Source organism: Gossypium hirsutum, chromosome A07 (genome assembly GCF_007990345.1).
Source record: "Gossypium hirsutum isolate 1008001.06 chromosome A07, Gossypium_hirsutum_v2.1, whole genome shotgun sequence".
NCBI classification, from domain to species: Eukaryota; Viridiplantae; Streptophyta; class Magnoliopsida; order Malvales; family Malvaceae; genus Gossypium; species Gossypium hirsutum.
The window spans coordinates 40,915,980-40,988,068 of NC_053430.1; the positions used below are offsets into that span (position 1 = coordinate 40,915,980).

Below are 72,089 nucleotides of genomic sequence, written 5' to 3' on the forward strand. Positions count from 1 at the left end.
CGCAGAGTCTCCGGCGTCGATCCTGTAAGTATTCTAAAAACTCTGTAAAGTTTTTCTAAAAATACTACTAGTATGTTTGAAACAACTATAGTTAGTATACTATACTGAAAACACTCTAGTTAGTGTATACTGAAAACTGTAGTGAGACTGCGACTTATGGAAACAAACTCTGAACTTTTGATACTATTTTACATAAAACATCTGTTAATAAATATTGAAACTATAACTGATCCATAAAATTTGTAATAGAGATAAATTTGATTAGACAATGAGCGTATGAGGTATTCACGGATGTGGTACTAGAGGTCGGGGTAGAGGCCGTAGGGGGCTCAAACTGAGTCCTCAACTTTAGGCAGCATGCTGAATCTTGATACGAGTGAGACATTAGTTTCACCTACTATAGAGACTGGATCTCATGTTGTACAGCTGGGGATGACACATTGTCCCAAGCTATGCTCAGGATTTTGGAGAGGGTCACTAGGCCCAACACTAGCTCTAGAGGCCGAGGGTCATTTATGGAATGATTCCGGTCCAATGGGGCTGAATTATTTTAGGGTATCACTAGAGTCACCCCTAACATGGTCGAATATTAGATGAAGACCACAGAAATAATTGTGGACAACTTGTACTTTACTGCTGAGCAAAAGGTTAAGGGGGCTATTTCTCTGCTTCGTGACGAGGCATACCAGTGGTGGCTGACAGTTAAGAAGGGCGCCTAGCCTGAATGGTTGACTTGGGAGTACTTTAAGACAACATTTCAGAGTAAGTATGTGGGAGCTAGTTATATTGATGCTAGGAGACATAAATTCCTAAATCTCATCCAGGGTGATCGATCGATGGCTGAGTATGAGGACAAATTTCTGAGACTGGGCTGTTTTGTGCGAGGCATAGTGGCGACTGAATATGAGAGATGTGTCTATTTTTAGGACGGCCTCAGGGATAATCTAAGGGTGCTGATAGTTCCGCAAAGGGAGCCTGAGTTTGCTGTTCTGGTCGAGAAGGCCAAGATTGCTGAGGATGTTAAGGGCGCGGAGGGCCAGAACAGGGATCGCGAGGGGGGTAAGAACAAGAAGGATTTAGAGCCCTCGAGTTCTGGGATGTGGCCTAAGAAAAAGTCCAGGTCTGATGGGCCAGTCAGAGTTGGGGCCCCTATTGTACCTACTGGATCTTACCTTGCGAACATTGTGGTAGATGCCATCCGGGCGAGTGTTGGTGGACTACTGGGGCATGTATGAGATGTGGGTCCACTGAACATCGTGTTAAAGATTTTTCATTAAAAACTGATCAGATGCAAGCTCCGATTACTGAGACTGTGCAGCTGCCGAGGGTAATTCAGCAACCACTTAGAGGCTGTGGTCAGGTTAGGGGTGGTAACGGCATGGGCCGAGGACAGAGAGCACCGAACAAAGGTGCTGGACCGTCTGAGGCGAGGCAGCCTGCTTTGATCTATGTTGCTCGTCACCGTGAGGACCAAGATATTCTAGACATTATTACGGGTACGTTTTTAATAGTTGATGTACCTTATTTGGCATTGATAGTCATAGGCTCTACGCACTCATATGTAGCTAGTATCGTGCCTGAAAACTTGGGCAATCTGGTTGAAAGTACTTCTAGCGAGGTAACTATTGTGAGTCCGCTGGGATAGTCTATTCGAGTGAGTAAACTATTTAGATACATTCTGTTAGAGGTCCAAGGGACAGTATTTCTAGTTGATCTAATGGAGCTTCCGTTTGGGGAGTTTGATATGATTTTTGAATGGACTGGCTGGTGAAGCACCAGTCGAGTTTGGATTTTGCAACAAAAAGGGTTGTCTTAAGGACCGAGGAAAACGGGGTAGTCGTGATTGGAGAACAACGTGACTATCTAACAAATGTGATTTCTGGATTGGTAGCAAAAAAGTTAGTGAGGAAAGGGTGTGAGGCATTCTTGGCCTACGTCAGTATTTCTGATTCTGGGGACTCTTCGTTAAGGATATTAGAACCGTGAGAGACTTTTCAGACGTGTTTCCTAAGGAACTACCAGGGATGCCTCCGAGCAGAGAGGTAGAGTTTGGGATTGAGTTGGTTTCAGGTGCAGCCCAGTGTCTATCGCCCCTTACCGAATGGCACCAAAAGAGCTGACGAAACTTAAAACTCAGATTCAAGAGCTATTAGATCGCGAGTTTATTCGTCCCAGAGTGTCTCCATGGGGAGCACCTGTTCTATTTGTAATGAAGAAAGATAGGACAATGAGGATGTGCATCAATTATCGGCAGCTGAACAAGCTGACGATCAAGAATAAATATCCACTTTCGAGAATAAACGACTTATTTGACCAATTCAGAGGGGCTTCTATGTTTTCTAAGATTGATTTATGATCAGGGTATCATCAGTTGAGGGTAAAGGAGGCTGACGTGCATAAGATGGCATTTAGGACTCGGTATGGACATATTAGTTCCTAGTTATGCCATTTGGTTTGACTAATGTAGCAGCGGCATTTATGGACTTGATGAACCGAGTGTTCCAGCACTATTTGGACCAATTCGCGGTGGTATTCATCGACGACATCTTAGTATATTCTAATTCTGAGGATGAGCACGATGAGCATCTTAGGGTAGTTTTACAAACTCTTCGTGAGAAACAGCTGTATGCAAAGTTTCGTAAGTGTGAGTTCTGGCTCCAAGAAGTAACCTTTCTAGGACATATGGTGTCGGCAAAGGCAATTTGTGTTGATCCTCGTAAGATGAAGGCTGTGTTGGATTGAAAACAACTGAAGAATGTGTCAGAAATTCGTAACTTTCTTGGCCTGGCAGGATATTATCGACATTTTCTAGAAGGATTCTCTTTGATTGCAGCTCCGATGACTAAGTTGCTGCGTAAGGGAGTTCCTTTTGTTTGGACTGATGTGCAGCAGGAGAGTTTTGATAAGCTTAAGACTGTTCTGACTCAAGCTCCTATTCTGATACAGCCTGATCCTGGTAAAGACTTTGTGGTATACAGCGATGTGTCACATGTGGGTCTGGGTTGTGTTCTGATGCAATACAGAAAGGTAGTTGCTTATGCGTCTCGTCAACTCAAGACTTATGAGGCTAACTACCCAACGCATGATCTGGAGTTGGCAGCGGTAGTCTTCACTCTGAAAATCTAGAGGCACTATCTGTACGGTGAGAAGTGTACTATCTACACTGATCATAAGAGTCTCAAATATCTTTTCACCCAGAAGGAGTTAAATCTTAAGCAACATAAATGGGTTGAACTGCTTAAGGACTATGACTGCACCATCAAGTACCATCTTGGTAAGGCTAATGTGGTGGCCGATGTGCTAAGCCGTAGGGCTATGACTGATCTGAGAGTGTTGTTCACTCGACTTAGTTTATTCGACGATGAGAGTCTGTTGGCAGAACTTCAGGTAAAATAGACATGGATTGATCAGATCAGAAGTAAACAGATGGGAGATATGTTTCTTGAGTTGCGTTTTGTCAGGTTGAGAGTGATGTTACTACTAATTTTGGGATTAACAGTGATGGGGTATTATGTTTCCACAGTCAGATTTGTGTGCCGAATGATAGGGATTCAAGGCAGTCGATTCTGAGGGAAGCGCATAGTAGCCCTTATGCTATGCATCCAAGTGGAAATAAAATGTACCGAGATCTACAAGAATTATATTGGTGGCCAGGGTTGAAGTGTGAGGTTACTGACTTCATTGCACGCTACTTAACTTGTCATCAGGTTAAGGCTGAACATCAGTTACCTTTGGGTTTGTTACAGCCGATTAAGAAACCAACGTGGAAGTGGGAATGAGTAACGATCGCCTTTGTTAGTGGGTTACCTCTAACACCCACTAAGAAGGATTCTGTATGGGTTATCGTGGATCGATTGACCAAATCTGCTCACTTCATCCCGGTCAGGACAGACTTTTCTCTTCAAAAATTGGCTAAGCTCTACATATCAGAAATAGTGAGATTGTATGGGGTACCTATCTCGATCATTTCTGATAGGGATTCTTGTTTCACGTCTCGATTCTGAAAGAAGCTTCATGAGGCTCTCGGATCAAGATTAGACTTCAATGTTGCTTTCTATTCTCAAATAGATGGTCATTCAGAGAGGGCGATTCAGATACTGGAAGACATGTTGAGGGGCTGTATTATAGATTTCTGAGGTGGTTGGGAGAAGTACTTGCCTTTAGTAGAGTTTGCCTACAATAACAGCTACCAGTCTAGTATATAGATGGCACCTTACGAGGCACTGTATGGTTGTAAGTGTCACACTCCCTTATGCTGGACTGAGTTAGGTGAGCGACGTATTCTGGGACTGGAGTTGGGTTCTAAGACTGAGGACAAGGTTCATTTGATTCATGATCATTTGAAAGTGGCTTCTGATAGGTAGAAGTCTTATGCAGATCTGAAACGACAAGAGATAGAGTATTCTATGGGAGATTTTATTTTTCTCAAGGTCTCGCCTTGGAAAAAGGTATTGAGGTCCAGTAGCAAGGGCAAGCTAAGACCTCGGTTTATTGGGTCATACCTGTAACACCCCGTACCCGAGACCGTTGCCGGAGTCGGACACGAGGGGTTCACAGACTAAATTCGCTTACTATCGCAGTCCATTTTAAAATTTTCCAGGCAGTTGGCTAACTGCGACACTGTCACCTTAAAAATAATATCTTGAGTTTCACAACTCGAAAATCAGTTTCGTAATTTTTCCTTGAAACTAGACTCATATGCCCATCTACATATTTTTTTTTAGAATTTTTGGTCGGGCCAATTAGTACAGTTTATTAGTCAAAGTCTCCCATGTTACAAGGATCAACTACACTGACCTTTGCGCATTACGACTTGAATATCTCCCTGCACAGAGCTTCAATACTGATGCCGTTTGTTTCTATAGAAACTAGACTCAGAGAGGAATCTATAAATGTATGGAATGACTCCTAATTATCTCTGGTTAATTTATAATGAATTTCCAAAGTCGGAACAGGGAATCAAGAAACCGTTCTGTCCCTGTCTCACGAGAACCAAATATCTCTTAACATACTATCCATATGATCGTTTCGTTACTTTCCTATGAAAATAGATTCATCAAAGTTCGTTTACATAATTTATTCATTATTTAATTCCAATCCTACCATTTTTAGTGATTTTCCAAATCTACATCACTGCTGCTGCCAGCATCTGCCTTTAAGGTAGACTTTACCTATTTCATAGTTTCTATGATTCAACTAGCCCTTTTAGCATAAATAGCACAAATTATGATAGTGATTAATCATTCCATACCAAATGATTATAACATTATGCTCAAACATATATAAGCCATTTTCGCATGGCTATATACATTAACCAAAATATTCTTCCGCCACTAGTCTATTTTATACATGCCATAAGATAATCCAAAACATAGCAGTACCAAACAGTGGATAGTGATAGTGTGACTAGTTGCTGACGATCCCCGAGCCTGTAGCTTCGCAATGAGATCTATAAAACAGAGGAAACAGAGTAAACGGAGTAAGCATTACAATGCTTAGTAAGTTTTAAGCTGTGTCAACAGATAACGATCAAATTATAACATAGTTGTTCGTATTTTTATTTCACTCTTCCTTCGGGCATACCATCCCTTTACCGAATATGCGCATCTCATCATATACAATAGGCAGATAAACTTTCACATAAAAGTGAGCTCATGTGACATAGATATATCGTATGATTTCACATCACCTCTCACACTGATCCGATGTCACATAATCATAGGAATAGTCTCATAGATTGCTCTCGTATGCATCACATAACTACCTTATGATTTAGTGCAAATCAAGCTCACATATAAACTTGGAGTACATACCTGTTTAACCTTTCGCATTGAATATATTTATAAGCAATTCTTATTACGAAGTCTTACCCGAACATAATCTCCACACGAAGTTATCGGGTCTTACCCGGACAAAATTCCCACACGTAGTCATCGGGTCTTTAGAGCTCGGATATAGTACGAGCACGAAGCTTACAGACATTAATCAGTGATAATATTATCGCATAAAGCCTTCGGGGTTTTAACCCGGATATAGTACTGACACAAATGCCCTTCGGGACTTATCACATTTATGCACTTTCACATCCATCACGTTGGCCACTCAGCCCCGTCACATATATACACTTTCACATTCATCACATCGGCCATTAGGCCTTATCACATATATACACTTTCACATTCATCACATCGGCCATTAGGCCTTATTACATATATACACTTTCACATTCATCACATCGGCCATTAGGCCTTATCACATATATATACACTTTCACATTCATCACATCGGCTATTAGGCCTTATCACACATATACACTTTCACATTCATCACATCGGCTATTAGGCCTTATCACACATATACACTTTCACATTCATCACATCGGCTATTAGGCCTTATCACATATATACACTTTCACATTCATCACATCGGCCATTAGGCCTTACTATCATTTCATATTCGAATACTCATAAACTTACAATATCACGATTTAGAATTCAAGTATGGGTTTAATCAATAGCTTATGAGCAACTAAAACAAGTTTATCAAGGTTCACAACATAATCTCAAATTCAGCACAAGCTGTTTTTCCTGAGCAATAGTCACTAAATTATTTATAACTGGAGCTACAAAACTCCAAATCACTTTCCGTTAATTTTTCCTGAATATAGACTCGTATATCTTCCATCCATAAAATTTCCAGAATTTTAGGTTTGGCCAATCAATACCAGATTTTTCTTAAAGTTTCCCCTGTTTCACTGTTTGACTAATCTGACCACTCTTCACTACGAATCAAATTTCTCATTTTACTGAATTCAAAATGTGTTGTATTTGATTTCATTTGAAACTAGACTCATTAAGGAGTCTAAGCATATAAATTTTATCTTATAACCATTTTTGTACAATTTATAATGATTTTCTAAAAACAGAACAGAGGATTACAGTGTCATTCTGCGCTGTCTCACACAACTTTAAGTATCTCATTATCGGAAATTCCTTTGCTTACACAGTTTCTTTTATAAGAAACTAGACTCATTAAGCTTTAATTTCATGTCTCATTCAGCTTCTAATTCAAATCCATAAATTTATGGTGATTTTCTAAAGTCACGTTACTGCTGCTGTCTTGAGCAGGTTTATCACAATTTTACTCTTCTGACATATCCTTTTAGCACTTCATAATATCATATCCATTTGGCAACATATCATATCAATAACTTACCTATACTTCATAATAGCCATTAGGCTATATGCATAAAAATTTACAATAGAGTTATGATTCTTTTAATATGTGCTTGACATATCATACTCAATCACATTATAGGCTTTAATACTTAAAACTTACCTCGGATATACTTGAACGGTTGCGGAAAGGCTACTCAATTACTTTCTCTTTTCCCCTATCCAACTTCGACCCTCTTTGCTCTTGAGCTTTATATAAAACAAATAGATTTATTTAATTACTTAACCAATATCTTTACTATTTAATCACTTATCAAATAGGCAATTTAATTTAATACATGTATATCATATAGTTAAGCTACAAATGACCTTAATAACTAGTTATTTAAACACCATATATATATTCCCTACTCATGCACAACCGAACACATTATTAGGCTACAATTATTCAATACTACAATTATAGCATTATCATATAAATAAACCCATAATGACCTAATATACTTTCTTGTCGAACCACAATTAAGGCACAAACTAATCATTTCAATGTAAGATACAATCACATACATTGTCATTGCATCCATTTCATAATAATTAGTACCCACTCGAATATATATATATTTTTGCATTTTAGCAAAAACACATTCCCAACTAAAGCATTACTCAAACCGATTCATTTACCCAAGTATCTCATGCACTTACACAACAAACAAAATTTTCAAATTGAGCTAATTACATGACTGATTATACCTCATAACTATCATCATTATCAAACCATTTCCAACACATTTAACACTTTGAAAGACACCCAATCAACCCATAACCGAATGCATCATTTCAAACCAATAACAAATATTAATTCATGGGCTATGAAAGGAGCTTAACAATTAACTCAAATTCACATAAATTATCAAGAAATAAAAACAAACATACCTCCAATTAGAAACACCAAGGCCGAATATCCAAGAACCTTTTGTTTTACTTGTTCTTTAAATTTCGGCAAAATGAAAGAAGAATGGATGAAAACTTTGTTTTTCTCACCTATTTTCTTTTATTAATTATATAATTCCTCTTATAATATCATTAAATATTATAATACTAACATGGAACCATATAATATTCATTAGGTTATTATTTTATAATACAAAACACATATTTTATTTATCAACATTCATCATTGTCGTCCACTAAGTTAATAGTGGTCCATTTGACATGCAAGTCCTCCTTGTAATATACCATGCATTATTCAGCCCTCTAAATTCTTCCTATCACATTTTTTTTTTTAAATTCGGCACCTCCCTCTAAACATACACTAATCTCAACCTTCAAGTTAACAACAATTTATCACTCTTCATATCCTAATATACCATCCCTTTTTATGGCATAAAGAAAGAAAAGAAATATTTACCAAGAGTTTCAAACTACTTGGCCAAATATCAAACCTCCAAACAACCAAAAATTTAACTCATGGAATGAATAGAATTTGAACAAATCACCTAAATTATACATAAATTTTCAAGAATTTCAAAGTACTTACCTCTTTCTAAATGTTCTCCAAGCCGAAATCAAACAAAGAAATTTTTCCTCTTCCTCACCTCAAGTTACGGCCATGGTGGAGTGAGGATGAACCAACTTTGGTTTCTCCTCCCACTCACCCAATATTTTATTAATCTTTATTCATTATTTCATTTTTGTAATATTAATTATTAGCAAAAATAATTATTTTATACATAAATCCATAACATGGCCGACCACTAACAAAAATTTTGACTAATTGACATGCAAGTACATTTTTTTAACCTCATGCACAATTAGATCCTTTTATAATTACCTATCCTATTTCACAAAAGTCTCACCTAAGTCCCTTCTTCAAAATTTCACATACTAATGACAAAATTAATGCATGAAACTTTCACACATTCATATTCACATAAAATAAACATAGAATATGACGGTTAATTATTTTTATGACTCGGTTTTGTGGTCCCGAAACCACTTTCCAACTAGGGTCAAATTAGGGATGTCACAATACCAAATTCTGAAACGAGTGGGACCGGTCACTTATAAGTTGGAGTTACCTCCAGAGCTAGACTACATTCACGATGTATTCCATGTCTCAATGTTGAGACGTTATCGCTCTTATCCCACGCACATTATTCCTGTGGAGGAGATTGAGATTAAGCTAGATTTAACGTTTGAAGAGGAGTCGGTTCAGATTCTAGATCATGACATTAAGGTATTTCAAGGCTTTCAAGTCTGATATCTGGCAGCTCAACTACAATTATCTAATTATGTGCCGTATTTCGGTACAGTCTGGTGTGTAGGGATGGGTGGGTTGATTTTATCCCCAAATGGTTCGTAGGGTTGGACGGAGATGGTGTGCAGAGGCTGGTGGGTAGGACTTTGATGATCTGTTCTGCATCTGTACCTGTGTAGGCTAAGGCCCAGACTAGTTCTGTAATTGGCTCCGGCCCCAGACTGTGTTCTGATGCATGTTTGAATGCATGTTTTATCTGTGGGGATTACACACTGAGTTTGCGAAAACTCACCCTTTTTTGTTTTATCTATTCAGGTAATCCCCAGTAATAAACGGATCGGAACAGCCAAGGACTCAACGGTGGCCACACGATTTTCCACTTGGACTATTCTCTGTTTACTTATGATTTAATTTATATTTGGGGAAAATTTGATGTAATTAAAGCCTTTACAGATTTTTGCTTAATTTGGGATTTTGTAATGTTTTACAGTTTTTACAGCTAGTAGTGGGAAAACTTGGGTTTTCAAAAGAATCAAATGTTTTACGAAACTACCACGCATACGAAATGGTTTCAAAAGCTTCCAAAAAGTTTAACGTTTTGAAGATGGTTAATGATTGAAAAAAAATGACACGTTTTAGAAGATAGCATAAGATAATGAAAAGAGATACCTATGGAGAAATGATCTTAACGTCATTGCAATTTCTAAAGCACTATCATGTGACATCGTTAGATTCGTCCATAAGGTCTAGGCCGGGTTTGGGGTGTTACAATTCATTTTAATCAAAATTATACAGAATATAATTCATACAAACTTACCTGGCTAAATTGCAAAAATACTAAGATTTAGGAGCATTTTGGTAATTTTGCATTTTCTTCGATTCTCTACCCGATCTTGATCAATTCAACAAGCCAAAGTTGGCCAAATGTTAAGCCCTAGTTATGGCTTCCTTCTTCAACAAATTCCAGTGGAACCAATGTTAAAGAAGATGATAATTAATTTTGTCATGTTTTGATTATAATATACATAATTAATAATTTACTCTTTTACCCTTGTAATTAAAACCAAACATTAACAATTTATAAGGCCACTAGTGCCCACCAATCTTTGAATGGTAAATTTACTATTTAAGTCTCTTTTCCTTTATTCAAATAACCATTTAATCACTCAAATCAAATAGTGATTAAATTTTACATCTTTTATAATTTAGTCCTTTTTAATTAATTAACCATCGAAACATTAAAATTTTTCAACGAAAATTTAATACTACTTTAATGTCACTCCTTAAATATTTATAAAAATATTTATGGCTTAGTTTATAGAAACAAGGTCTCGATACCTCATTTTCTAAAACCACTTGACCTTAAGGTCAAACCACTTGAACTTAATAAATCGTTTAAATAACATATATTATCATATAAAAAACCCTTTAAAAACCATATTTTACTCGTAAATATTAAATATAATATTTACGAACCTACTCCTTGGATTTGGTAGCCTCAAAACCACTATTTCTGACACCACTGCAAAACGGGATATTATACTAGCAGTGTCATAAAGAGTCACATGTCATACTTACATCCAATGAATGATAACAATTTTCATAATATACAATATAATGCACGTCATAATCAACCTTAATAAAGGTGAACCATCTGAAAATCCCATATTACGATTTCACATTTAGGCAATCCCAAACAGAGTCTTTAATATTCGAGCAAGTTGCCAAACAAAAGCATCAATCAGACAACCTTAAAAGACATGCCATCATATGACCAAATCAATCAAGAAGTACTCACATAGACAATTCACATTTAATTAAGTCCCACACCTGAATTTCGCAAGTCCGCTGCACTAATTAAAAATCTACAATTTTTCCACGACTCAAAATTGAACAAATATTATTTCACTGCTAAATGAAAATGTCAATTAGGTTTGTCGTCATTGTTGACCCGAGGAGTTTAGATTTGATTTTTCAATATAAAAATCATCAAAAATCAATAAGGTAATACGACTATGGCGATGTAAACGAAATCAAATGTGCACTAAAACAGTAAGGTGAGGGGTTGTTTTAAAAAGGAAAAAGTGAGGAAAAAATATGATTCTCAATGGCAAAAAAAGCAGCCTAAAATTGGTGTTTAAAGGGGTGGCAACATCATAAGAATTGGCTGCAAAGGGGGTTGTTTTGACCGGTAATATAGAGGTTAAATGAATCACAGAATAGACTTTTTTTATAAAAAAACAACAAGAGGCTGGAAACATCAGTAAAATGGTTGTAAAACAACAACAATAATCGAAAATTGAAGAAAAATAAAAGAGAAGGAAAAGAGAACGAACTAGCACCAACACGAGTGGAGAAGATGAGCATTTATGGAGATTTTATGGCAGCAAAGAGAGGCTAATTTTGGGCAATTTTAGAGCAGTAAGGGACTGATTTAAAGATTAATAATATCATTAACATGGATGGAAAAATAGTAGAAAAAAATAGGCAAAGTGACAACAAAATAATAGTGGGAAACATAATATTTTGGACGGCGCAAGGAAGTAGAAAGGGAAACATTGAGGAAGAATGGGAGAGGGAGAGGGAGAAGGAGAGGAGAGGAACAACTAGGAAGGAAAAAGAGTGAAAAAGAACATAAATTTTTTAAAAAGAAGAAGAAAACCTCAACAAAAATTTAGTTTAAAAATATGTAAATTAATGGCATTTTGGAAATTAAATAAAAATATAAGCTAAGATAAAATAATAAAACAAGTATCATCTTCTTCATTTTTCATTTTGGTTGACTGAAACACCATTAGAGCTTTAGGAGAGGTTCGACCAGCTTATTTCAATTGCATGGTATGTGTTTTTAATCCGTTTTTAGTAATTTTTATGTTTTTGAGTTCATTGTAACTGAATCTAGCTAACTTAGGGATTAATTCATAAAAGTATTGAAGGTTTCAAAATTTACCATTGATGATTTTTTAATGTTCTTGGTGTTATATGGTTGAGTTTGAAGCTTTGTTGTTAAATAGGACTATTTTGCAAAGTGATTTTGGTTGATTTTAAGTTTAAGGACTAAATTAATGAAATAGTAATATTGACATGAAATTCTTGAAAATGTTTTATAAATTATGGGCTGTATGAGGACCCTAGACAATTTTGCTAGCATTGGTTGGGTTTAATTGTGATAGATTTAAAAGTTTCAGGTTTAGAGATTAAAATGAATAAAAGGTAAAAGTTCAGGGTAAATGTGTAAAATATTGATAAAGGGTTAAATACATGAATTTAAATATTTAACTTATTTGAATTGATTAATTGAATTAAACTATTATATTTAGATCAAGAAATGGATCAATCAGTTGATAATCACGAGAAAAGAAAAGTCGTTGAGTAGTCGTTGTCTAGGTATTGGTAGTTACTTTGTTTTGGTAAGTTCATGCTATGTTTATTATGCTTGATGATAATTCAACTTAATTATGTGTGTGATCATATATTTATGTATATTTCATGTGACTAATTGAAGTAGTTTTGAAAGTGGAAAAGTAAAAGATTGAAATGTAAAGTTTGGCATTGTACAAGGTTGTATTGATATATGTTAGTCTAAGGAATGTATGTGATCATGTTATAAAGTTATGAGCATGTAATGACTACAGAATACAGGTTAAAGACTATGTGCACTTAGTGAATAGCTAGGATATAAATTACATGTCATTAGGGTGTTCCAGGCACTCTGTGCTGGTGATTACAGTTTCAGGTACTATGTATAGCTTCGTTAAGCTCGATTTAACACTAATAGTATATGAATAACATGTTTTTTGTTATATGTTTGATAACTAACAATTGTTTAGGGATGTTTTGCATCGATATAGTATAATTATGTTATGTTTTGTAAGGTAGCATCCCATAACCCTAATCTGGTGACAGAGACGGGTGAGGGGTGTTACACTGAGCAACATACACCTCTTTCTTAAAAAATCCATTCAAGAAAGCACCTTTAACATCCATTTGAATCAACTTGATGTTAATATATGCAACTAAAATAAGCAATAATTAAATTGCCTCAATGCTTTCCACAAGAGCAAATGTTTCTTCAAAATCAATACTCTCTACTTGGTTGTAACTGACTACCTCTGGATGTACCAACGTCCAAAGTATGAATATTGCAACTAAAAATATAGATTTGAGGTGGTGTCCGCAAGTATATGGGTCATGATGTAATAGAGTTACAATGAAGTAGGTAAGTACTCCGAGGATCGTACCCAAGAGATTACAGTTTAGGAAAGACTGTTATCAAACCAATTACGGAAAATAATTACTAATCTACTTGAATCGCAAATTAGTAGTGTTAATATGGAAGCAAAATAATAATATTAATAAACTAAATAAATTAAATTAAACCTAAATCTACTCCTAAGTTATATATCAGTTTCTCCCATCCCTTGTTTCGACTACGGGAGTTCCTTTAGCCTAAATCCAGTTGTTTTACCTAATTAATTATTGATATAGAGTTCTAATCAATCAACTAGTCGAAACCCTAGTAGGATCTTCCAATACATCCACTAGAATAACGAGTCAGCAAGAACTACTTATCGTTTGACCTTACAGTTTACACCGGTTTGGGGTTATGGTGTTCACAGATAGGCCATACCAATTTTGGGTTAATTCCAACCTAAATGAGTTTCTAAGGTTGTCAAGCCTAAGGTTTAAGTTCTTCCTCTCCCAAATAGCTGATCTCTAAGAAACTCTATCCTTGAATCAATTAATAAGATTAGAACAGTTGAAATCATGCAAGATATGGATAAAGCATAAATTGATTCTAATCTTTACACAAACATTCAACTAAACAATATTAAAGAAATAGATATAAAGAATAGAATAAAGGAAAAAAGATGCTCATGTATTTATCAATGAAAGCATGGCTCCGAAATAATCTCCATTCACAGGAGTCTCACTTCGGAATATGATCCTCCAATTATAAGAACATAAAATATCCTAAATAAAAACTAAGAATAAAAACCCTAAGTATATTATCTATCTCCCTAAAATTGTGTGTTTTAACTGATTACGATGGCCTTTAAATAGACTAAACTTGGAATATTAAAGTGCCTAAATTGTCCTTGAAGTACTTAGAGTTTGACTAGGAAAAATACTCCTAATTTCCCTCCAAAACGCATTTTTCACATGCAGGGACTTTTTGGGCTACGCAGGAGCGATGTTGTAACACAAATATGCAATGTTGCAACATCAGCTTCTAATGTCAAAAGATCAAAGGGCCGTGTCGGGACATTGAGGGAAATTTTACTCCATAACTTGTTTTTAGCTTCTATCTTCGATGTTGAGACATCAATATCTTGGTGTCACGACATAAGCATCAGTTTCGGCTCGAATATGCATCTTTAGCTCTCGACTTGACTTACAAGCCCATGTAACTTTATTTAGATATATAAAATGTAATAAAAACTACTAGAAAGCATAAATTACTACTTTAAGTATGAAAACCTAAATATATACTAAGATGCTTTGATTTAGCCATCAAACAAGCTAGAGTTATGTGTAAAAAGGATGTAAATAATAGTGTAATTCGTGGCAGATCAATAACCTTGAGCCACAAGTTTGGCCTTGTTTCTAGTGATGTTTACTTGTTTATCTACCTTATTTTTGAAGCTCCATTTGGTGCTAATTATGACGCAACTGGATGGTTTAGCCACTAGCTCTCACACTTCATTTCTCTCAAATTGTTACAAATCTTCTTGCATGGCCTGGATCCAATCAGCATCTTTTAAGGTATCTTCAACTCATTTTAGCTTGATTTGAGATGTGTAGCAAGCTAATCGAACCATGTCTCTGTAATTCTGTCTTAGTCTGTCTCTTATTTTGATTTCATCAAGAACATCCCTAATAATATATGTTACTAAATTGTAACACCCCATACCCGTAACCCACGCCAGAGCGGAATACGAGGCATTACCTAACTCGATCTCATGCATACAAGCGTTCCCCAAGTCACTGAGACTTGATCCAAATTAGAACTTTTTCAATTTCTACTTTAAACATCTTATTATGGCTCTACGAGCCCCAAATTGACCATTGAAAACTATTCGAGATCAACTCGGGTCCTTAAACCATCTATAGAAAATTTGACTTTGAAACAGCGTACATACCCGTGTAAAAGGGCAACACGCCCATGTGGCCATTTCAACATCGTTGTGTTGATAGCCAATATGGCTCACACGGCCTAGGTAATATGGGGACATGCTCGTGTCCTCCACCTATGTGGAATTAATTCTAAAAGCACATCTACAGGGGCTTTCACACGGCCTGGCACACGCCCGTGTCCTAGCCCGTGTGTAAAAACATGGACATTCTGTTTCTAACGTCAGCATCCCCAAAATGTCACATAGCCAAGGCATACGCCCGTGTGCTAGGCCGTGTCTCTTACACGACTAAGACACATGGCCGTGTCTCTTCCCATGTGTTTATTATCATGCATACTGACTTGAAATTTTTATGTGTAGCGGACCCACGGCCGAACCACACGTCCATGGGGCAGACCGTGCGTCACACATGGCCTAGACACAAGCTCGTGTGTCTACCCATGTGGACAATATAAGGCTATTTACCAAGCCTATTTGCCACCCCTACTTACATAAACTACATAATAGCAACCACAATCAAGATAAAACTATCTCATGCAACCAAATCAGCCACAATAGACTACATATGAATTAAGAAATTATTCTTTCATGAGAATAACTTCATTTGCATAAATCAAAATGAATATTTGTCATTATTCAAGGCTTAATACAAAATGAAGGGTTTCCAACCCAAGCCAACACATTTGACCAGTTTCCAATGATACAAAAATAGTAGTCTAAGCCCTATACATGCCATATTCAAAAATATAAATCAAACTATACCGAATGTTTTGATTGATAGTGTGATCGATATCTCTGATTCCCGTTGATCCTTGAGCTAGATAGGCAGCACTATAAGAAAACGAAAAATGAGAGGGAGTAAGCATAAATCTTAGTAAGTTGCACATAAATGAATATACAACATAACTTTACCATTCATCAACAAACTCATAACATAAAATTGGGCATAAGAAAAACTTACTCATTAATATTCAGTACATATCGGATATCATAAAATGGGCTCATATTGTATATATATACCAAACAGGTACCTGTACCACTCACAACACAGTTACACTCTCCTCATTAACTTGAAATCATAATTTTCACCGTTGAACCATTTCAAACACTATCAGATATTCATCAAGTCTCAAACATGGGGTAAGGTGTCGATGCCATGTCATAGGCATGGTGTTACACTGACACATCTCGTAGCCGATGCATGTCCCAGACATGTCTTACACTGGCTTACGTCTCGAGGCCGATGCATGTCCAAGACATGTCTTATAGTAGCACTCGTCTCAATGCCAATGACATGTCCCAAACATGGTCTTACACTAGCTCTTATACTATGGTCGATGCATGTCCCAAACATGTCTCACACTAGCTCACAATAACCCATATGTTATGGCTTGAATATATGATTTATTTCCTAGGTTCAAACGGGAACTCTACTATCTCTATTACTATCATGCTTTCTCAATTCCACAATCAAGCAATTCATGCTATATTAAATTCAAGTACAATTCAACACATACATTAATATTGTAGTTGTATTATTTACATACAACTTACCTCGGATTACAAAATGTGGCGACTAGTCGATTTAATCGATTTGCTTGGCTTTCTCCCGGTTTAGGTTTAGATTCGGTATTTCTTGATCTATAATAGAAAAATGTACTTATTTAGTCACTAATTAAAATTAGGCAATCCAAAATTCATATTTTTGATCAAATGACCATTTTGCCCCTAAACTTTAACAAAATGACCACTTTGCCCCTAGGCCCGAAAATTGATTTTTATCAAATTTCCTCATATCTTAAGCCTAGCCGAACCCTTTTTACTCTTATAGCAACTTCAAATTCCTACTATTTCACATACTTAACATCTATTTTACAACTTATGCAATATAGTCCTTTTAGGTGTTTTCTTGCTAACACCTTTAACAAAAGTTGTTTATAAGACACCCAAGACTCATTTTCTTCCATAAAAACTCAGAAAAAATTATAAATCCTTTCATGGAAAAACCCTACACTCTTAATCATTTTGCAAAATAGTACCCTCATTTGAAAGCTCATGCTTCAAGGGTCTCAAAAGTACAAAAATATTCAAGAAAAGCCATAAAAATCACTTACTTGTGAAGGCTTAAAGTTGCTGAAATTTCAAGCTCCCAAAAGCCCTATTTTTGCTGAAAAAATCGGTGAAGAAGAAGAGGTGAAGGAGATGATATCATCATTTGATTATATTATTTCTACTTTAGTTAAAAAGTCAAAAATCAATTACCTAACATTGGAAATTTCCAATTCACTGTCCCCTATGACCGGCCACCCTATTTCTAAGGGTCTAATTGCCCTTCAAAGGCCTCCAATTTTTATTCTCTAGCTATTTGACACTTTTAGCTATCAATTTAGGACTTTTGCATTTTATGCGATTTAGTCTTTTTTCTCAATTAAGCTCACGAACGTCAAAATTAACTCGCCAAATTTTTCACACACAAATATAAACATGAAATGACTCCAAAATAATAATAAAATAATTTATTTGACTCTGGATTTGTGGTCCCAAGACCACTATTCTGACTAGGCCCTAAATCAGGCTGTTACATTTGTGGTCCCCGAAAATCTTACCGGTGAATAAGTTTGGGTACTGATCTCTCATAAACTCTTCGGGTTCCCATGTGGCTTCCTCAACTCCATGTCTATGCCACAAAACTTTCACGAGTGTTATACTCTTATTCCTTAACTGTTTGACTTCACGAGCTAAAATCTTGGTCGGCTCTTCGCCATAAGTCATGTCTGAATGAATCTCAACCTCTATTGGCACAATCACATGCGAAGGGTCTGATCTATATTAGCGTAGCATGGACACATGAAACACGTCATGAATCTTTTCCAATTCTGGTGGCAAAGCCAATCGATAGGAAACTGACCCTACTCTCTCGGTAATCTCATAAGGTCCTATCAAACGAGAACTCAACTTGCCTCTTCTACCAAGTCTAAGTACTTTCTTCCACGGGGATACTTTTAAAAACACTCGATCACCGAGTTGGAATTCGATCTCTTTCTGTTTCAAATCTGCACAGGATTTCTGCCTATTCGAGGCAGCCTTCAAACAATTGCGAATCACTTTAACTTTCTCTTCACTCTCTTTGATTAATTCGATCCCGTAAATCTGACCCTCTCTGAGCTCGGTCCAATATAAGGGCATTCAACACTTTTGCCCATACAAAGCCTCATAAGGCCCCATTTTCAGACTTGTATGATAACTGTTTTTGTAGGCGAATTCAACCAATGGCAAGTACCTTTCCCAACTGCCTTGAAACTCAAAAATACAACACCGCAACATGTCTTCTAAAATCTAAATCACTCTTTCCGACTGGCCATCAATTTGCGAGTGAAATACCATGCTAAAACTCAACTTTGTTCCCAATGCCTCTTGTAACTTTTTCCAAAACCTCAAGGTAAATCTCAGGTCCCTATCTGAAACAATCGACAAGGGCACCCTATGTAGTCTCACAATCTCGGAAACGTACAACTCAATCAATCTCTCAAGGGAGTAGCCGGTACGCACTGGTATAAAATGTGCCAACTTTGTTAGCCTATCCACAACAACCCAAACAGCATCCTTTTTCTTCAGGGTTACTGGCAAACCCATCACAAAATCCATGGTAATTCGATCCCACTTCCACTCTGGGACAGTTATAGGTTGAAGTAGACCCGAAGGTATTTAGTGTTCAGCCTTCACTTGCTGACACACAAGACACTTGGAAACGAACTCTGAAATATGTCTTTTCATCCCTGACCACCAATACATTTTCTTCAAGTCGTTGTACATTTTTACACTGCCCAGGTGGACGGACAAACAACCATTATGTGCCTCTCACAGAATCTTCTAAATAAGCTCATTGTCCTTCGGTAAACAAACTCTATTTTTGAACATTAAACATCCATCAACACCAATACGAAACTCGAATTCATATTCCGTTTCACACTGAGTCATCTTAGCTTGCAACTCCTTATTATCTTTCTGCGCTTCACGGATCTCTTCTAAAAATGTCAGTCTAGCTCTCAACTTTGCTAGATAGAACCATCGCTAGACATAGCCAACTGAGTATTAATGGATCTCAGGGTGAATAATGACTTTCTACTCAAGGCATCGGTGACTACATTCGCCTTTCCTGGGTGATAGTCAATTATCAGCTCATAATCCTTTATTAACTCTAACCACCTTCATTGACGTAGATTCAATTCCTTCTGTGTCAATAAATACTTGAGACTTTTGCAGTCAATGAATACTCGACATTTCTCTCCATACAAATGGTGCCTCCAAATCTTCAATGCGAACACGATGGCGGCCAACTCTAGATCATGCATCAGGTAATTTTTCTCATGTGGCTTTAGCTGTCTTCAGGCATAGGCTATAACCTTGCCTTCTTGCATAATCACGCACCCAAACCATTCAAAGAGGCGTCGCTATATATCACAAATTCCTTACCCGACTCCAATTGAATTAACACTGGGGCTTCGGTTAACAAAGCTTTTAATTGCTCCAAACTCCATTGGCACTTTTCTATCCATTCGAACTTGACATTTTTTTGCAGCAGTCTTGTCATCGAGGTAGCTATCATAGAGAATTCGTTTACAAACCGCCTATAGTATCCGACCAAACCCAAAAAGCTTTGGACCTCTGTCACATTTTTTGACGGTTTCCATTAAAAAATAGCCGAGATTTTTCTTGGGTCAACTCTAATCCCGTCACCTAACACAATATGTCTTAGAAATCTAACCTCCTTAAGCCAAAATTCGCTTTTGCTGAACTTGGCATACAATTTTTTGTCTCTCCAGGTCTATAATACACTCCTTAAATGCTTCGCGTGCTCACTCTCTTCACCTGAGTAAATTAGTATGTCGTCGATAAAGACCACCACGAACTTATCCAAATACGGCCAAAAAATGCGTTCATCAAATCCATAAACACCGCCAGGGCATTAGTCAAACCAAAGGGCATGACGAGGAACACATAATGCCCGTATCTTGTCTAAAACGCAGTCTTCAGTACATCATGCTCTTTCACCCTTAACTGGTAGTATCCTGACCTCAGGTCAATCTTGGAAAATACAGTGGCTCCTTTTAACTGATCAAATTGGTCATCGATCCTTGGCAAAGGATACTTGTTCTTCACTGTTACCTTATTGAGCTATCTATAGTTGATACATAACCTCATCGACCCATCTTTCTTTTTCACAAAGAGCATCAGAGCACCCCACAAGGAAAAGCTTGGTCTTGCAAAGCCCTTGTCAGTTAACTCTTGTAGTTGAGCTTTCAATTCCTTTAACTCCGTAGGAGCAATCGGGATGGGTGTCGTACCAGGGACCAACTCGATTCCAAACTCAACTTTCCTCACTGGAGGTAATCTGGGTAATTCCTTCGGTAACACGTCATAAACTCACAAGCCACTGGTATCGATTTAACCTTAGATTCAGACACTTGAGTATTCAATAAAAAAACCAGATAAGCCTTATATCATTTTCTCAAACATTTCTCAGTAGTCAAAGACAATACTATTACAAGCAAATTACTCATTTGGTTCAACCCGAAAAATAATTTCGTCTTCATATTTCAACTTAATAACTTTTCTCCTACAGTCCACTACAACACTATGAGAAGTCAACCAATCTATCCCAAGGATTACATCAAATTCATTAAACGATAATAAAATCAAGTTAGTCAGAAAATAATGACCCCTAATTGTCAAAGGACAATTTCTACACACTTGGTCTACTAGCACATATCTACCCAAAGGGTTGGACACTTTTATCACAAATTTTATGGGCTCTACTAACATGTTCATATGGGATATTAATTTCATACAAATATAGGAGTGGGTAGACCTCGGGTCAATTAAAGCAATGACAGATATATTATGGATAGAAAAGGTACCCATGATCACGTCGGGAGACTCTGCCTCTTCACGGGCACGAATAGCGTAAGTCCTTGCAGGCGCTCTGCCCTCGGACCTCACTGCAACATCTCTTGGCGCACCTCTGCTAGTAGCCTCGCTTCCAGAGTTCTTTTGTGGTCTACCCCTCAACAGAGCATTACTTATATTCACTTCTTCCCTTTCTCTCTCTCTTCCATTTCGGGACAGTCTCAGATGAAGTGGTCCAGCGACTCACATTTGAAGCACCCTCTTTCTTTACCTCGGCACTCACCGAAGTGACGCCTACCACATTGCAAACATTCTCGCCTATTCGGTCGAGCACTATCGACGCTCATGACGAAAGTGGTCTGGGCTCTAGAAGTCATATTCTACTGGTTCTTGTTTCTATTCGAAAACCCCACCGAAGCATTCGGTCAAGTAGAGAATTCCTTAGACTTCTTAGATGAGGACAGATGTGATTTCCCCATCTGTCTTTTTCTTAAATCCCGCGACTCAATAGCCGCCTTTCTCCTCTTTTTAACCAATTCTTCTACCTTGCATGCTCTCTCAACGAGCACCATAAATTTTCTTATCTCTAAAATGCCAACAAATACTCGGATATCCTCATTTAGACCATCCTCAAACCTTTTACACATGGTAGCTTCAGTGGATACGCACTCACGCACATACTTGCTGAGTTTCACAAATTCACGTTCATACTCTGTCACAGTCTTACTACCTTGCTTCAACTCTAGAAATTCCTTCCTTTTCTGGTTTATGAACCTCTGGCTAATATACTTCTTTCGGAACTCTTCCTGGGAGAATTCCCAAGTTACTCTCTCTCTCGGTACCACAGACACGAGAGTGTTCCACCATTGGTAGGCCGAATCTCTCAAGAGCGATACTGCACACTTCATGCACTCTTCAGGTATGCACGACAGTTCATCAAATACCCTGCTGGTATTTTCTAGCCAAAACTCTGCTTTCTCTGGGTCGTCATCTAAATTAGCTCGGAATTCCTCAACCCCTTACTTCCTAATCTTGTCTACCGGAGGCTTCTCTCTCCTAATCAAGTTTGCGCCTTGCGGAGCTACCGGGGAATATTGAGGAATCGAAGGAGGTGGGGGAGGTGGAGTGTTCGGATTCGCACAAACGAACTCCGCATACCAAGCATCCATCATTCGGAGGTAGGCTTCTCTAGCCCCTTCGTCTTAGCCCATAGTCACGGGCTCACTCTCAACTGGCGTGATCCCTTCAGCAGGAGCCGGCACGTTACTCTCCACGTCATCCATCGTGGCTCTATCAGGATCCATTTACTATATATAAAAAAAATATAGTTTATAATCGTCAGAATTCGTTACACTATCAATATACAGTTATGGCATGTATAGCTAGACTCATACTCTCGCTGGGTTAGTCCTAGAACCGACTAAACCATAACTCTGATACCACTAAAGGTAACATCTTATACCCGTAACCTACACCAAAATAGAATACGAGGCATTACCTAACTCATTCTTATGCACACAAACGTTCTCCAAGTCACTGAGACTCGATCCAAATTAGAACTTTTTTAATTTCTACTTTAAACTTCTTATTATGGCCCTACGAGCCCCAAATCGACCATTAAAAACTATTCGGGATCAACCCAGGTCCTTAAACCATCTATAGAAAATTTGACATTGAAACAGGGAACACGCTCTTGTAGAAGGGCAACACGCTCGTGTGGCAATTTCAACATGGTCGTGTTGATGGCCCGTATGGCTCACATGGCCTAGGTAATATAGGTACACACCCGTGTCCTTCACCTGTGTGGAATTAACTCTAAATGCACACCTACAAGGTGTTCACACGGCCATGACACGCCCGTGTCCTAGCCCGTGTGTAGAAACATAGACATTCTGTTTCTGACGTCAGTATCCCCAAAATGTCACAAGGCCAAGGCATACGCCCATGTGCTAGGCCGTGTCTCTCACACGGTTGAGACACACAGCTGTGTCTCTTCCCATGTGATCACTATCATGCATACTGACTTGAAATTTTTATGTGCAACAGACACACGGTTGAACCACACGTCCATAGGGCAGACCGTGCGTCACACACAGCCTAGACACAAGCCTGTGTATCTACCCGTGTGGACAATATAAGGCTATTTACCAAGCATATGTGCCACCCCTACTTACACAAACTACATAATAGCAACCACAATCAAGATAAAACTATCTCATGCAACCAAATCAGCCACAATAGACTACATATAAATTAAGCAATTATTCTTTCATTAAAGTAGCTTCATTTGCATATATCAAAATGAATATTTTCCATTATTCAAGGCTTAATACAAAATGAAGGGTTTCTAACCCAAGCCAACACATTTGGCCAGTTTCTAATGATACAAAAATAGTAAAGTCTAAGCCCTATACATGCCATATTCAAAAATATAAATCAAACTATACCGAATGTTTTGATTGATAGTGTGATTGATATCTCTGATTCCCACTGATCCTTGAGCTAGATAGGCGGCACTATAAGAAAACGAAAAATGAGAGGGAGTAAGCATAAAGCTTAGTAAGTTGCACATAAATGAATATACAACATAACTTTACCATTCATCAACAAACTCATAACATACAATTGGGCATAAGAAAAACTTACTCATCAATATTCGGTACACATCGGATATCATAAAATGGGCTCATATTCTATATATATACCAAATAGGTACTTGTACCACTCACAACACAGTTACACTTTCCTCGTTAACTTGAAATCGTAACTTTCACCATTGAACCATTTGGAACACTATCAGATATTCATCAAGCCTCAAACATGGGGTAAGGTGCCAATGCTATGTCCCAGGCATGGTCTTACACAAGTTCTAGCATATCTATGCTGATGCCATGTCCTAGACATGGTCTTGCACTGACACATCTCGTAGCCGATGAATGTCCCAGACATGTTTTAAACTAGCACTCGCCTCAATGCTGATGCCATATCCCAGGCATGGTCTTACACTGGCTCTCATAATGTGGCTGATGCATGTCCCAAACATGTCTTACACTAGCTCACAATAACCTATATGCTATGGCTTGAATATCCGATTTATTTTCTAGGTTCAAACGGGAACTCTACTATATCTATTACTATCATGCTTTCTCAATTCCACAATCAAGCAATTCATGCTATATTAAATTCAGGTACAATTCAACACATACATTAATATCATAGTTGTATTATTTACATATAACTTACCTCAAATTACAAAATGTAGAGACTAGTCGATTTAATCGATTTGCTTGGCTTTCTCCCAGTCTAGGTTTGGATTCGGTATTTCTTGATCTATAATAGAAAAATGTACTTATTTAGTCAGTAATTAAAATTAGGCAATCCAAAATTCATATTTTTGGTAAAATGACCATTTTGCCCTAAACTTTAACAAGATAACCACTTTACCCCTAGGCTCGAAAATTGATTTTTATCGAATTTCTTCATATCTTAAGCCTAGCCGAACCCTTTTTACTCTTATAGCAACTCCAAATTCCCACTATTTCACATACTTAACATTATTTTACAACTTATGCAATATAGTCCTTTTAGGTGTTTTCATGCTAACACCTTTCACAAAAGCTGTTTATAAGTCACCCAAGACTGATTTTCTTCCATAAAAACTCAGAAAACATTACAAATCATTTCATGGAAAAACCCTACACTCTTAACTATTTTGCAAAATAGTACCCTCATTTGAAAGCTCATGCTTCAAGGGTCTCAAAAGTACAAAAATATTCAAGAAAAGCCATAAAAAACACTTACTTGTGAAGGCTTAAAGTTGCTGAAATTTCAAGCTCCCAAAAGCCCTATAAAATCGGTGAAGAAGGAGAGGTGAAGGAGATGATATCATACTTTGATTATTTTATTTCTACTTTAGTCAAAAAGTTAAAAATCAATTACCTAACATTGAAAATTTTCAATTCATTGTCCCCTATGACCGGCCACCCTATTTCTAAGGGTCTAATTGCCCTTTAAAGGCCCTCAGTTTTTATTCTCTAGCTATTTGACACTTTTAGCTATCAGTTTATGACTTTTGCATTTTATGCGATTTAGTCATTTTTCTCAATTGAGCTCACGAACATCAAAATTAACTCACCAAATTTTTCATACACTAATATAAACATGCAATGACTCAAAAATAATAATAAAATAATTTATTCAACTGTAAATTTATAAATAATAATAAAATAATTTATTCAACTCTGAATTTATGGTCTCGAGACCACTATTCTGACTAGGCCCTAAATCGGGTTGTTACATGAATGATTCCATCATGAGCATTGGACTAATCAACAACTTGAACTCCTTGACTTTTTGCTTTTGACTTTTCTTCAAGTTTCACAGTGCCAAGGGGAGTGAGGACTACCTCAAGCACATCACCAAAAGTTTTACAATCCTTATCATCATTGTTGATCTCATGTACTCTAACATCATCAACCACCGTGTTGAAAGACTTCATTACCTTTTGAGTGTGTTTATTGTACACTTTAAAGGTTTTATTGTTGCTAGCATAGCTAAGGAAGATTTCCTCATTAGATTTAGAATCAAATTTACCTTGGTGTTCTCCACCTCTCAAAATGAAACAATTACTCTCAAAAACATGGAAATACTTGACTGTAGGCTTCTTCCTCTTCCACCACTCATATAGAGTCACATGAGTCTTTGGTCTGTAACAATGCTAGCTGTCTTAGCCCAAAACCAATGTGAAATGTCCTTACTATTGAGCATTACTCTGGCCATTTCTTGCACAGGCTTGTTCTTACGATCCACTACACCATTTTTATAGAGTGTCTTTGGTGCAAAAAACTCATGTTTGATTCCCTCCTCATTACAAAACTCAGCAAAATCATCGTTCTCAAATTCTCACTCATGGTCACTACGAATCCTCCTTTTCATACCAATAGCTCTCCCTTTTTCATTCATCAACTCCCTACACAATCTTTTAAACTCATCAAAAACATCTTATTTATCTTTAAAAAAAATTGAACCTAGACGTACCTTAAAAAGTCGTCCACACAAACAAACACATATTTCTTCCCTCCTAAGCTTTCTATCTACATAGAGCCAAACAAATAAATGTTCAAGAGCTCAATTGGAACTTTGGTATGGATATGAACCATATTTTGATGCTTCTCTTAATGTTTTTTACCTTTCATACAATTATTACACACCTTAAGAACAGTTCTTGAAAGCTTTGGGATTCCCTAAATTGTTTTATATCTAACTATTCAAAATGGTCATGGACAAGCTTCTCATGCCATAGCTCCAATTTTAAGGTAGTAGCAGTAATGCAATTAATCGATAGCATCACTTTATAACAATTGTCGAAAGTTCAAGCACCCTCCATGATTACTTCATTAGATATAGTGGTAACAATAAACTTATGTTTAGTGAAATTAACAAGTATACCTTGATCACTTAGTTGTCTGATGCTCACCATATTAGCTTTGAGGTAGTTGAGTAGAAACATATTCTTTAATCGAGGCATACCAAAGACATTTAAAGTGCTTTTACTAAGTATCCGACCTTTCGTCCCATCTTCAAAAGTCACCTTTCTAGTAGGAGAATCTTCAAAATCATTCAAATAGGATTGGTTACCTGCCATATGCTGAAAATAGCCATTGTCGAAGTACCATATTCCATCTAAAATTGACTTCATAAAACGATGTGCAACCAACATACTTTTAGTCTCCTTCATCCACACTCATTTTTACTTCCTCACAACTGATATGCCACGGGGAGTGGGCACTTCCTTACACACTGCATTCCTCCATGTTAGATCATGCAACATCTTAAAACAATGAGGTCTTACATGACCAAAAACACCTCAATAATGACAAATCACCTTATGAACAATCTTCTTGAATGTCTTGAATAGCATTGGCTTAGAGCTTTCACCAACTTCCTTTGGACTAGAGGTTTTAACAAAGACGGTAGGACTTGGCATTACATATTTACCCTTATCAACAAAGCCTAAGCTTTCTTTCTTAAATCTCTCCTCCCAATTGCCAAGATCTCATCAAGTTTTCTACCTAAAAACCATGGAGGAGTACAAAAAAAAATATGAGAAAATATAAAAAACTGTGAGGAAGTGCTAAAAAAATGAGAAAATATAAAAAAATAAAAAAATACCAAAAATTATGAGAAAGTACCAAAAAAACATGAAAGAGTACCAAAAATTGGTTGGTCTTAATAAATTTGTTTTTAAATTTATTAAATTTTTATAAATTATTATTAATGTAATTTATTTTACCAAATATTAGTATGAAAAATAAAATTTAAAAGTTAGTAAATTTTCTATAATTTTTTAAAACTAAAAGAGTATATATTGTTCCCAATCTTTATTAGACGAAAGCCTAGCAATAAAAATATTTTGCTATTAACTTAAAAGGTTTTATTAGTAAATGCTTATCATAAGCAAGAAGCGCCGCTAGTTCAGTTATTACCTTTTGATAAATATAGGATTGTTGTCTTGTCGGTGTCATATAATAAAAATAAACTGCACTTGGGTCCCAATCATTAAAGCATAACCAAACTGTTTAACCAGAGTTAGATAATAAATTAATTGCATTTTTAAAATATCACATCATTTGAGCCTCCAACAAAATTATTTATAGAAAAGAAACACCCCCACAAATGAGACGAAAAGGTCAATGAAGGATTAGATAACACCCATACCGCATGTGAGACAACCGACCTCTTTCTTATTTTAGACAATACAAACGACCTCTTTCAATCGGCCTTCTTTCTGATGATGACCCAACAGGGAATCGAGCACGGGTAGATTACTGGCCTATTTTATAAAAACCATTCAAGGTTGCGTAAAGCAGCGAAGCAAAGCAAAAGATTAGCTAAGAAAGAACACCATGGAAATCGGAAACCATGAAACCGGTGATGCTCATCCTTTGCTGAGAGGGGGTAGGAGAAAAACTACATACACCCATGGTTTCTCTTCAGCTCAAATCCGATCACTTGCTGCCACCTGTGAAGCTTTAATCCCTCCTCTCCCACTTGATTCAGCCCACCAGGCTTCTTCCCTTGATGCTTTCTACAAAGCTTCTGGGGCTGAGCCTCCACTTCCTGATGAGGTAATCAAAATCCCAATCTTCATTCCTTCAACTCTTGTTGTAATTAGCTAATTGAACAGTTTTGTACGTGCATATACTTGGTAATGGGGAATTGTTTTAAAATAAACAGGTAGCAGAGATGATGGTGAAGAGGGTGGTTGAACCCAGGGTACTCTCGTTTGTGAAAGTAGTATTGGCAGTTATATCGTTTAGATTGGGCGCATTGTTGCTTTGCGGGTGGGATTGCTGTGACTGGAAATGGCCATTCATTCACAAGTTTTCGGAACTGCCAGTGGAGAGAAGAGAAAAAATACTAATGAAATGGTCAAGCAATGGCCATCATCGCTTACCTCTAAGAGCTGTTTTTGCATTGATCAAAACTTACTGCTTGTTCATCTTTTTCTCCATGGTAAACTCTTTACCTTTTCTATTAATTTTTCCTCATCCATCTTCCTCCTATCTTCTAACTAAAAAACTTACAATTTATCACTAAATTATTTAAAAAAATTCATTCAAATCATTAAACTATTAAAAAGTTTTATATAAATCACTAAATTATTAAGTTTTTTCCTTTTAAAATTTCATTAGTAAACTTCAAGTGATGATTTAACTATTAGTATGGTGAATCAATATACTATCAACGAATAAAAGAATATAAATCTTAAATCCAAATCAATTTAACGGTCAATATCAAAAATAAAAAAAAATTATTTGAACTTTAATTTGCAGATTCGTGTCATCTAATATTGTTTATTAAAAATAACTAAACTGTAGAAGAGAAATGAAAGGGGAGCTTTACATAGGTGTATGTAGTAAAATATATATATAATATCGATTTTAATAGTCTAATGACTTAAATGAAAATTTTTAAATAATTTAGTGATCAAAACATTACTTTTTTAGTTAAGCGACTAAAATGAAAACTTATCTATAATTTAGTGACTAATTGAGTAATCTACCCAATTTACCCAATATAATATAATGTAATATTATCCTCTCCTTTACGAACGCATTTAATAATTATTAAATTGTTTTTATTAATCCAGATTGGCTAATATATGCCTTAAAATGGGTTCAAGAATCAAAACTGAAAATACTATTTGCTCAAATAAAGAAAGAAATGAAAAAGACTGATGGAAGTAGTAATTGTCGTAATTCATTCTGTATGTCAAAAAACTAACAGGACATGAAAATTTTATGAATACACCCATGTGTATGAATTTTTTAAAATTTATATAACGCTTGATTATATAAATATATTTGTTGGATAATAGTTCTAGTGTTTCGTGCATGAGAGAGCTGTTATCATAATTAGTGCATTTTGAAGGAATTAAGATACGATTTGATTACATGGAATCGAGAACATAATGATTAATACTTGATGTGTAAGTCAATAACGAACAAGGCTAGCTTTTCAAATTTGTGTGTCTCAGACTGATGAAAACTCAGAGAACCCATCATGGAAAGCAATAGGATACAACGTAGACAAGCGGCAGAAAAGGGTATCTTCTCCTCATGGGCGAAAGGGTATTATAGAAACAATGCACGAAGATGACTCCACCTTCGTTCAATCCCTCACTGAAAAAGGCCTTCAAGTCACGGAAGATCCAGATCACAACGTCTTCAAGATCAAATGTGATGTAGTGATTGTTGGGTCTGGTTGCGGTGGAGGGGTTGCTGCGGCAGTTCTTGCAAGCTCAGGCCATAAAGTGGTTGTTATTGAGAAAGGCAACTATTTTGCAACTACAGATTATACTTCTCTAGAAGGTCCCTCTATGTCAGAGCTTTATGAGTATGGAGGCTTTTTGACAACCACCAACGGGAAATTTATGATCATGGCTGGCTCAACAGTTGGAGGGGGTTCCGCTATTAATTGGTCTGCATCAATCAAAACTCCCAATAACGTGCTCAAAGAGTGGTCCCTGGGTCATAAAATTCCACTCTTTCGTAGCTCTGAATATGAAAATGCGATGGATGCCGTGTACCAGAGGCTCGGTGTTACAGAAAATTGTACGGAAGAAGGGTTACAAAATCAAGTTCTTAGAAAAGGGTGTGAGAATCTTGGGTTGAAAGTGGAAGCAGTTCCGAGGAATTCACCGCAGGATCATTACTGTGGTTCCTGCAATCTTGGGTGTAGAACAGGAGACAAGAAAGGAACTGCTACCACTTGGCTGGTTGATGCGCAAGGTTGTGGTGCTGTGATCCTAACAGCATGCAAAGCTGATAGGCTTATCTTGGCGAATAACAATGAGGATGCGAGGAGAAGAAAGAAATGCCTGGGTGTGGTTGCCACATCTTTGAACAAAAATCTGACCAAGAAGCTGCAATTTGAGGCTAAAACAACGATTTCAGCATGTGGATCTGTACTGACTCCTCCTTTGATGATATCTAGTGGGTTAAAAAACCCAAATATTGGCAGGAACCTTCATTTGCATCCAGCGCTTGTAGCTTGGGGATACTTTCCAGAAGATGAAACAGGTATCAAAGGCAAAAGCTACGAGGGCGGAATCATAACTTCATTCCACAGGATTGTTTCAGAAGAATCCAATAATGTCCATGCAATCATCCAAGCTCCTGCACTAGGACCAGCATCGTTCGCAGCCATATCTCCATGGGTTTCAGGGAGGGAGCTGAAGGAAAGAATGGTGAGGTATCCAAGATTGGCTCACCTTTTCACGCTGATAAGAGACCAGGGTTCAGGAGAAGTAATGGAAGAAGGGAAGATCAAGTATCGGTTGAGTGAAGTGGATAAAGAAAATCTAAAGATTGGGTTGAGACAGGTGTTAAGGGTTCTGATTGCAGCTGGGGCAGTGGAAGTGGGAACCTATCGAAGCGATGGCCAGAGAATTAAATGCAAAGGTCTTACAGAAGAAAGTTTGCAGGAGTTTTTGGATAACGTTCCCGTGGTAGGAGGGCTTAGTTCCAAGGATGAGTATTGGACCCTCTATATTACAGCTCATCAGATAGGAAGTTGTAGAATGGGCGCAACCGAGGAAGAGGGTGCTGTGGATGAGAATGGTCAGAGTTGGGAAGCTGAAGGTTTGTTTGTTTGCGATGCTAGTGTCCTGCCAACTGCAATTGGAGTCAATCCCATGATCACCATACAATCCACCTCCTACTGCATTTCCAACAAGATTGCACAATTGTTGAAGAAGGAATAAATTAACACCTTTCATCACTAAGTCCCTCTTACATTCATGAGCTGTATTAGACCTGCAATTAAATTGCGAGCGTGTGTCTGTCTGTGTGAACTGAGCCTCAAAAGTAATCTCATTAAAACTACTGTTGCAACTTAAAATTGATCGCTTCCATCAGCCGACGCACATAACCCTTGCAATATTTAACATAAAATTTCCAAACTATATTTTCTCAAATCAAAGAAGGATGTTATATCAACTTTGAATTATATGCCAACTGTCCGGAGCAAATGTGGCAAATATATCAATTTTGCAGGACAGTAACCCCCTGCTGCTTTATCATTAACAAGATTCTATGGGCTTGATGAAAAGAAAAATAAAGGAAAAACTCATCAATGCTGTGAAAGATGAAAAACAATAAGAACAAAGGACTCGTATCTTAAATTTCTCATTTGCTGGCTGCCTTAACTGCTTTCTCTGCAGCATCATCCAAATCTTCTGCTGTAATTAGTGTCATTCCACTTTCCTGCAGGACCATTGACAATCGCCAAGGAAACCAAAAAAGACATCAAGTCTTGTCAAGATATTATAAAATTACATCCATCGCATTTCCACTTTACCTTCAAAATTCGCTTTCCTTGGTCAACATTGGTGCCTTCAAGACGGACCACCACAGGAACTTTTAGGGCCACCTGTAACACAAGATCAAACGTAAGTCAATGCCTTTAACATCCTTATGAAGCAATAAAAAACAGATCGTCTACATTCTTTTATATCCATATCTATCTATCTACCTATCTATATATATATATTCTAAAAAGGCACTCCTACTTTGGGCTTCATAAACTTCTAACAAACAGTTTGGTTTCCCTGCATCAGTGTTAAAATGATGATTCACCCACATACAGTAAGATAAAATGCTAGTGTGACACACAAGTACTTGGTCACCAATGTAAACAGAGAAGCCACTCCAAAGAACTGTCACCTGTTTGGCAGCATTGACGATCCCACTTGCAATCACATCACATTTCATTATTCCTCCAAATATATTCACCAAAATGGCTTTCACTTTATCATCAGAAGTCAAAATCTTAAATGCCTCGACCACCTGTTCCACATAATCTAAGAATTAACGAGCAAATACATTCAACAGAGATTATTACATCAACATCGCTGTTAGATACCAAATTTTTCATAAAGCAAATAACAGTATATCATGATCAGTGATGCTAGAAATGCATGAACCGCAGCAGAAACAATACATAAAATCATGTATAGAAGTGTGTGCTCACATGTTCTTTAAATGCATAGCTTCAAAACTATAAGAAACAGTAAATAAAAGCAAATGCACCAGTGCCAGAAAGTAAACACATTTAAACAACAAAATTGCCACAGAAAGGCAATATGAGAGTATTAAAGGCAAAGAACATCCTTACCTGGCCTTCAGAAGCATTTCCACCTACATCCAGAAAATTGGCAGGAGTTCCTCCATGAAATTTAATTATATCCATTGTAGCCATCGCCAACCCTGCACCATTCACCATGCAACCAATTTCTCCATCTAACCCAATGTAATTTAAATCAGCTTTGGCAGCAGCAACCTATAATAATAGGAAATGCAGAATAGGACCAAGAGTACAGATACTGATTATCATGTAGTCCAACTTATGATTTACAAAACAACCAAGAATAATCATTTGTAAACACACACACACAGACAAAAAAAAAAAAAAAAGGTAAAATGGAGACAATTCCATACCTCCCGAGGATCCTCTTGAGATGGATCACGGAGAGCAAATATCTCCTTTTGACGAAAGGCAGCATTATCATCAAAGTTCAACTTTGCATCAGCAGCTACTAATTGGTTGCTAGAAGTCTCAGCAAGAGGATTGATCTGTCCAAGAGAATAAACAATTCACACAAAGATTTATCACTAACCAAAACAGAATGCAATTTGCAGTTAACAAGCAAAGCTACTTGAAACACATGAGATGGTCAAACGGAAAATATAGCCAAACAGAAATACTAACTTCCAACAACGTGCAATCACGTTCACAGAAAAGCTTATATAGTTTCTTCACTTGTTCAATAGAATCATTTCTATCGGCAACCTTGGGAGCCAAACCATCAACAACTCTGGCAGCATCTTCATCAGTAATTCCCTTGAAGACATCAACAGGTACCTATCAGGAAAAAAAAGATAAATCAATTGCCATGAATATATCATGATCACTGAGGGAAGAGAATGCCTTACTAATTATACTAAAACATCAGAAGGGGGAATGATTATCACCTTAATAATCATATCAGGATATTTCTCTGCAAGGTCTTCAATGCTGGTTCCTCCCTTGCTGCAGGCAATTATAAGCTAGAAACAACATAAAAAATAGAAAAATGAAGCGCCTTTGGCTTCAGGAGAATCATTTAATCTTAACAAAAAGTAATCAGGTGAACAAAAATGACGTCTCCAGCAGCCATAAAGATTAATCTACAGAGTTTGGGAACATACCGGACCCGCAGTTTTACGATCCAGAGTGATAGCAAAGTACATCTCATTCACAAGTGACAATTTTTCACACAGGTAAACCTGTAAAAGATAATGAAGTTAGTAGAGATCATCCAAGCCCAAGTAAAATTGATACCACTGCACAGAATAACGGACAGTTAAATTCCACACCAAAAAGGGATGGGTACCAAACCTTGCCGACAACTTTGCCTTGGGGGCCAGTTTGTTTGGTAACAAGTATCTGGCCAAGCATCTTCCCTGCATGCAATTAAAATAAAGCACCTATTATAAAATAACTACGAAAGGCCTTCACATAGAAAAAGGAAAGTAAAACGAAAGTCATTTCATGCTAACTAGCATACAAAGCATCTCAGTGACTGGCAAGACAACATTTATGAATATCATATTTTGCAAAGATAAATGAAAAACTCCAGAACAATACTCAATACATAAATGTATTTGGCAATTTGTAATACACTCTAATTTTTCTGTAAAGATAACTATTCAGTACCAGCAATATCTTCAACTTGGTCAGCCTTAACGATGTGAACTCCACCCTTAAAACCATTTTGGAATGTTCCCAAGCCTCTTCCACCAGCCAAAATTTGACTTTTAACAACCAACTGAAGCACAATCAAATCTATTAACACCTGTCTTATTCAATCATGTCATATCCAAATATGCCATAAAATTGTTTTTTGAAACCTGGATTATCCATGGTTAAGAACACAAGCCAATAACTCTGCTTTGCTTAAGACAACCAATTAACACTCTAAAACATCGAAACATAAAAGCCATTGCACGAATTGAGAGAACTTACCTCATTTTCATTGGGGAAGGCAGATTTGACTGCTTCTTTAACTTCATCGATAGTAGAAACCGCAACTCCTTTCGGCACGTTAATTCCATATTTGTTCATCAAGTCAGCACCCTGATTTTCAGATAACCAAAATTCATCAATAACCAGGACGCTTACATGAAATTCGTATTTCCGAACAGGTATACAGATCCCAAAGAAAGAGTGAAATGCATAAAACTCAAAGTTTAATCTCCAAATAAATATAAAGGAAACAAAAACCGTCAACAACGTCAAAATAATTTCACAGGAACCGAACAGGTAGTAAAATTAGTACAAAATATATCACTTATGAAGTATTCTATTGGAAATCATAGTTTCCATTTAAATTTTCTAAGAGATAATTCGAGATGCAATTGCATGGAAAGATAAATACATAAAGTAAAAGAAAAAAAAAACCTGATATTCGTGAATGTTGAGACGGCGGAGCTGCTGTTGCTGCCATTTGCCGGCGACAGAGAGAGAGCGGGACACTAGCTTGTTCATTAATCCTCTCATTTTGTTCTTCGCTTCCTCCTAAGTGAATGTTGATTATCAACGAAAGACTAACCGAGATCTATAGCAAACCCTAGGAAAATAAATGAGAAAAGAGAAGGAAAATTTTTCGGGGATGGAAAATCAGTCAAATCACCCTATATTAGTTGTTTTATTTATATCCAGTCCCTTTACTTTTAGTGATATATCCGGGTTAAGTCCCGAAGAGCATACGTGTTGGTGTTATATCTGGGCTAAGTCTCGAAGAGCATTCGTGCTGGAGTTATATCAGGGCTAAGTCCCGAAGAGCATACGTGTTGGTGTCATATCCGGGCTAAGTCTCGAAGAGCATTCGTGCTGGAGTTATATTAGGGTTAAGTCCCGAAGAGCATTCGTACTAGTGTTATATCCGGGCTAAGTCCCAAAGAGCATTCATGCTGGTGATGTGTATTCGGGCCTTCGTGCCTAGTAGGCTTCGTGCTGGTAATTTGAACAAAGTTTAAGTGTTCATTACTATACGAATTCAAAGTTAAATGAAAGGACATGTTTAAAAGTGTACATACATGATGTTTATAGACTTGGTTAAGTCATTTCAATGTGTAACAACAAATGAATAGGGGCACTATGTGTGCAAATGATTAGAGGCACTGAGAGTGCAAGTTCTTCAACCGAGCACTATGCATGCGAGATCGGTCAGTAGACATTAAGCGAGTAAAACAAGATTCATGTAAGACCTCGTATAGAACGAAGGCATTGATTTAAGATGGTGGATATGTTGTTAAGAAATGAATTCGTGTTATAAATGTGTTATGGATTTAGTTTAGGGGATGCTTGGTATATGAAGTCATATGTGCTATTGCTAAATGACCCTTATTTTTGTTAATCATGTTCAATAAATTATTTCGATTAAGTTCGACATTTGAAAATCTGTAAGAATTTTTGATGAATGCTGATAATTTTGGATATATGGGTTATGTGCTATAATAAATCCCATGCCGGTATACTATATGAGGCTTTATGCCAAATCGATTGTATACGGGTATCGTTAATGGTGATTGAATGTGCTAAATGAATTCAATGTTCAGGTATGTGGAAGTTGATTTTCTGTTGGAAATAGGTTAAGTTGAATAGTGAGATATGATGGAGTTATAAAGGATATTTATTGGGATGTTTGAGTATATGTGTACTTTCGGTCAGGTTACAGCTTATACATGAATGAAAATGTGGGTTACAAATATGTGGGTTGATGATGTGAATTATACATGTTAATATGTGCTTAATATGTGTTTGAAATGCATTTGTGAATTAAATTAAGTGATTATTGCTTATGAAATCAAGAAAATGAGATATATGTGCATACTTGTAGAAATGTTTATGTATTTGTTTTAAGATAAGAAAATGACTTTATAGATCGATGCGAAATCAGTAATGAATTACAATTGATATCGATGAGCTAATGTTTATATGGATATAATTCAATAAGAGGACGTTATCCTAAACTATGCATCAGTAGAAATTTTCGGGGACGAAAATTCCTAAAAGGGGGGAGAGTTGTGACACCCCTAATTTGACCCTGGTCGGAAAGTGGTTTCGGGACCACGAAACCGAGTCATAAAAATAATTAATAGTCATATTCGATGCTTATTATATGTGAATATGAATGTGTGGAAGTTTCATACTTTAATTTTATCATTTGTATGCGAAATTATTAAATAGGACTTGTATGAGAAAATTTAGAACTGTGCTAGGCAAATGCTAAAGTGGCCTATTAATATATGTTGGAAAGTGCTTGTACTTGCATGTCAAATTAGCCAAACTATAGGTAGTGGCCGGCCATGCTACAAATTATATAATCAAATATGAATTTTCTATTAACTTTAATTAGCTAGATGCTATATTATCATGGGTAAATGCAATAAAATAAAGAAGGAATAATTAAAGGAAGGAAAGGGGTGAAAGAAACAAAGTCTTCATCCATGTTTCTTCCTAGCCGATTCTAAAGGAAGCAAAGAACAACCATTCGGTGATCTTGAACTCAAGAATAAGCTCAAGAGCAAGTGGGGTCAAAGTTGGATAGGGGAAAGGAAAAAGTAATCGAATAGCCGTTGAAATCGTTCGACAACATCCGAGGTAAGTTCTTAAGTAATTGAGTTTGATTCCTTTGTAAATTTTAAGTTTTAAAACGGGATGAATATGAATTATGTATATACGTTAAGGTCAATGACTTTTCTAAATGACGGCATATATGATATTATGTTTTAAATATGTGAATGAGAACTTTACAAAGTAAATTGTATAAATCTGCTACGGACAGCAGCAGTAGCGTGTTTTGGAAAAATTACCATAAATTGTGGGAGTTGAGATAAAGGCTGAATAAACCATGTAATTAAAGCTTGATGCGTCTAGTTTCGTATACAAGAAATCGTGTAAGTAAAAGGGGTTGCCGATAATGAGATTTTCAAAGTTGTGTGAGGCAGAGTCAGAATGGCTCCGAAATCCCCTGTTCAGTATTCGGAAAATCATTATAAATTGTACAAAAATGATTACAAGATAAAATTTTACGCTTAGACTCCTTAATGAGTCTAATTTCAAACAAAATAAACGAAAACACATTTTGAATTCTGTACAATGAGAAATTAAATTCTTAGTGGAGAGTAGTCAGAGTAGTCAAGCAGTAAAATAGGGGAAACTTTGAGAAAAATCTGGTATTGATTGGCCAAACCAACAATTCTGAAAATTTTGTGGATAGAGGATATATGAGTCTATTTTCATGGAAAATTAGCGGCACATAATTTGGAATTTCGTAACCCCAGTTACAAATAATTTAACGACTGTTACTCAGGAAAATAGCTTGTAGAGAATTTGTGGTTATGTTGTAAACATCGATAAAACTTGTTTTAGTTGATCATAAATTATTGATTAAACCCATACTTGAATTCTAAATTGTGATATTATAAGATGATACATGAGTGTTAGATGGATCTTTGATATTAAAATTTGTGAAATCGTAAGTTTATAAGTATTCGAATATGAAATGATAGTATGGCGTGAAATTGAATTATTCATTGGAAAATGATAGATGTAGATTCAGCCAAGACAAAGTGAAAGTATATGTGGTATTTGAAGTATATTTGGATATTTGTGATGTGAATACATGAAAATTTATATTTTGATTTAGGATTTTATGTGATGGATGTGAATGTGTATACATGAGCTAAGGCCGAATGGCAAATGTGATGAATGTGAACATGCATTTGTGTGATAAGGCCGAATGGCCAATGTGATGAATGTGAACATGTATATGTGTGATAAGGCCGAATGGCCAATGTGATGAATGTGAACATGTATATGTGTGATAAGACCGAATGGCCAATGTGATGAATGTGAACATGTATATGTGTGATAAGACCGAATGGCCAATGTGATGAATGTGAACATGTATATGTGTGATAAGGCCGAATGGCCAATGTGATGAATATGAACATGTATATATGTGATAAGGTTGAATGGCCAATGTGATGAATGTGAACATGTATATGTGTGATAAGGCCGAATGGCCAATGTGAAGAATATGAACATGCATATATGTGATAAGGCCGAATGGCCAACGTGATAAATATGAACATGCATACATGTGATAAGGCAGAATGGCCAATGTGATGAACGTGGATGTGTATATATGTGGGAAAGCCGAATGGTTAATGCGAAATGTGTATGAGATGGATATGTGGTAAAGCCAAATGGCTAATGTGAAATATGTATGAGATGTGTATATATATATTGTGGCCAAATGACAAACGGCGGAAGGTGTGTTTTATTAGATATTTGATGAGGTAAATGAATTACAAATATGATAGTCGATGTGAATGTTGTAACATGTGAATAAATATGTATGAAACTCTATGATGTAAACCCGGGATTAAAGACCGGATGACCATATGTGGTGACTATGTCTGGGTTAAGACCCGCTGACTTCGTGTGGGGATTTCATCTGAGCTAAGGTCTCGCCGATAATCCGAGTAGAGTTTAAAGCTATAAGACTTCGCAATAAGAATTGTTTATAAATATATTCAATGCGAAAGGTTAAACAGGTATGTACTCCAAGTTTATATGTGAGCTTGATTTAAACTAAATCATAAGGCAGTTATGTGATGTATACGTGAGCAATCTATGAGACTATTCTTATGATTATGTGACATCGGATCAGTGTGAGAGGTTATGTGAAATTATACAATATATCTATGTCACATGAGCTCACTTTTATGTGAAAGTTTATCTGCCTATTGTATATGATGAGATGTGCATATTCGGTAAAGGGATAGTATGCCCGAAGGAAGAGTGAAATAAAAATACGAACAACTATGTTATAATTTGATTATTATCTTTGACACTGCTTAAAACTTACTAAGCATTGTAATGCTTACTCCGTTTACTTTGTTTCCTCTGTTTTATAGATCTCATTTGGAAGCTACAAGCTCGGGGATCGTCAGCAACTAGTCACACTATCACTATCCACTGCTTGTTACTGTTATGTTTTGAATTATTTTATGGCATGTATAGAATAGACTAGTGGCGGAAGAATATTTTGGTTAATGTATATAAGCCATGCGAAAATGGAATCTTTTGAATTTTTACTTAGAGAAGTTTAAATTTTATCCCTGGCTGTGCTTAATACTTATTTAAATGAATGATCTTTATTTCAAGAAAAAGTTCAAAATTTTTACGGTTCTGACATTAGTCATAAGTCCGGTAATGCCCCTTATCTATTCCGGCGACGGTCACGGGATAAGGGTGTTACAAAATTAGTCGAGAATGTTCATTGTGGAAAGAACATTGACTCGGTAGATTAGAGTGCTACGAAAACCCTTTTAGAAAAACTAGAGGTGCGACAAACCAATGTGAAGTTTGTTAAGCTATTAATAAGGTTAACTCCTATAAGAAAGGTGAATTATGCACCAAACTTAGTGGGAGAAGTGGTGATACAAACTGAACATTCAAAATAAGTAAATGTGACGAGTGAGATACATCTTAACCACTTTCTTTTAGTGTTTTATATTATGACTTATCTTTTGCTTGGTAAAGACACATGGACCCTTTTAGAGTTCTGAAGCGGATAAGTCGAGAGGCTTACAAACCAAAGTTAGCAGCAATATTCAAAGTTAACTCAATGTTCAATGTGGGTGTGTCGAAGCCTATTTGTAAGGATCAAGGGGACCCTGATCGATGCAAGTCACAATGGGAGCAAGTAAAAGCAGTGAACTCTTGTAAACGAGATGTACCAAGTAGAGGAATGATTCAAGTTAGGTGACAACGAAAGTCAAGGCAAATGTTTCGAGAGGTGAAACTACACGAAAGAGAGACTAACTGGAAAACAACCGAAACATTAAAGCAGTTTTAAAACGAGTCAAATCAATATCATTCTAATGACACAATGAGAACATTATGAGAATGGGTGAGGAAGAATTTCAAGGGTCACAAATTCAAACCCATGACAAATGCAAATAGAGCATCCTATGAAAGTAAATTGATTAAATGAAACGCATTCAACCCACTTAAACTAACGCATTCAACCCACTTAAACTAACTTGATTCATGAAACATTTAAAGAAGCCAATCTACTTGAAATCTTAGTGCCCATTGAAACACTTAAGAAAAACTAATGTTGCTATGGTAAATATGAAAAGCAATTTTAGAAGCTTTGGTTTTGTATTCTTAGAAGATTGTATAAATTTCTTAAGAATTTCAATTATAAATTGGTTTTATCTCGACAATGAATATAAAGTAAACTACATCGTTAGATTTAAAAGAGCTTAATTATAAATAGAAGTCTTCTCATTAGTAAATATATCATTGTACCCCATTCTTGAGTAATAGAATACTTTGAGAGTATTAACTCAAACACTTTGTATTTATTATTTTCTTATGGCATTTTCTATTCTCTCTTTGCTTCTTTATTTTTGAGTTGATTTCGCTTTATTTTTGGTGCCTTAAAAAAATTCTCTTGTTAATTCTCACTTTTTAAGAGTTAAACTAACTTAAGCGAATTTGAACCTAAAATATCACCTAAAATCACACGGATTGCAAGTCCAAAATTCTAGCTCCCACGACATATATAGTAAGATAAAATGCTAGTGACCATGAGTACTCTGTCACAATGTAGACATAGAACTTACTTCAAAGAGAACTCTCGTCTGTTTGGCAGCATTGACAATCACACTTGCAATCATATCACATTTCATTATTCCTCCAAATATATTCACCAAAATGGCTTTTAGTTTTTCATCAGAAGTCAAAATTTTAAATGCCCCGACTACCTGTTCCACATAATCTAAACATTAACAAGAAAATACATTCAACAGGAAAGAACGTAGAGGTGATCATGGGCCGGGCCGAGCTGGGTTTGGGCCTGGCCCAGACAAAATTTTAAGCCCGTCTACTAGGCCCGGGCCCGACTTGGCCCGAAATATGGGCCTAAAAATTTGTCCAAGCCCGGCCCGAAATAAATTTGCTAAGCCCGAGCCCGGCCCGGCCCGGCCCAACCCATATTAAATTTTTTTTGCTTATTTCATTAAATAAAAAAATTTAAAAATATAATAAATCAAATATATTTAAAAACATGAAAACAAATATTAAAACAAATAAAAACGATACTAAAACAATTCTTAAAACAATACACAAATTGACAATATAATAAGAAAATGGTTATATTAAAATTTTAAAATGATTAAAAATAAAATAAAAATATATTAATATATAATTCGGGCCAGGGCCCAGGCCAAAAAACTCTTACCTGAGGCCCGGCCTATTTTCTAAACTGGCCTCTTTTTTTTACCCAAGCCCATTTTTGGGCTTATATTTTTACCCAAACCCTCCCATTTTTCGGGCGGGCCTTCGGGCTAGGCCGGGCCGCCCAGCCCATGATCAGCTCTAAAAGAATGATGAGGTATCCAAGGTGGCCCACCTTTTCACGCTGATAAGAGACCAGGGTTCAGGATAAGTAATGGAAGAAAGGAAGATCAAGTATCGGTTCAGTGAAGCGGATAAAGAAAATCTAAAGATTGGGTTGAGACAGGTGTTAAGGGTTCTGATTGCAGCTGAAGCAGTGGAAGTGGGAACCCATCGAAGCGATGGCCAGAGAATTAAATGCAAAGGTCTTACAGAAGAAAGTTTGCAGGAGTTTTTGGATAACGTTCCCTTGGTAGGAGGGCTTAGTTCCAAGGATGAGTATTGGACCCTCTATATTACAGCGCAACAGATAGGAAGAGGGTGCTGTGGATGAGAATGGTCAGAGTTGGGAAGCTGAAGATTTGTTTGTTTGCGATGGTAGTGTCCTGCCAACTGCAATTGGAGTCAATCCCATGATCACCATACAATCCACCTCCTACTGCATTTCCAACAAGATTGCACAATTGTTGAAGAAGGAATAAATTAACACCTTTCATCACTAAGTCCCTCTTACATTCATGAGTTGTATTAGACCTGCAATTAAATTGCGAGCGTGTGTGTGTATGTGTGAACTGAGCCTCAAAAGTAATCTCATTAAAACTACTGTTGTAACTTAAAATTGATCGCTTCCATCAGCCGACGCACATAACCCTTGCAATATTTAACATAAAATTTCCAAACTATATTTTCTCAAATCAAAGAAGGATGTTATATCAACTTTGAATTATATGCCAAATGTGGCAAATATATAAATTTTGCAGGACAGGAACCCCCTGCTGCTTTATCATTAACAAGATTCTATGGGCTTGATGAAAAGAAAAATAAAGGAAAAACTCATCAATGCTGTGAAAGATGAGAAACAATAAGAACAAAGGACTCGTATCTTAAATTTCTCGTTTGCTGGCTGCCTTAACTGCTTTCTCTGCAGCTTTATCCAAATCTTCTGCTGTAATTAGTGTCATTCCACTTTCCTGCAGGACCATTGACAATCGCCAAGGAAACCAAAAAAGACATCAAGTCTTGTCAAGATATTATAAAATTACATCCGCCGCATTTCCACTTTACCTTCAAAATTTGCTTTCCCTGGTCAACATTGGTACCTTCAAGACGGACCACCACAGGAACTTTTAGGGCCACCTGTAACACAAGATCAAACGTAAGTCAGTGCCTTTAACATCCTTATGGAAGCAATAAAAACAGATCGTCTACATTCTTTTATATCCATATCTATCTATCTACCTATCTATATATATATATTCTAAAAAGGCACTCCTACTTTGGGCTTCATAAACTTCTAACAAACAGTTTGGTTTCCCTGCATCAGTGTTAAAATGATGATTCACCCACATACAGTAAGATAAAATGCTAGTGTGACACACAAGTACTTGGTCACCAATGTAAACAGAGAAGCCACTCCAAAGAACTGTCACCTGTTTGGCAGCATTGACGATCCCACTTGCAATCACATCACATTTCATTATTCCTCCAAATATATTCACCAAAATGGCTTTCACTTTATCATCAGAAGTCAAAATCTTAAATGCCTCGACCACCTGTTCCACATAATCTAAGAATTAACGAGCAAATACATTCAACAGAGATTATTACATCAACATCGCTGTTAGATACCAAATTTTTCATAAAGCAAATAACAGTATATCATGACCAGTGATGCTAGAAATGCATGAACCGCAGCAGAAACAATACATAAAATCATGTATAGAAGTGTGTGCTCACATGTTCTTTAAATGCATAGCTTCAAAACTATAAGAAACAGTAAATAAAAGCAAATGCACTAGTGCCAGAAAGTAAACACATTTAAACAACAAAATTGCCACAGAAGGGCAATATGAGAGTATTAAAGGCAAAGAACATCCTTGCCTGGCCTTCAGAAGCATTTCCACCTACATCCAGAAAATTGGCAGGAGTTCCTCCATGAAATTTAATTATATCCATTGTAGCCATCGCCAACCCTGCACCATTCACCATGCAACCAATTTCTCCATCTAACCCAATGTAATTTAAATCAGCTTTGGCAGCGGCAACCTATAATAATAGGAAATGCAGAATAGGACCAAGAGTATAGATACTGATTATTATGTAGTCCAACTTATGATTTACAAAACAACCAAGAATAATCATTTGTAAACACACACACACACACACACACACAAAAAAAAAAAAAGGTGAAAAGGAGACATTCCATACCTCCCGAGGATCCTCTTGAGATGGATCACGGAGAGCAAATATCTCCTTTTGACGAAAGGCAGCATTATCATCAAAGTTCAACTTCGCATCAGCAGCTACTAATTGGTTGCCAGAAGTCTCAGCAAGAGGATTGATCTGTCCAAGAGAATAAACAATTCACACAAAGATTTATCACTAACCAAAACAGAATGCAATTTGCAGTTAACAAGCAACGCTACTTGAAACACATGAGATGGTCAAACGGAAAATATAGCCAAACAGAAATACTAACTTCCAACAACGTGCAATCACGTTCACAGAAAAGCTTATATAGTTTCTTCACTTGTTCAATAGAATCATTTCTATCGGCAACCTTGGAAGCCAAACCATCAACAACTCTGGCAGCATCTTCATCAGTAATCCCTTTGAAGACATCAACAGGTACCTATCGGGAAAAAAAAGATAAATCAATTGCCATGAATATATCATGATCACTGAGGGAAGAGAATGCCTTACTAATTATACTAAAACATCAGAAGGGGGAATGATTATCACCTTAATAATCATATCAGGATATTTCTCTGCAAGGTCTTCAATGCTGGTTCCTCCCTTGCTGCAGGCAATTATAAGCTAGAAACAACATAAAAAAAAAAGAAAAATGAAGCGCCTTTGGCTTCAGGAGAATCATTTAATCTTAACAAAAAGTAATCAGGTGAACAAAAATGACGTCTCCAGCAGCCATAAAGATTAATCTACAGAGTTTGGAAACATACCGGACCCGCAGTTTTACGATCCAGAGTGATAGCAAAGTACATCTCATTCACAAGTGACAATTTTTCACACAGGTAAACCTGTAAAAGATAATGAAGTTAGTAGAGATCATCCAAGCCCAAGTAAAATTGATACCACTGCACAGAATAACGGACAGTTAAATTCCACACCAAAAAGGGATGGGTACCAAACCTTGCCGACAACTTTGCCTTGGGGGCCAGTTTGTTTGGTAACAAGTATCTGGCCAAGCATCTTCCCTGCATGCAATTAAAATAAAGCACCTATCATAAAATAACTACGAAAGGCCTTCACATAGAAAAAGGAAAGTAAAACGAAAGTCATTTCATGCTAACTAGCATACAAAGCATCTCAGTGACTGGCAAGACAACATTTATGAATATCATATTTTGCAAAGATAAATGAAAAACTCCAGAACAATACTCAATACATAAATGTATTTGGCAATTTGTAATACACTCTAATTTTTCTGTAAAGATAACTATTCAGTACCAGCAATATCTTCAACTTGGTCAGCCTTAACGATGTGAACTCCACCCTTAAAACCATTTTGGAATGTTCCCAAGCCTCTTCCACCAGCCAAAATTTGACTTTTAACAACCAACTGAAGCACAATCAAATCTATTAACACCTATCTTATTCAATCAAGTCATATCCAAATATGCCATAAAATTGTTTTTTGAAACCTGGATTATCCATGGTTAAGAACACAAGCCAATAACTCTGCCTTGCTTAAGACAACCAATTAACACTCTAAAACATCGAAACATAAAAGCCATTGCACGAATTGAGAGAACTTACCTCATTTTCATTGGGGAAGGCAGATTTGACTGCTTCTTTAACTTCATCGATAGTAGAAACCGCAACTCCTTTCGGCACGTTAATTCCATATTTGTTCATCAAGTCAGCACCCTGATTTTCAGATAACCAAAATTCATCAATAACCAGGACGCTTACATGAAATTTGTATTTCCGAACTGGTATACAGATCCCAAAGAAAGAGTGAAATGCATAAAACTCAAAGTTTAATCTCCAAATAAATATAAAGGAAACAAAAACCGTCAACAACGTCAAAATAATTTCACAGGAACCGAACAGGTAGTAAAATTAGTACAAAATATATCACTTATGAAGTATTCTATTGGAAATCATAGTTTCCATTTAAATTTTCTAAGAGATAATTCGAGATGCAATTGCATGAAAGGACAAATACATAAAGTAAAAGGAAAAAAAAACCTGATATTCGTGAATGTTGAGACGGCGGAGTTGCTGTTGCTGCCATTTGCCGGCGACAGAGAGAGAGCGGGACACTAGCTTGTTCATTAATCCTCTCATTTTGTTCTTCGCTTCCTCCTAAGTGAATGTTGATTATCAGCGGAAGACTAACCGAGATCAATAGCAAACCCTAGATAAAGAAGGAAAATTTTGCCGGGGGATTGGAAACCAGTCAAATCACCCTATATCAGTTGTTTTATTTATGTCCGGTCTCTTTACTTTTAGATATTTCCGAGAAGAAAGAAAATAACAATCGGAGAACTCACACTGTTTTTTTAATTTACAAACTAAAACTGTTTTTTTTTTTAATTTGGTATTTGAATTTATCGATTATTATATAAATTGCTTAAAATGCTAATGGTGTTAGTTTTTATGAGAGCGCATAAATAACTAATACATGTTAATAAAATTCAGTCGTCAGAATGATTACATTTACTTCAATTTTTTTTTTTGTTTCGCTAGGCAATGTTTTTAGTATCAAAGAAAATTTGTGTTAAAAAATTAACAAATAGATATTGAAGAAAAAAATAAAAGCTTTAAAAACTCAAAATAAAAGAAAGTATTATGTTAATATAAAAAAATTAAATAATATAAATTAATTAATCTAAAAGTAATTGAACATTTAAAATATAAAAAAAATTCATGTCACGTGCCACATGTAGATCATTCATTGATTAATTTTTTTACCTCCTTAAAATAATAATAATATTAGTATATTTGAATTAATTGTATAATGTTTGTTAAGTTTAAATATCAAATTGGGTAAAAAATTTAGGTACCAAATCAGATAGAACTGTTGACTTCAAGTACCAAATGTTATATTAAGAAATTTTTTTCAAAATTTTGGTGCATCTCAGACACTAAAGAATAATTGGATGAAAATTTAATAACTAGGGTGGTAATTACACCTCTTGTAATTATAAGGAATTATAATTCCCTAAACATATTTAGCTAATAGAATGCAATTACATTGTTATTTTTTAAGTCATGTTTGATGGTATAAATTGTAATTAGACTATGTAATTTAGAATTAAAAAAAAGAATATAAACTATTATAAAAGCTATCAATAATAATGAGAGAAAAATTCTCTAAACAAGTAACAAAACTTAAAATCAAATTATTATATGTGATATGTTGGTCTAATAAAACATTCCACAATACGATTGCTATTGACGAGAAAAAGGAATGTCCTATACAATTTTATCTAATTACTTTAGTATTCCTTATTTGTTGGGTTAATTCACTATCTAATATTAAACATATACTCAGTAGTCATTGGCTAAGTATAAATAATTAATAATAAATACAATGTAATTTGAATCACAAGTTGTTCCTTATTGGTCAGGTGTTTATCTACCCCAAGAATAACTTGGGTTCGAATCATCGTTGTACCAAAAAAATACTATTTAATTTAATTAATTATTTAGTAAGTCAAAATGTATGTAAAATTTTTAGATTATTCAAAAAAGATTAATAAAATAATTATATATGCCATAAAATTAAAATACTATTATTACTATTTGAAAATAATATTTTAAATTTAAATAATGTAGTATGTGTTTGAAAAGCCATGACGTTAGACCCAAATTTGGAAGGTTACAGTAGCGACCGAAATGGTCTAGTAAGCTATCAAAATTTTGAAAATAGTTGTTTTAAAACATTTGTTTACCTTCAGAAGAAAACTTAGTTAATTACTAGTTTATTTACTATCTAAAATTCTTAATTATAATTTAGTAGCGAAAAAGTAATAATTTGTTTGTATTTTTAATAAAAAACTGAAGTACATGCATAATTAATTATTATTCATATTTTGATAGCCTAAAATCAAATTAAATGTCATGCAGGATCATGCAGGATAAAATAAAACAAATGCTAGGTCTCATGCCACAATTCAAAATAAAATAATATAAACTCTAAATAATTAAAAGATGAAATAATTATTCTAAAATATTTTAATAACTTAAACCGAGCAAAGATCCTTCGGATGCCACGTCCGCATCCTAACCTGGTGGGATATATGTAAGGTTGAAAATTAAAAGGGGAGTGAGCTATGACACTCAGTGCAAGTTCAATCATAAGAAAACTAGTGCAAACGATTAAGCATAAAAAAATATGTCGCACAAATAATTTACAGTGTTAATATCAGAATATCGATGTTTCAGATCTTTCAACAATATACATATGAATATATATGTCATATCAGAAATTTTAGTTTTGTATGCATATGCTTTTTTGGATGCCATACAGTTTCGATTTTAGTAGAAAAAATCCTACCCCACCACTACACACTACAATGGGAGTTCCCCTGAACTCTAGCCATCGACACACCGAATTTTGGTTTAATCACCAATGATTCACAGATTAATTGCCAATGGCTATGGACACACAACAAAACACCACAAATGAAATCTGCCTATAGCTGTGGATGCACAGCAAAAAAATGCAGGTAAAATCTGCCAATCGCTATGGATGCACAACATGTTTGTAGGCAATAGCTGCCAATGGGTTGTGGATGCACAACAAAAATGCTGCAAATTGAATCTGCCTATGGTTGTGGGTATACAACAAAATAATGCAGATAAATTGTCAATATTTCTCTTGTTCATAACGTCCCACCCCGTGCAATACAATAAGGCATGCTCAAGCAGAACAATACAGTAGCATTTAATATGCTTTTAACAAAACAATACAGTAGCAAACAATATGCTCATAACAATTCGATTCAGAAGTAATTAACATGCTTGTGACAAATCAACTCAGTAGAAAAAGTCATGCTTTTTATGTGTTTGATTTAATTGTAACATAAGACATACTATTTGTCCAATCACAAATATAGATACAATAGACATATGCATTATTCACAATTCATGCAAATATATATAAATATCATATTAATTTAGTCAATCAAATCATATATTCTAACATAATTCATATTATCAAGGATTTAATTGAATAAAATAAAACACTAAAAATAGTTCAGAAACACAGGGACTAAACTGATCAAATCATAAAATTTCTAGGCGAAACAATAAAATCTGATAGACAGATGACACATGGTCGTGTGACCGAACCATGTGAGATGGTATGGACCGTGTAGAAGGTTTACTCGGCTGTGTAGCTAGGCCATGTAACAAACTGTGGTTATGTGGAAATTACAAAATCAATGTACACGGGAGACACAACTGTGTGACCCTATCCTAGGCACGGTTTTGCCCCGATTCACTTGTAAAAGAACACATACCTTTCACCGACAACTTGAGTGACGTTCCTCACGTTCAAATCTAATCTGGGGTATCTAAATCAGGTCCTTCAAACAACATTTATACATGGGTTAATGTTTGTTTTCAAGATTTATCAAGATTAGTGGGAATTTTGGCAGTATTATGAAAAGATTCATTAATTTGAATGAAAGATTAACATCATATATAAATACTATGAGAATTTGGGATTTAATTATCAGGATTGAATTGTACTTACCGATTCTTGGCAAGGATTAAAAACGTTTCTAATGGTGATTACAAACCGGTTGAAAAATAATTTGAATCGAGAATAGATTTTGATCCGAGAAGAAATAATAAATTCAGTAATGGAGAGAAAATATTATGCAAAAAAAAATGAAAAAGAAAATTGAAATGGAAAAAGAAACATAATCCTAACGTAATTAGGGGAAAAGGGACTAAATAGCTAGTGGCTGCATGATAATTTGCACCTGGCTGCTGAAATTAAAAGAGAAATGAGGGAGAATAGGAAGAAAGGAGTAGGTGCTTAACCATTGGACTGCTACCTATTTTTATTAAATTTCTATTCTAAATAATATTTATTTTTATATGGTTTTTGTTAGGATTTGCTAAAATTTAAAAGTAAAAAAATGGAAGACGAATGAATAGAAACTTAAACTTTAGGGAGTGCACTAACTATTTAACTATCAAATTTAAGTCATTTCTTAATTATTTATTTTAATTAACCTTATAAATTTTTAGTATTGCAATTAAAAAATAAAATTTTTATGTAATTATATATAATAAGCCACATAATTACTAGAAATTGAAGAATGTAATTAAAATGTTTCAATTACACTAAGGATACAATGCTCCAATTAATAAAATCAAAGCGAGGATCCAGATTTTTTTAAATAAATATAAAAGCCATAGTAAAAATAGAAAAATACGAAAGTGATCTTTTACAAGAATAAGCACTGATTCCCCTCATAAAAAATTCTTCATACTTGTTTGCACTAAGACCGATAAGAAAAATGGTTAGTTTTTTTTTTTCTAATATAGCCTGAAAATTCTTAAATGATAATATAAATAAAAAGATTTAATAAATTATCTCATCTATAGCCATTTTATTCTTTAAGTTTAACAAAAGCAGGTATTTATTAATAACTAATGTTCACTTTCTCTAAAAATAATATGGATTGAAATTATAATGGTATAAAAAATAAATAGAAAATATAAAGCTATAACTTTAGTAAGAATTAAAATGAAAATCAAACTTTAAAAAAAAATCAATACATTCAAAATCACATTTAAATAATTTAATAGCAAATACCATTTCATCACAATATTGTAACTAAAATTAAGGTCAAATTAAAGCATTTTAATAGAAAGTATTTTTTTAAAGAAATATAAAATATTGAATTAAATATGTAACTAAATTAATTAAATTAAAATAAATTTAATTGTAAATATTATTTTATATACAAATTTAAAGTGTAAAATAAAAATTAAGCTAAAAATAAAAAATAATATTTAAAATTCAATAAAAGAAAAAAAAAGTGAAGGAAAACAATGAGAAAACAGAAATTGAGTTTTTGAAAATGTATATAATATATAGAAACCTTCCAATAAGCATAAATTTTGAACTTCCAACAAAAATAAACTAATATGTATAACAATTATATTTCTTGCACTTAGTGATATTCGAATAAAATTTCAAAAATGTGATAATCTTAACTCAATATTCCATCTAAATTCCCAAATCCCGCTGCTGTCTAGCAATTCAGACTCTACCGGCATTATGTATAGTTCTACGGGCAAGTAGGAGAAACAATGTAGCTCCTTATCCATCTCCTTATCTATGATTTCCATAAAACACCATGTCAGTTTCATTAACCGGTAAGGTGCATATCTTTTTGTAGTGAACTCGAACCTAAAGATTTCTACCTTGACAAAATAATTTGCATTATCAAATTATTTGATGGTAGCTTTCATCCTATATCATTTAATATTTAAACATGTCAGTGAAATGATTTAGAAGAAATAATTGATATCGAATTAAACACAATACAGTAATATATATTTATTGAACGAATTTTAATCAATAATAAAAAATAAAAGCATAAACTTAAATACAATAATATACCTCTATCTCTATAGGGGAAAAATTCAGTTAAACAATGAACAAAGTGAAGAAAATAAGAATTGAAAAGATCAAACACATAAATTTTACGTGGAAAAACTCCTCAAAAGAAGATAAAAAATTATAGGCAAAAAGAGGTTTCACAATAATAAATGAGAGTACAAAAAGATGGAAAGAATTAAAAGAAAAATCCAAAGCACAAACAGAAAAACCCTTCAAAAACAAAGAAAAAATTCTCTCAATTTAAATATTTTTGTTGTGTAAAACCTAGATTAACTAAGGCTTATTTATAGACTGAAATTCGTAGCATATATGACTACAACTCTAGGTTACTTGGAGTTTAAGTGGGAAACTAAAAACAGAGTTTAACTAGGAGAAGAAAAGCCAAAATAAATTTTGGTCAAAATAAAAGGCATTCTCTCACAAATCTCTGCCTTGACTCATATTTGGACCAACTCCCTTGTTGAGCCCTGTTAAGGGCTTAACTGAGTTTTTGTCGGATACTTACCAAGTTCCAACAAAGCTCGAACTTTGAAACTAGAAGGCTCTTTGTCAACATGTTGGCCAAATTGTGTTCTGTCCCAATTTTAAGAATCTGAATATCCCTTTGAATAATCACCTCTTGAACAAAATGCTAACGAATGTCTATGTGCTGTGTTCTCTCATAATGCATTTGATTTTTGGTGAGATGTATGACACTTTGACTATCATAATAACGATAGTTGCCCCTTTTCACTGAACATGCCCCTTAACCAAATTGTTTCTTTTATTGCTTCTATAATTGCCATGTATTCTGCTTCAGTAGTCAACAAAGTCACTGTAGATTGAAGTATCGCTTTCCAACTAAAGGCATAATTCTCAAAAGAAAATAGGTAACCTGTGAGAAACCTTTTTCGATCTAAGTCTCATGCATAATCAGAATCAACATATCCAACTAGACCTTGTTGAGTTCTTCCAAACTCTAAGCACATGTTAGAAGTACCACGTAAATATATGAAAATCCACTTAATTGCATGCCAGTGTAACTTACCAAGATTGGTCATGTATTGACTAACAACACTAACAACATGTGAAATTTCGGGACGAGTGCATACCATTGCATACATCAAACTTCCAACTGCGCTTGAATAAGGAACTTTTGACATGTACCTTTCATCTTCTTCATTCTGTAGGGAATCTGAAATTGAGAGTTTAAAGTGTACAACTAAAAGAGTACTTACCGCTTTTGCATATTGCATCTCAAACTACTTAAAGATCTTCTTGATGTACCTTTTTTGTGAGAAAAACAATTTCTCGGAATGCCTCTCTCAAAATTTCCATTCTAAAATTTTCTTTGCTTCACCTAAATCCTTCTTCTCAAACTTAGAGTTAATCATGGTTTTAAGACAATTAATTTTTAGATGGATTATTAGTCATAATTAACATATCATCAACATAAAGTAGCAAATATATAAAAGAATCATCATCAAAACATTATAGATAAACACAATTGCCATACTTACTTCGAGAAAAACCAATACTCAACATGAATGAGTTAAACTTTTTATACCATTGCCAATGAGACTGCTTCAAACTGTACAAAGACTTTTGTAAGAGATAAACATGATCTTCTTTACCTTCAAATTTGAAGCTTTCCAGTTGTTACATGTAGATATTCTCCTTAAGATCACCGTGAAGGAAAGCAATCTTTACATCAACTGCTTTAACTCAAGAGTATTCGATACAACAAGAGCCAAAAGCAACCGAGTGGACGTATGTTTCACAACGGGAGAGAAAACATCATGAAAATTAACTCCTTCCACTTGATTGTATCTCTTTGCAACCAGTTTTGCCTTGTACCTAGTGTTATTAAGACCTAAACCTTCTTTCTTTTTAGACACCCATTTGCAACCAATGATTCTTTTACCGATAGGTGATTTAGCTAGCCTCCAAGTCTCGTTCTTTTGAAGCAATTTCATATCTTCTTATTCTATTGCAATAAGATATTTTCTAGAATCGAAGGCTTGAATTACCTCATAATAACATGAAGGATTGGTTGAATCAATGCTCTCGGCAACACTTAGAGTATAAGCCACTAGGTTTCCTTCACAATATTTCTGTGGTGGTTGGATTTCTTGCCTTTTCCCGTCATGAGCCAACTTATAATTAGTTAACTGAGATGGTGAGGATACTGAAGGGTCAGATGGAGCCTCAAACATATCTGAAACAACTTCAAACTTGTAACGCCTCAAAATTTATATTTCTGATTCTATTAGAATTGTTTTCAAACAATTTAACTGTTAAACGATTATCGACTACGAAAAACATAACAATTTGAATGATTTTCCTAATTCGAAACGGTTTCTAAGAAAACACTCTCATGTGATATCGCCAGCTTTGGCCATAATGTCCAGGTCGGGTTTGGAGTGTTACAAAACTTGCAAGAATTAGTATTTTGTCGTGTCGTCGTGATGTCGTAAGACTCTTTTTTGGGACGAGACCTTTGTTCGTCATGTTGTTACGATGTTGGGCATTTACTCATTGAGATGTCGCCCCTTATTTTGGCTTTTGAATCCACCTTGCTTGAGACACTCTGATTTGTTGTGTCTTTAAAAGTGAAAGTCCCATTTTCTGATTGAAACATGATAGGTTCATCAAACGTAACATCTCCGCTAACAATTATTTTTTCAGATTCTAAATACCACAACTTAAAACCTTTTGTACCTGCAGGGTATCCTGAAAAGATGCATTTAATTACCCTTGGTTCGAGCTTTCCCTGGCTAACTTTAGTATAAACAGGACAACCGAAAATTCTAAGATTAGAATAATTAGGAGGATTACTTGTCCATCTCATTTGGAACTTTATCGTTCAATGCTTGATGAGGAGATTGATTTACCAAATAACTTGCCAAGTCTACGACTTCATCCCAAAATTCCTTCCCTAAGCCTGCATTAAAAATCATGCATTGAGCCTTTCTAGCAAGGTTCTGTTCATTCTCTGCAACTCCATTCTGCTGCGGAGTCCCAACAATAGTTTGATGTATTTCAATTTCTTTTCGTTTGCATAAATCATTAAACTCTAACAAACAAAACTCAAGACCATTATCTGTTCTGAATCACTTTATAGATTTTCTATTTTTTTCTAACATGTCTTCCTTTCTTTGAAGATTCCGAAGATTTCATTTTTCTATTTCAAGAAATAAACTCAAACTTTTCTGAAGCGGTTATCAATAAAAGTTAGGAAATATTTATTACCTCCTTTTGAGATGTTAGAAGATGGACTGTAATGGACTAAATTCAAGGTTACCGGAATAGTGGTTTTGTAACCACAAATCTGATTTAAATAGAAATTTATTTTAATATTTTTGCATGAATATTTATATAATAGGAAAATCGTATGAAAATATCGATAAAAAAATTTTACCGATTTAGTGGTTAGTTAGAAAAAAAGAAATTATTGAAGGAATTGGGTAAAAACAAAGTATCGAGACCTTGATCTCGTAAAAATGAGTAAGATATATTTTTATAAATATTTATAAAATGTTAGCGATGTGGTATTAAAATTTCGTTAGAAAATTTTAACGTTTGTGTAGGTAATTAAATGAAAATGACTAAATTGGAAAAGGTGTAAAAGTTGCTAGAATGATTAAATAGCTTAAGTGTTTAATGAGAAAGGATTTAAAAGGCAATTAGACCCAAAATTTATTTGGGCTGGGCGGCAAGGGCATGAAAGCAGCAGGAAAATTGATGATTTAAGGGCAAAATTGGAATATTGCATAATTAACTAAATAAAGATAGGACTAAAAAGGAAATATCTAGATTTCTCTTTATTTTTCTTCATTCTCATCAGCCAAAACGCCACAAGAGGGGTACTTTAAGCTGGTATTCCACAATTTTTGCACCAAATCCAGAAAATTCAAATACGAAGCTAGATCGAGGAAAAGAAAAAGTTCGAGATCAGTAGATTTGTGTATACGAACAAGTATCGAGGTAAGTTCATGTAACTTGAATTATATTCTTAAATGCTTGAAATGTATGTTATTGATGTGAATATGATTTGAATGTTCATTGTATGAAAATTGATAAAACATTGATATATTTAATAAAAATGGGAAGAAATCCCGGTTGAATGAAAGAAAACTTCGATGGATCTCTGAAAATGAATTGACTATAAAAAGGATCTAGCCCGGACGGGTGATCCTATCCTGATATAGCCCTCCCGAAGAATATGTGTAAAGTGGATTTAGCCCGGACGGGTAATCCGAATCAGTGTCTGAATTTAGCTTGGGCTGGTAATTCAGATCCAAGCTCATTAGAGTAATTGTCGTTGCAGGGGATTTAGCCTGGACTGGTAATCCCGACAATACTCTATGAGTTTATATTTAGGGGATTTAGCCTGGACAAATTACTTTGTAAAATCTCTTTTCAGTTGCAGAAGTTTTATTTAGATCAGATGATTTTATGAAAACTCGTCATTTAAAAATTGAGTTGCGGAAACATAGTATTTAAAAATAGCTATGGTTTAGGAAACCACGTTCTACTTTTAATAAATATAAAGCATGAAAAAAAATGATAATAATCCTAATTTGAAATATTAGCTAGAGGAAAGACCTTGTTACAACCCAAATCAAATAGAAATAATTTAAAAGGCCTTCATCCAAGCACCTAGGGTTTTATTCACTTATTACCAAAATTTTTGCTAAAGCCCAGGTTTGAACCCAAGATTTCTCCAACACTTCTCAGGGCCATTAACCACTAAAGCAGACATTTAATTGTGTCATCCTTGCGCAGGGGCCATGCTAATCTTCTCTGTATCGTTCCAATTTTATCGGATGTCATCCTCAACTATTTGAATCAGGTAAAATTTCAAGGATGATATTTCTTTTAGGGGGTATACTTGTAACGACCCAAAAATCCTGAAATCCAAAAATCCTGAAATCTTGAATTTTTTTTCTTTTTTGTGCTTAATAGTTTCGGTTAAGTGCTAATTACACAAATGTAGGACTTGGTTAAGGTTTGAGTTCGAATTAAAGGGTAGAAGAAATTATAATTTAATTATTAAAAGAATCAAGGTTGGCAAGTAGTTGGGCTTTTAAATAAAGATGGGGGAAAATAGCATTAAAAAGCCTTGTGGAAGAGTGGCTAAGTGACTCCACTTAAAGTACAAGAAGGTGGTGTTAGTAGCTAGTAAGGAGGTCCAAGGTTCGAATCCTAGTTTTGTGTTTTAGAAGTTTAATTTTGGCCTTCTAGAAGGATGGAAGTGACGCGAAGATGGACTCTAAAGGGAGTGTTCAGAAGAGAAAATGTAGGAAATAGATTGGGGAGTTATCAGGGAGAAAAATGAGGAGATGAGAAGAGGGAAGTGATGGAGCTAAATTGGGAATTGGGGGTCAGGAAATTTGGCTAGAGACTATAAATATGTGCTGAGTTTGGGATCCTAAGCTAATGCCAAATTCTTCATTTTTTTAATGTCGATTGGCTTTTCCATCTTTGCTAGCTGATTCTTTTTCATTCTTACTCTCCTCAAATCTCTTTCGATTTACCCTTTGGGTTAGCCGATTCCTTCTTCTACCTTTCTTCTTTAATTTGTGCTAAAAAAACCTTATTCACCATATCAGTTTAAAAGTCGAAAAGTCGAATCTCCCTTGGGCCGATTACTCTTTTGGGGTAAGTACCTTATCTCTTTTTCGACTAGTATTGTTAATACCGATTATTCCCCTCCCTCACTCTTTTTAATCAACTTTGGTAGGGAATTAGTATCGGATCTTAGATTTTTTCTCTCTGCCGAATTGCTCCTTAAGAGTTTTGCGGTTTTGGTAAGTATTCCTCTCTTATTGGCTAAGGTTGGCCGAATGGTCGTAAGTGAGATAAGGGGGTGAATTATTTTGGATGCTAGTCCCCTAGTATTTGGTTTTACTGAGTAAGATTAATGCAGATCTAGGGAGTACGTGATCAAGGAAAAGCTATTAGGGATTGGTGTTCAAGGTAAGGTTAAGGTGAGGTTTCGGTTTTTGGGTAAAATATGTATTAAGCATACGATTAATTGAAGGTTGATATCATTTGTAGGATTGGTGACTAAGGGAATCGCAGAACGCATGCTTACCAGGTGTGTACATACACTGCACACACACAATGAATCGACAAAAGCCGAAATGCCGAAAAGTTGAAACTTGGGCTACGGTAGTCACACGAGTGCACGAACACTCGTGGAAAGGAAACCGATAGGTTTCTTGAGGCCCATGGGCGATTCCTTGGACTTGGGTTGAGAATTGGCCAAATGGGTCGGAATGGGCTAAATAGGCCTGATGGGCCCAAAATAGGCAAAGATTGATAAGTGATGCTATGTGTTAGAAAATTTGTATGTGAGCATGAGTATAATATGATTTGGGCCTAATGGGCCATATGAAGGTGAATTGGGCCTAGTGGGCCATAATAATATGAACTAGGCCAGATGGGCCATTTGAATCAGACTGGGCCTAGTGGGCTATATGCATGTATGTAGGGGTATTGGGCCTAGTATATGATGATTACATAAAACTTAATTAATTAATTGAGACCGTGGACAAGTCATAGGGTTAAGGTGTGGCAACGGGTATATGCATGTCTAGGATTGGATCTAGGGAGAGCTTGGTACTTAAGCGGTCTTAATGACCCACCTCCTCTTCTTTGGAATCCTACCTGGTGCATTGTATTCGTTCACCTTAGCTCCCGGGGCTTGTTCATGGGCCAAGGTAAGTGAAAACCGTAATTAAAGGAAAATTACCGAAATGCCCCTAAGGGCGACAATGACCAAAATACCCTTAGGTGTTGAATGTAAGTTTTGTGGATGTGACATACATACATATGATGTTCTACTTAGGTTGCATATGGGGTGGGAATTATGGTACGGAGGAAGTATATGAGGATCGCATGGTTGCCTGATAATCGTGGATCCACCGATGGCTTTTAAAGCCCAATATGTAAATGAAGGTAGTTCCGGAATCGGGCTACCATTGGTATATGGGCTGGGTGGGTCGATATTTATATCCCCACATGGTGTGATGGGGGACGGAGCTGGTGTGCAGCGGATGGATAATTTGAATGGGATTGCATTGCATGTTTGATGTATGATGATTTTTGAAAGCTTGTTTCCCATCGAGGGTTGTACACACTGAGTTTGCGAAAACTCATCCCCTCTTTTATTTTATTTTCAGGAGATGCTCAGTAGACGGTTCGATGTTTGGAGGGACTCTAGGAGGCCAGATAGTAAGACAAATTTAGATTTTTTTTAAGCTTATAAGTTTTATTTTACTAAGTATGTTTCAGACCAGATTGTAATAAGTTTTCATTATGCTATTATTATTATTTCCATTGTAATTACGAGAAGTTGAACATGGGTTTCCTAAATTATAGTATGTTTTCTACGTTTTTGCAACTTAATTTATAAATGATATTTTTTCTTAAATCAAACATTTTAAACAAGGCTTTCGCAACTGAATGGTGTGTTTATTTTTAAGTTAATTCAGGTTTCTTTTGTTTAAGAAGGGTTTTCAATGAAAACACGATTTTCGTTAAAACACTTCAATATGACACACCGAATTCGGCTATAGAGTCTGGGCCGGGTTTGCGATGTTACATTTAGTGGTATCAGAGCCCAGGTTACAAAACTCGGGCTGTGAAGTGGGCCTTATTATTATTTGGTTTCTTTTTCTATTTTAAAAAAACTTGGATCACACTATTTTGGAAAAAAATCTTGCTGAGCGGCACACCGAGTCTCCGACGTCGAGCCAAGTAAGTTCTTTTGTTCTTAAGCTTGTTTAAATTGTTATACAGTAGACAGTTAGAGGGCTACTTTAGATGATGTTGTTAGAGTGGAACCGAAGCCCGTATGATCTTGAAACTGTAGAGAAATTTTGAAAACAATATTCTCTTTAAATATTTTCATAAAACATCAGTTTAATTATTAAACTAACTAAATCTTCATAAAATTTCTAATCCAAATAATACGTGAATCGACGATGAGTGCTAGAAGGGGTGCAAGGGGCCGTGGCCGAGGCCACGGAAGTGTAAGGGCTGAATCATCAGCATTGGGCCATATGCCCGATGTTAGAGTAGAAGAGGCTCTGGCCTCACCTGTGGTTGGGAATGGACCGTATGATTGGGCCGCGAGAGAAGAGGCATTGTCGCAGGCAATGCTGAGGATTTCAGAAAGGGTCGCTGGACCCAATAATGGCACGGGGAATCGGGGGTCTATTCCGAAGCGACTTTGTGCAAATGAGGCTGAGATCTTTAAGGGCATGGCTGGTGTGGCTCCTAATGTGGCTGAATACTAGTTGGAGGCCACTGAAAGGATAATTGAGGATTTGGACTGTTCACTTGAACAAAAGCTGAAAGGGGCGGTGTCACTACTTAGGGAAAAAGCTTACTAGTGGTGGCTAACAGTGAAAGAGGGCACCCAACATGAGCGGGTCACGTGGGAGTTCTTCAAGATGGCGTTTCAGGGGAAGCATACAGGTGCGAGTTATGTGGACGCTAGAAGGAAGGAGTTCCTGAACTTGACACAGGGAAACAAATTGATGGCGGAGTATGAAGCGAAATTTCTATGCCTTAGTAGGTATGCAAGAGTTATGGTGGCAACAGACTATAAGCGTTGTGTTAAGTTTGAGGATAGACTTAAAGATAGCCTCAGGGTATTGATAGCTCCACTGAGGGAGCGAGTTTTCTCGGAGTAGGTAGAGAAAGCAAAGATAGTGGAGGAGTTAAAGTGTGCTGAGCGCCTGAATCGGGAAAAAGAAAGGGGTAAGAATAAAATGGAGGCTGAGACTCCTAGTGTTGGAGAGAGGCCTAGGACTAGGGCCAGAGATAATGGGCAAGTTAGAGTAGGGCCCCCTACTGTTAATCCAGGGGTGCCACCTTATGCTGATTGTGGGAAAAGTCATGTAGGCGAGTGTTGGAAGAGGACGGGAGATTGTCTAGCGTGTGGATCCATGAAGCATAGGATCAAGAATTGCCCTAGAATGCCAGCTCAGGTGTGAGATGTGGACCGAGGTGATGTACTACCACCGAAGGGTGGTCAGCAGCCGCCTAGAGGCCATTGTCAAGCTAGGGGTGGATACGATTTTGGCCGTGGAGCATCGGACAGAGGTGTAGGTCATGCTGAGGTGAGACAGCCAACATTGGTCTATGCAGCACGTCTTTGAGAGGATGGAGATGCTCCAGAGGCGGATATTGGCACGTACTTTATCCATAGAGTGCGCAGTAGAAGCGTAGTGGTGTAACCTAGGCGATGCGACGTCAATATCCTCAACTGTTTGAATCAGGTAAAATTTTGAGGATGAAATTTCTTTTAGGGGATAAAGTTGTAATGCCCCAAAAATCCCTAAATCCAAAAATCCTGAAATCTTGAATTTTTTTTATTTTTGTGCTTAATAATTCTGGTTAAGTGCTAATTACGCAAATGTAGGTCTTGGTCAAGGTTTGAGTTCGAATTAAGGGGTAGAAAAAAATTAAAATTTAATTATTAAAAGAATCAAGGTTGGCAAGTAGTTGGGATTTTAAATAAAGATAGGGGAAAATAGCATCAAAAAGCCTTGTGGAAGAGTGGCTAAGTGACGCCACTTAGAGTGCAAGGAGGTGGCGTTAGTAGCTAGCAAGGAGATCCAAGGTTCGAATCCTAGTTTTGTGTTTTAGAAGTTTAATTTTGGCCTTCTAGAAGATGGAAGTGGCGGGAAGATGGACTTTAAGAAGAGTGTTCAGAAGAGAAAATTTAGGAAATAGATTGGAGAGTTATCAAGGATAAAAAAGAGGATATGAGAAGGGGGAAGTGATGGAGCTAAATTGGGAATTGAGGGTCAAGCAATTTGGCTAGAGGCTATAAATATGTGCTGAGTTTGGGATCCTAGGCTAATTCCAAATTCTTCATTTTTTTTAATGTCGATTGGCTTTTCCATCTTTGCTAGCTGATTCTTTCACCATTCATTCTCTCATCAGATCTCTTTTGATTTACCCTTTGGGTTAGCCGATTCCTTCTTCTACCTTTCTTCTTTAATTTGTGCCAAAAAAACATTGTTCACCATATCAGTTTAAAAGCCAAAAAGCCGAGTCTCCCTTATAAGGATGAGGTTCGCGGGAGTGTTCTCTCTGAAATGGAAATGTGCGCACATGGATATGAATTGACGGACCCAAAAATGTACACTAAAAGTGTACCTCTGAAAATCCATCGAAATTCCGAGAAATTCAACGAGATAAATATGGAAAAATAATAAGGGAATGGAAATCATGGTATTGATGAGTTCATCAATCATGGTATATATATTATTTACACATGAAAATTATTGTACTAACTTGAATATTGAGTTTGTGCATGTTAGGGTAATAATGCATTGAATGGATATTTGAATGTTTATTGCATTGTATTGAAAATCTTAGGTAAGTATAATTTTTGTTGCATGAGCTTATTAAGCACAAAGTGCTTACCCTATTTCCTTTTTCCCTGTTTTGTAGTGTTAAGAGCTCGGAGGTCGGATTTGGTCAGAGGCACATCACACTATCAACTTCAAGATTTTGATATATCAAGAAACTTTATTTTGGAAATCAATGGCATGTATAAGCTAATAAAGTAAATGTTAACGTGAAATGAATGCAAAGTTAGTCATTGGTATGGTTAACAAACTTGGTTTTGGTATGTGATGATGTTATCTTATAAATATGCGTGAATCTATATGCGTTAATCTATCTTGAAAATATGTTGAATTGGATTGGTTGATGTGGATTGTTTTTGGTTTAAAATTGCAGGGAAGGTTAGATATCTATAAAGGGGTTATATTGAGTTAAAAAAATTTAATTCGTAAACTCCGGTAATACCTCGTATCCTATTCCGGAAATGAATACGGATAGGGAGTATTATATGGACCCCATAAATCGAAATGAATATAATCTAGAGTCTCTTTTGTTCTATGCACTGTTGAATCGAAATTAACTCGGGTTTGTTTCCCAAAAACGCAATGCTTGTAGAAACCTAACTTACCAACTCTAGTATCTTTAAGAAGACATCTATTACATAATATTGTCATACCTTTCTCACTCATATGACCCAGTTGCATGTGCTAAAGTTTGCTTGAATCAAAATCGGTGGAGAAAGATTCATGTTGTGTTGTCGCGACATGGTGGTGATTCCGGCTTTTCTTTGGTAATCGCACTACAACAGTAATTGTTGACCCTTGCAGAATGTATAGGCTACCTTTTTTCTGTCCTCTCATTACAATAAGAGCCCCACGAGAAACTTTTAAGCCATTTGACTCAATGACTATCCTGCAACCGTTAGAATCCAAAATTCCCAATGAGATAAGATTTTTTAAAATCAAGAACATACCTGATATCTGACAGTGTCCGAATAATTTTGTTATGCGTCCTAATTTTTACTGTTCCAATTTTGGATATTTTACATTGAGAGTTATTCCCCATCAATTAACTCCACCTTCAACTGAACTGTACGTGGAGAACTAGTCCTTGTTGGGACACATGTGATGGAAGCACCCTGGATCTAAGATCTATTTGGAAGTAAGATGAGAGTATTCGTTAGTTGACACTAACAAGAAATCATCACCTCTGTCCTTGACTACACTAGCATCAACAACTTCGGCTTTCTGCTTATTTTTCTCGTCATTTTCAGCATCCCTTTTGATTTTATTTTGAAGTTTTCAACATTTTTCCTTAATGTGGCCCACCTTTTTACAATAGTCACAATATTTGTCATGATTTCTAGATTTTGACCTTACTTTAGACTTGTTTCAATTTGTCTTTCTAGTTTGTTGTCTGCTTCTTGCAACTACAACTGATGCTTGCCGGTCTGATTTTTTGTTTGGGTCTAACTCGTTGTCGAGTTTATCCTTGCTCAGAAGATTCCCCTTCACATAATCGAATGAGAGATGATCTCTCTCATAAATCAAGATTTCCCTAAAAGTTTTATAAGAAGAGGGCAAAAAGCATAACAACAACATAGCTTGATCCTCATCATTAATCTCTACTTTGAGATTCTTTAAGTCATTAACAAGGGTAACAAACTCGCTAATATGAGTTCTGATGGACTCACCTTCAGCTATTCTAAACGTGAAGAATCATTTTAAGAGTAACATATTGGCTAGAGATTTCGTCATATATAAGGCTACTAGTTTCTTCTGTAACGCAGACGCTATTTTCTCCTTCAAAACCTCCTATAACACATTATTCGTGAGGCATAATTGAATAGTGGATAGAGCCTTTTCATCGAGTTCTTCCAATTCTGACTAATCCATATCTACAGGCTTTTTCCCTATAATGACCTTTTTTAGGCCGTTCTGAACTAGTATTGTCATCATTTGAACTTGCCACAAACTGAAATTTTCAATTCTGTCAAACTTTTCAGTATCGAACCTTGATGTTGCCATCTCTGAACGGATTGACTGCGGAAATTGAACTAGCTCTGATACTAGTTTGTAGGGGATAAACTAGATTAAACAATGAACAAAGTGAAAAAAAATAAGAATAAAAAAAGATCGAACACGCAAATTTTACGTGAAAGAACTTCTCAAAAGAGGATGAAAAATCATTGGGAAAAAGAGATTTCACTATAATAAATGATAGTACAAAAAGATTAGAGAATTAAAAGAAAAACCCAGAGCCCCACAAGAAAAGCCCTTCGAAAACAAAGAAAAAAATTCTCTTAATCTAAATATTTTTGTTATGTAAAACCTAGAATAACTAAGACATATTTATAGACTGAAATTCGTAGCATATATGACTACGACAACTCTAGGTTAATTAAAGTTTAAGCGGGAAACTAAAAACAAAATTTAATTAGAAAAAAAAGTTAAAATAAATTTTGGTTAAAATAAGAGGCATTCTCGCACAATCTCTATAGAACTGAATTGGATTTTATTATTATTAGACTAACCATATCACAATCTGACTGTACCATTAACAACAACTAAATACTCTACCCTCAACTTGTTAATAGCTCTATGGCATCAAGAAACTCACCTAAATTGGAACGTTACTATTTGTTAAATGTATAAAATGTTTAGAAATCTCTTTTAAACTTCCAAGCTACCTTTATTTTGATTAGGTGCTAAAAACAATACATATATACATTCACTTTTTAGCTAAGAAATAAAAAAATTATTTTGATAAAGAAAATAAAAAAATCAAATCAAAATTTTATAAGAACAATAAATCTGAGATTGAACCATTAAATCATGACCATTATGCACTTTCTTCATCTTTTTAATCTCCAATAATTTTATCCATTGTTACTCATTCGAAAAGAGAAACATTTCACAATCTTCTTTATTTTCTTGTCTATAATTCATAAACTGAAATGTAATGTAAGATAAAAATACTCTATTAACAAAATTCACATAATAAAGATTTAAGAAGTCCAATATATCTTCAATTAATCTCTACTACAATTCAAAAATAGAAAAATGAAAATACAAATAAAAACCATAAAAAAATCCAGGATAAAAATGTAACTTAAAATTAAAAGATTAAGGATAAAAACGATATAAAAATTAAATGTGAACAATAATATTTACTAATTAGGAAGCTGAAAAGTTTTAGAACAATTTTATTATTAAATATCATATATATAACAATTTCTTAATTAAATTAATTATTATTAATTATAAATAAAGAATTTGTAAATATAGGGAGTGACAATAAACAATAAAAATAATCGATGAAAATTTTAAAAATTTTAAAAAAATTCAAGAGAAAAGAAATATATATATATATATATATATATAAAAGGAAGTTTAAAGTAATTGGTAAAAAAAATTAAAAGGAAAGAGAAAGAATTACTTGAAATATTATCATAATTAATTTAATTTAGAAGAGTGAAGTGATTTAAAAAGAGTAAATAAATAATAGGTAAAGGTAGTATATATTATTAAATGATAATACACAATGATATATACTTCATCTTTATTAACCTTATATAATTAATTAAAAAATGAAGCTAATTTTATATAGAAATACAAAATTAAATTAAAAAGACGATTTTAACCTTTTTTTATTCTAACTACTCTCAAAGGAGCCGGTTTTATTATATATATAGATTAGAGACGTGTATACGAGTAATGTCATTACATTCGTACATAGGTTGATTCTATTGAATCAATTCTTATACTATTAATTCATAATACGTTGGATTATGTTAGGGATAAACCTGATTAAGCAACGAACAAGTAAAAAAATAGCAGAAGAAATTGAGAAATTGAACACACAAATTTAACGTGGAAAAACCCCTCCAAAGAAGATTAAAGACCACGGGTAAAGATAATTTTACTATAATGGCAAAAGAATGAATAGTGCAAAGGATGGAGATAAAAACTAAACCCCGAAAACCCAAAAATAAAGAACCCTCAAAACGTAAACACAAAATTCTCTAAATGTGTTATGAGTTCTAATCTGTAATAGTTGTTTTTTTTAAGATTGTAAAAGAGCCTATTTATAGGCTAAATTCATAGATCAAATAATAATAAAATAATCTAGAATAATAAGAGTTTGATTGAAACAAATAAATAGAGTTTAATTGGAAGATTATTTCTCAAATTTGACTGAAATAGGAGTCATACTCAACAAATCTCCACATTGACTCATATTTGCACAACACCATCTTTGCCAAAGCTCGCCACAAGCCTATCTTGAACTATACAGGGAACTAACTGAGTCAAATTTGTGCTTAGAAACTGGAAGACTTCTAGCTATTGACTTGTACACTACCAAATCAAAATTGACCCGGGTTTGATTTTTATGAACACAGTCCCCTAACTTTTCAAAAACCTGCATCCAAAAGAGAACCTCTCTTCAACGAAACGGTCATACATTTTTCCCTCATATGACCAAGTTCCCTCTGCTCCAAACAAGTTGACTTTGACTCCGTAACAAACGAGGGACGTTCGATTTCACCTGTCACTATAGAACCTTCCAGAATATAAAGATTGCTGGTTCTTTTACCTTTTAACAAAACAAAAGCTCCACAAGATACCTTAATGCCACTCGACTCAATGTTGATTCTGCATCCTTTTGAGTCTAAAATACTAAATGAGATGTGATTCTTTCGTAAATCAAGTGCATACCTGACATCTGAGAGTGTCCTAATCGTCCCATTGTGCATCCTAATTTTAACAATACCAATACCAATTACCTTACTGGATCAATTGTTTTTCATGTGTACAACTCCACCTTCAACCGAACTGTATGTAGAGAACCATTCTCTATTGGGACACATGTGGAAAGAACGTCCCGAATCTAGGATCCATTCGGACTTAAGCTTGAAGTTATTGCTCGTTGACACTAACAAAAAAGCATCACCGCTTTCATCGACCAAATTAGCACCAGCTACATCTTCTTCGTTACTCTCAGCAACTCTTTTATTTTGTAGTTTATAATAATGTGCTTTGACGTGACCTAAATTTTTACAATAGCAACACATCTTGTCTCGCTTCTTTGATGCTACCAAAATGGAAGCTGGCCTATCTGCCTTGCTATCTGAGCCAAACTTATTGTCGAGTTTGTATCTACTCAAAAAATGACTCTCACATCTTTGAACGAGAGTTTGTTTCTATTATAAATTAGGGTCTTTCTAAAAACTTGTATGAAGGTGGTAAAGAGCACAATAATAGCATAGCTTGATCTTTATCGTCAATCTGAACCTCAATGTTCTTTAAATCATTTAAAAGAGTAATGAATTGACTGATGTAATCTCTAAGAAGCTCACATTCGTTCATAAGAAACGTAAATAGACATTGTTTCAACACTATACGGTTAGCCAGAGACTTAGTCGCATAAAGAGTTTCTAACCTTTTTCACAAGGCGGATGAGGTCTTTTCCATTAATACTTCCTGCAATACTGTATTCGTGAGGCACAATTAGATTGCAGACAAGGCCTTTTCATCAAGCTCTTTCAATTCTGTTTGATTTAGGTTCTCAGGTTTTTTCCCGATAACAACTTTTTTCATGCCGGTTTGAACTAGAATTGCCACAATTCGAACTTGCCACAAATTAAAATTTGTGTCACCATCGAAATTTTCAATTTCAAATCTTGCTGCTACCATCTTTGAACGGATTGATCTACGAAAATTGAACTAGCTCTGATACTACTAGTTAGGGATCAACCCGATTAAGCAACGAACAAATAAAAAAATAGTAGAAGAACCCAAAAATAATTTAAAACCCCTCCAAAGAGGATTAAAAACCACGGGCAAAAATAATTTTACAATAATGGAAAAAGTACGAAGAGTACAAAAGTAGAGATAAAAACTAAACCCAAAAAACTTGAAAATAAAGAACTCTCAAGCCGTAAATACAAAATTCTCTAAAAGTGTTATGAGTTCTAATATCTAATTGGTGTTTTTTTCTAAGGTTGTAAAAGAGCCTATTTATAGGCAAAATTCATAGGTCAAATAATAATAAAATAATCTAGACTAATCAGAGTTTGATTGAAACAAATAAAAAAAATTTAATTGGAAGATTATTTATCAAATTTGACTAAAATAAGAGTCACTCAACAAAGTATGCTCATAATTAGTAAAATATGTATATACGAGTATTGTTATTGCATTCATACGTATAAGTCGTTCAATTTGATAAATAATTGAACAATTAATTGTATAATTCAATTGATTACGTTTGTAATTAGAGATATGCATATACGATTAATGTCATTACATTTGTACACAAAAGGTTCAATTAGATCAATGATAGTATTTATCAATTGTATAATTCATTTGATTAGGTTCATAATTTAAGTCATGTGTTTACAAGTAATGTCATTATATTTGTACATAGATTGATTCAGTTGGAACAATGATCATACTTACCAATTGTATAATTCCTCCAATTATGTTCATAATAAAATTCGTGTGTTGATGAGTCATCATCATATTTGGGGTATATCTTGCTTAGATTTGCTTAGTTTCTTGAGTATTTCTATATATTTTAGGTTCGTTTTAGTTGATTTAATTTTTTTATGTTTGCATTGTAAATATTTTGTGGTTTTAGTGTTTTTCATGCATTTAGTTTCAATAAATTATTTCATGTGGAATTTGCAGGTAAAAATGTTTAGGAAGAAGATGTCAATACATAAAACCATAAGATTGAATGCATTAAGCCTAAAATTGAACCAAGATGATGACCGACAGTCCAATGCTCAAAGATTCAAAATTTTTAATTTGGACACATTCAAACCTTCTAGCCGGAACACTTCTTAGTGTTTTGATAATTTCTCGAGCTCTAAGACTCCAATTTGGGTGTATTTTATATCATCAAAAGGGAATTTGAAGATTGATTCAAATATTGGAACACAAATGCTAAAATGCATCAGGAAGAAATCCAAAAGTAAAGAGACAGTCACAAGTTTCACATTGACAGAAAATTTCGATGCATTTTCGTGTTTGGGTCATATTTTGTAACATACTTAGAGTTTGGAGCTGAAATTTCTACAGTGAATATACAAGATGTAGATCTTCAATAAAATTTCTTGCACTTTTCCCGTTGGGACTCGTTAAATTGGATAAAAGAATTCATCAAATAATATGTGAAAATGACTCTAAAAGATGACGAAGAAGTAGGCCTAGCAATTTATTACTAGCAAGTCCTTTGCATTTTCATTTTCCTCTTCTCAAACCTCTATAAATAGCCTTTAGTTTCAGAATAGGAGACATCTTAGAGTTGAGATCAAGATCACTTTGTTGTTAGCGTTTATTTTTTTTCTTTATCCTTGTAAAATTTCAAGTTTCTTATATCTAATGTCTTTTTCATATAAGTTTCAGTTGTTTAATTTTGTTTCCTTATTCTAAGTTTTCAGTGTTGTGATGAAAGAGTGAAACTCTATAGAAAATATTAAGGTAAACTCGATACTCATCATTTGAGCTAAAATTAATTATCAGTCACTTGTTAAAATCATACTTGCAAAGTAAGATTTTTTATTAGTTATAGGCAATAGATGATACAATGATGCTTGGATAAATTAACATTGATTTGTTATAGAAATATAACATTGACATAATAATTATTTGAAATAATATTTATTAGTTTTGAAGTTATCAAGTGATTATAATACCATATGTTATACTTTTGGAATGAAATTAAACAGTTGAACTTTCATGTTGCACCATCCTTTGCTTATGGACTCATTTGCTAAACTCTTAGACTTATTGGACAATCATATTGGACACTCCTTTGATGGACATACCTTCGCTTATGGATTAATATGCTTAATTATTAGACGTAAATTGCTGATTATTCGATTGGAACCTCATTTTTTGTGGATTCTAATTGAGTAATAACATTGAGTACTAAAATTTAATCTTAATATGACACAAAGAGTGGATCCTCTAACCTCAGCATATTTTCTTCCAGATATTTTTTTTAATATCTTCTGTTGATTTTTAATTTTATTTCTAGTGTTTCTTGCCCTTACTTTCATTTTTGACACTCATTTCAAAATTAAGTGTTAAATATTTGTTCTAGCATAATACTACTTTCTTTAGAGTGCTTGCACATGAATACTTCTAAAGTTTGCACATACCTTCTTACTTGGTTGGTTCGCACTTAACTACTTACATGGAGCTCGCATATCACGACTCGCACATACATTACAATACAACTGGCACACGCTTTACTACAAAAATACAGTTTCCATACAACTAAATTATAACATCAGTATGTACAAATGTTTCACAAAATTAGTCCACACATACGCTATAATGCTAGTTTGCATATAATACTTTACATAATTAATATGCACATACTTTGCATAGACAGATCACATATAGAAATATATATAATCAGTACACACACATTTTGCATAGACAGTTCACACATAGAACTTTATGTAATCAGTACGCATAAACTTTGCATAGATAGTTCACACACAGAACTTTACATAATCAGTTCGCACACACTTTGCATAGATAGTTCACACATAAAACTTTACATAATCAGAACACGCACACTTTGCATGGACAATTCACACATAGAACTTTACATAATCAGTATACATATACTTTGCATAGATAGTTCACACATAGAACTTTACATAATCAATATGTATATACTTTGCATTGATAGTTATGTTGGATCTAGTGTCAAGGGGCTAGATCTGTTGTCTCGTAATCCGTGCAGCGTTAGGCGGTCTGTTCGTCCAAATTCGCCTAAGTCAGCCTTTACTCAAGTGAGAATTCCTTTAAAGGTCCTCCAAGGCACCAATTTGTATAGCGGAAGCTATTTATGCCAAAAGAAGCTACAAAGAACAACAGAAAGCCACAGAAAAGAATGCACAAAAGATGTTTGAGTAAATGCTCTCAGAATTATATTATTCTTAAGAATTCAACATACAATGGAATGCGTACAAATGAGGGGGAGGCTCTCTATTTATAGTTGAGCTCCCCCAAAACCGACAGTCAAGATACATTTACATCGCCAGACGAGATTAACTATATCCCTTAACTTTAGGGATTTACAAGATATGCCATATCAAATATAATATAATATTTACAAGATACGATTCCTATTAATCTTCTAAGATTAGTTACCAAAATAGCCTAAGTTGCCATATCTTCATTATCGGGCCAACCAGGCTTCAATCTGATAGGTTTCTCCAAAAGTTTTTTGAACCGGGCCAGTTCTCGTGGGCTAAATGATCCCTATCTTATCGACAAAACTCCATGGGACGTATCTTGTGCCATGGTCACAGGATTTGCACTTTGGCTTGTAATATTCTCCTCCACCCATTTTCGCAATGCCCTCGTTGCGACTTCTGAATAGCACTGACTTGATTCACCTCGGAACTCTCTCATTGCCTTGGCTTTTGTCGCTTCTTAACTTGAACCATTGCACTTGTTGATACATCTCATTAACAAGAAGTCTTCACTCTAACTTTCCCTAATTTTGACTTGTTCCCTTTTGAATCACCTTGATTCTCACACATTGGCTTTGTATTACCTACAGTCCCTCGGCCTTTGTTCTTATTAACTTTG

General features: G+C 35.3%; 3 protein-coding genes and 1 non-coding gene across 4 annotated transcripts; 1 reads left to right on the forward strand and 3 right to left on the reverse strand.

Moving 5' to 3' along the window:
- The first annotated feature begins 28,152 nt into the window (after window positions 1-28,152).
- LOC107952882 (long-chain-alcohol oxidase FAO2) lies at window positions 28,153-31,880 on the forward strand. The gene is made up of 3 exons (XM_016888082.2): window positions 28,153-28,603; window positions 28,713-28,991; window positions 30,016-31,880. Exons 1-3 carry the CDS (start codon window positions 28,382-28,384, stop codon window positions 31,741-31,743), a joined length of 2,229 nt encoding a protein of 742 aa, XP_016743571.2. The 5' UTR covers window positions 28,153-28,381; the 3' UTR covers window positions 31,744-31,880.
- Window positions 31,881-31,946: 66 nt separating this feature from the next.
- Window positions 31,947-35,816, reverse strand: LOC107952883 (succinate--CoA ligase [ADP-forming] subunit beta, mitochondrial). Its single transcript, XM_016888083.2, has 12 exons — window positions 35,481-35,816; window positions 35,046-35,156; window positions 34,737-34,848; window positions 34,419-34,483; window positions 34,229-34,306; window positions 34,013-34,087; window positions 33,750-33,902; window positions 33,479-33,613; window positions 33,156-33,320; window positions 32,705-32,827; window positions 32,340-32,411; window positions 31,947-32,245 (listed from the first exon to the last, which is right to left on the reverse strand). The coding sequence occupies exons 1-12, from the start codon at window positions 35,577-35,579 to the stop codon at window positions 32,168-32,170; spliced, it is 1,266 nt and encodes a 421-aa protein (XP_016743572.2). The 5' UTR covers window positions 35,580-35,816; the 3' UTR covers window positions 31,947-32,167.
- Window positions 35,817-43,160: 7,344 nt separating this feature from the next.
- LOC107952885 (succinate--CoA ligase [ADP-forming] subunit beta, mitochondrial) lies at window positions 43,161-47,110 on the reverse strand. The gene is made up of 12 exons (XM_016888084.2): window positions 46,713-47,110; window positions 46,278-46,388; window positions 45,969-46,080; window positions 45,651-45,715; window positions 45,461-45,538; window positions 45,243-45,317; window positions 44,980-45,132; window positions 44,709-44,843; window positions 44,382-44,546; window positions 43,931-44,053; window positions 43,566-43,637; window positions 43,161-43,471 (listed from the first exon to the last, which is right to left on the reverse strand). The coding sequence occupies exons 1-12, from the start codon at window positions 46,809-46,811 to the stop codon at window positions 43,385-43,387; spliced, it is 1,275 nt and encodes a 424-aa protein (XP_016743573.2). The 5' UTR covers window positions 46,812-47,110; the 3' UTR covers window positions 43,161-43,384.
- Window positions 47,111-56,838: 9,728 nt separating this feature from the next.
- On the reverse strand, window positions 56,839-56,938 carry LOC121204224 (U6 spliceosomal RNA). The gene has a single exon (XR_005899153.1). It is a non-coding gene; the product is annotated as a U6 spliceosomal RNA (small nuclear RNA).
- Window positions 56,939-72,089: the final 15,151 nt, after the last annotated feature.

Bases quoted from the DNA above. Each gene is read 5' to 3' on its own strand.
- LOC107952882 (XM_016888082.2), top strand. From the start codon at position 28,382: ATGGAAATCGGAAACCATGAAACCGGTGATGCTCATCCTTTGCTGAGA. The intron at 28,604-28,712 runs GTAATCAAAATC...TAAAATAAACAG, and splicing joins AGCCTCCACTTCCTGATGAG to GTAGCAGAGATGATGGTGAA. The intron at 28,992-30,015 runs GTAAACTCTTTA...TGTGTGTCTCAG, and splicing joins TGTTCATCTTTTTCTCCATG to ACTGATGAAAACTCAGAGAA.
- LOC107952885 (XM_016888084.2), bottom strand. From the start codon at position 46,811: ATGAGAGGATTAATGAACAAGCTAGTGTCCCGCTCTCTCTCTGTCGCC. The intron at 43,638-43,930 runs GTGACAGTTCTT...CTTGTGTTACAG, and splicing joins TCGTCAATGCTGCCAAACAG to GTGGCCCTAAAAGTTCCTGT. The intron at 43,472-43,565 runs GTAAAGTGGAAA...ATGGTCCTGCAG, and splicing joins AGGGAAAGCAAATTTTGAAG to GAAAGTGGAATGACACTAAT.
- LOC107952883 (XM_016888083.2), bottom strand. From the start codon at position 35,579: ATGAGAGGATTAATGAACAAGCTAGTGTCCCGCTCTCTCTCTGTCGCC. The intron at 34,849-35,045 runs GTAAGTTCTCTC...ATTGTGCTTCAG, and splicing joins CCTTCCCCAATGAAAATGAG to TTGGTTGTTAAAAGTCAAAT. The intron at 32,828-33,155 runs GTAAGGATGTTC...TATGTGGAACAG, and splicing joins GAAATGCTTCTGAAGGCCAG to GTGGTCGAGGCATTTAAGAT.